This window comes from Lathyrus oleraceus, chromosome 6 (assembly GCF_024323335.1).
Source record: "Lathyrus oleraceus cultivar Zhongwan6 chromosome 6, CAAS_Psat_ZW6_1.0, whole genome shotgun sequence".
Classification (NCBI taxonomy): Eukaryota; Viridiplantae; Streptophyta; class Magnoliopsida; order Fabales; family Fabaceae; genus Lathyrus; species Lathyrus oleraceus.
In genome coordinates, this window is record NC_066584.1 from 502848898 (window position 1) to 502920986 (window position 72089).

A 72089-nucleotide genomic window follows, 5' to 3' on the forward strand; every position below is an offset into this window, starting at 1 on the left:
TTAGATTTTTATTTAGGCACTATTGTATGCCATGTGCCATATGTTGTATTTTATTTTATGGACATGTATATAAAGATGTCGTTAGGCACTTATGTTGTGACAGTACCGAAAATTAACACTTGTATGATATTATTCTAGATATATATTATACGGGTTGTTACAGTTGGTATCAGAGCAGGTCGACCCTCGACCTAGCCTTCAAACATCATAAGTAAATATATTCCTGCCTCATATGTGTGTTTAGCCAACGTGATTCTTAATATCAATGTATGTAGTATTGGGCCTAATCAACCTAATTATATATGCATGGTAGGTAGGACCATAGTTGAGCGACCACGAGGACTCTGAAGGTGAGTAGAGCTAGTACTTAGAGGGAAGGTTCAAGCCAAGAGTGGGAGGTGAGAAGAACCAGATAGCTCAGTTGAAGTCTTAGTGGGAGTTGTGATTTTAGTAATGTGGAATTGAAGGGTGATGTATGGTTTAAGAAATCCTGTAATACTAAAGGAGTCGGGAAGTAGAGGATTTTTATCGGATGAATTTGTCGGGGTTTTTAAAAATAGGTGAATCTCCTAAACTTTTCATATTTTTGTTGAACTTCCACATTTGTCTTAGACTTTTATTTGATTCTTTGACGTTTCTTTGATATTTTTCCTTTTATTTTATTTATTTAATCAATATTAAATCATTTTAGTTCATTTTATTTTAATTTTTGTTGACCACTTGTTGTTTTGAGTTGACTTGATTACTTGGTTGATGATTTCTTCCTCATATCAAATCATTGATAGATGGACTCGAGGTTGATCATCCTTCTTTGATCCAAAACTGTTGATAGATGATTGTAAATCATCTTCAATACTTTGCATCAATGATAGGTTAACCCTCGATGCGCCATATTTTGAGTCCTTTGATTTGAGGATAGAAGGATCTCATGTGATTGGATTGATTCTCTCTTTCACTTATTTCCATATTATTCTCTTTATTTTTCTTGTGTGACATTGTTGTTTGAGATTAACTTTGTGTTAATTATCTAATTTGTCTAACACATACATTTTTATTGACCTGATATCATTAACTAACCGCTAACTCTTAACATTAATCTTACTCCTAACATTACTCTTGCCATTTACATTATTGTCATTTAATTCAAGTCATTTAAATTTATGTCATTTACTTAATACACTTTAATTTCATGTCCCATTATCATCATATCACTTCACCTTACCATATTCATTTGTTGCTCTTCTCTTTTTTGGTTATTTTCTTGTTAATCTTAATGAATCAAAACATGATAAAGTAACTTGGACCTAATCTTAAGGTTATGCTTGATCTGGAGTATTGAAAACCTTTTGGACTTTGGACTTGGACTTAGGATGTAGGCCCTTTTCTTGACATGGAGTGACCTTGGCCCTGATACCCTGTGGAAACTTTATTCTTGTTGAACCCTTGTTTTTTTTTGTTGATTCATCTGATTTATGGTTCTTGCCTTTTGCATTCATCTGTTTAGATTTAGTACAATCATACACACATGGCTTTATCTTGGGATACCTAACAATGAGTCATAGGATAAGACACTTTACACCCACATGGCTTTCTCTTTGGCTACCTAACAATGAGACCCTAAGTTAACTTGGTATGTTCATGTATCCTTGTTTGTTAATCAATCCTATTTCCCTAATTTGGATTGATCAAATTCACATTTGATCTACTAAATCCCCTTCACCTGTTACATTTCCCTTTGTCTTTGTCAAGTGACCATAAGTCTCTTAGTCATTTGATAGGACTTACCTATGCCGCTTTGAAGCATCAGCCTCTCAACAAGTTCAAGACCCTCAGTGGGCTACAACTTTCATCAGTAGTCATTCATCTGACTCATCTCCACCATCATCTTTGGGACCCTGCTCCAATAACTTGTCAGTCATTGACTAGGTTTGCATGCCATGAGCCTTAAGCAATAGAGAATGATGAGAAGGGATCTTTCCTACACTTTTCTAAAATATCTTTGGGTACAGGACGAATGACCCAGTTGCTCATGGTATTTGCCTCTATTCATAGACTTTAGTGCAATTCTAGCTAATTCACTATCAAGTCTGCCTCTAGCCCCCGTGGCTTCTCTCTTCAGATCCTTTTGGTTTAAACACCAATGAAATCTCTTTTCCTTTTTTAGGGTTGACATCTTCATGGTTATTCTCTCCTGTTGATTTAAACACCGTTGCAATTTCCTTTTTAGGGTTGACTGACACCTTCATGGTTGTTCCATGGGATGACACCTTTATGGTTACTCCCTCCCCATTTCCATATCAATCCTTGTGCCTTGGTAAGACCCTTGTCATATGAGTCTCCGGCTTTGGTAAGTTTCCTATTGGTTTAAACACCATTTGCAATCACTTCTTTTGGGGTTGACACCTTTATGGTTATTCCCTGGGTTGACACCTTTATGGTTACTCCCTTTCTTGGTTTAAACACATGTTCCTTATATCAATTCTAGTGCTTTGGCAAGATCCTTGTCATGTGAGTCTCCGACTTTAACAAGTTCCTATTTTTTTCCCTTACCATATCAACCCATGTGCCTTGGTAAAACCCTTTTCATGTGAGTCTCAGACTTTGACAAGTTTCCTTTCTGTTGGTTTAAACACCATTGCAATTCCTTTTCTTTTGGGACACACCTTTATGGTTAACCCCCTTCCTTTCCTTTTGGTTTACCCCCCCCCCCCCCCCCCCCCCCCCAATCTTATCTCTTTTTCGGTCTTTGTCTTTCGAACTAAGGAGCTCTGACTTTCTCATTACACTATGAGAATACGTAGGCACGAGGATGTGAATCCTTGGCGAGCATTTTTCTTTCTTTTCCCCCCTTTCTCTCTCTAGCTCTCCAAACTACGGAGCTCTGACTTTCTTATTGCACTATGAGAATACGTAGGCATGAAGGCACCAATCCTTCTCGAGCACTCTTTTTCTAACTTGTTTTTTATTTTGTAGGTATATGAAGATAACAACACCCATCCAAGCAAGAGAATTCAAGAAGGTTCCCATGGAGTACCATGCATACAAGGGATGTTAATACCTTTCCCTTGCGTAACCGATTCCTTTACCTATTTCTCTGTGTTTCCTTTTCCCCTTGGGTTTTCTCGATGCTTTCCCTTCCCTCTTTTGGGATAAATAAATTTAGGTGGCGACTCTGTTGTACCTTCGAGCGTGCGATACGTTCGGTGGGCATATTTCATCTAGCTTCAATTGGGGACTGTGTAGGGGAATACTCTTGCAACCTAGTTTCTAGAAGGAGTTGAGCCTAGTTTTTTTTGTTCTTGGTTTGCTTGGGTGTTTATTTTCATGTTTGCCTGCTTTTAGATTTATGCATGTTTATTGCTTTAGATTTTGCATTGTTACTAACCTTATTCTAGATATTTGTATTTTGTTGTTGTTAGGTTGGGTTGATGTTACTTGAGGGAAGCTCTACACCCTAGTTTGAGTATACACACATGATAGACTCATGGATAGTCATGTTGATCTGCGTTTCACGCGTTGGGTTGGCACGACTCCCACACTCAGACTAAATTCACTTGGGGATACTTTTGTCCTGCGAGAATTCACTAAGGCAAAGAATTTTCACTTTATTCCATGACTCTGGGAAGCCTTTTAGGATCACCTGTTGAAGGTTAATTCATACCTGTGAGTGGGATATTTGGTTTTTGCAGGAAATCGAACTCCTACATACCTTTTGTTCTCCTACAATAATGTTAGATTGTTGATCCAACTTCTAGCAAAATGTTTAGATTATCCAGGATGTGGCCATGTTGTTGCATATCATAAAACATCATATTACATCATATAACTCTTTCGATATGCATTTCCAGGGAATTCGAGAGCCTAGTTTGTTGCAGAGTACTCTGAGACAGCATGAGTCCTAGAAGAAGAAGTGTGTTCAGTTACAAGTTTGTGGAACCTCAATTGAAAGCTTTGAAGGGTTTGGGAACTCGCTTGGATCTGGATTGCAAAGAAGATTTCAAGAAGGCCTATGGGAATCTCCTAGGTATTCTCAAAACTGTTGTGAACATTACGGTAATCCATACTTTGGTGCAGTTCTATGATCCTCCTTTGAGGGGTGTCATTTTTCGGGATTATCAGTTGGCTCCGACGTTGGAAGAATACTCACATATCTTGGGAGTTGGAACTCATGGTTACTATGAATTTTTTAGTTGATAAATCCATTGCCTTTTTTGATGATGGGAGTTGGATAGATTTCAACGCTATTTTTGCTTTGCACGTCTATGGGATAATGTTGTTTCCTAGTATGGAAGACTTTGTGGACCTAACAACTGTTCATATATTCCTGTCCAAGAATTCAGTTCCTACGCTTCTTGCTAACACTTATTACTCTATTCATACGAGGTCTCGGAAGAAAAATAGTATTATTGTGTGTTGTGTTCCTCTGTTGCATTGGTAGTTTATTTCACACCTACCTAACAAAGGTCCTTTCGTCGAGAATAAGGACAATATCAACTAGTCTAAGAGGATCATGTCTTTGACTGCTGGTGATATTATGTGGTACTCTAGAGCCTACGACGATGTCAAGGTTATTATGAATTATGGAACTTTCCCCAATGAGCCCCTCATAAGTACAAAGGGTGGAATCAACTACAATCTAAGATTAGCTTTACGTCAGTTGGGTTATCTGTTGTTGTGCAAGCCAAATTCCGAGCATGTGGAGGAGTTTGTTTTGTATGAAGGGGTTGACAATCTGAAGTTTCTAAGGAAGATCTTAAGAGCTTTAAGAGAAGTCCGTCCTCAAGGAAGATTTAAGTTAAGGAAGAAGAATTACATTTCCAAGGAAGCTTATACACAATGGGTTAAGGAGAGGGTTGAAGAAATTATGTTACTATTTCCGTTTGAGCCATCTATGAATGTCCTACAGTCTGTGCTTACAGTTGTTCCTAACTTTGAGGTTGGGAAGCTCAAGGAGAGTATCAGGATCCTAGAGAAAGAGAATGATGATCTTCGATATAATCTTGGTAGGCTTACAAGGGAGAAGGAAGACCTGAAGCTTAACCTCAACCAAAATAGATCCATGACATACCAAACGGTGGAGGAAGCCCAAGAGGAGCAGTTTAAGAGGAGGAAAGTATGTGACGCTTTGAAAGGGACTATTGACAGTTTGTTCATCAAGAAGAAATAAATCATCGACGCCCAATATCAAACATGCAAGATGGAAATCAGTTGCCAAAATCAGCTCAAGAAGCTTCAAGAACAGTTAGAGAGTTGCAAGAAGGAGTTAAAGGAAGAAAAAGTTCGTACTAAGCAGTTGGATGTTTCTTTATCTCAGCACCAGATAGAACTCGACAAGCAGTTTGAAGATATTTGAGGGTTGAAGGATCAAGCGCATAAGAGTAGAGAGAATACTGATAAACTTCAGCAAAAAGCTACGCATTGGGAAAGAAACATTCATCATCTACAAGTTCTTTTGGATCAGAAGGAAGAGGTGCTACAAGACCTTTTGAGTAGTCCAACTCAGTCTATACCTTCAAAGATACGCAGTAGTGGTTGACCCAATCGTAGTAGTGCCAAGATTCAAATCAGACCAATCATAGCATGCCAACGTGTTTTTTCAAACTTCTTGACTGTTGGTGCCTTATTTCATTTATTTCCTTTTTCTTTCAGTTCATTTCTTTTCCAATTAATTTCTCACTCATTTTTAATTCAAGTTGATCCAAATTTTTTACACAAGGTCTTTAAAAATATTTTCCATCGCATACATTTTTTAATCTTTTTTACATTTTTGGTTATTTTTATTTCTTTTTTCTTTTTTATTTCCTTTTGATATTTATTTTAAAATCATTTTCAAACATATTTGCATCCAACTTTTAAGATCTTATCACTTGTAATATTCTTGACTTCTCATAATTGTTTCAACCATTTCTTTTACATTTTGATATTTGATTTGCATTTTCTCTTTATTTTCCATTTTAAACCATTTTAATTTCCATTTTAAAAAAAAACCTTTTTATTTCATTTTTAATTCAAATTTTGTCATCTTTTTTACTTTGCTTGAGTGATTGCTTGGTTGATGAGATATTCAAAATTCCAAATCATTGATAAATGGTCTCTTGGTTGATTCAATCTTCTCTAATTCAATATGTTGATAGATGATCATTTGATCATATTTTTGACACTTTGAGTTAGTGATAGTTTATCCCTTGGTGTAACATATGTTTGAGTCCTTTGACTTGTTAATAGATGATCCTAATATGGTGACTTGAATTCTCCTTCTAACTTCTTACACCTAACATCTAACTTCTAAACCTATAACACTTTACATTATTAGAATTTATCTTCTTACAATTTACTTTTATGTCTCATTATTCATCATCTCACTTCATACATTATTCATCTTGTCTTACTTATCTTATGCTTCTTATCTTGTGTTTAGTTTGCTTGACAATCTCAATTAATCAAAACATGATAAAATAAATAGACTTTATCCTTAAGACTCATGCTTGACTTGGAGTGATGTTGAAGACTTTGGACTTATGACTTAAACCTATGTTTGATTTGGAGTGACCATTGGACTCATTGACCTCTTGATCACTTACACCTTGTTCCCCTGTTGAACTTTTGAACTTGTTATCTTGTCATCTTGTTTATTGTTCATTGTCTTATGCCTCTGGTTATCACATTTATTTGTTTAGGTTAGCACACTTTAGTACACACATGTCTTACTCTTAGGCTACCTAACAATGAGACATAGGTTTATTACACTTTTACACCCATATGGCTTACTCTTGGGCTACCTAACAATGAGACCTGGGCTTAGTACACTTTTTCACCCACATGGCTTACTCTTGGGCTACCTAACAATGAGACCCTATGCTAGTCTTTATATGATCATGCATTGTGTGTTTTTATCCTTCTCCTTCCTGTCGCATCCGCGAAAAACAACCGGCGGGAAAACAAAACAAACAGAGCCGCCACCGTGCGTTATTTATCCCAAAAGAGGGAAAGGAAACGCTCGAAGTAAACCTTGAAAGGAAATGGTCTTACGACCGAAGATTGCAAGGATCGAGAGTCGGTTACGCAAGGGGAAGGTATTAGCACCCCTCACATCCGTCGTACTCGACGGGATCCACGCTCAGAAAGAATAGAATAAGGTTGCTAAACACTGCTCAAAAGAATGCACACACACTGGAATAAGACACAGATGGAAGAAGAGGGGGGAACGGGCTCGCTAGGATATCGCATCCTATGCCTACGTATTTCATCTGGAATGAGAATCAGAGCTACCGTAGTTCGGCTAACGCACGCCGAAACAAAACACACGCACAGATGCTGAGACGTCAAAAGAAACACACAAATGGAAACAGACTGCCAATGGCTGGTCTTACGTCCGACTCCAAACAACAAACACAAACAAGGAAACCGAATGCCAATCACTGGACTTACATCAGACTCCACACAAACAAACACAGGAAACCGACTGCCAATCGCTGGACTTACGTCAGACTCCAGGAAAACAAAAGGTTAAACGGACGCTGAGTCGTCAAAAGCAACAAAAAGTTGAACAAACAAGCTAACGGGGAGTCTGGAACTCGAGCCTGCTAGCTGTCAAGCAAACACACACAAAAAAGGAAAAGGGTGCCCGGAGAGATCTCGCACGATCTCCTGCCTACGTACCTCATCTGGTATGAGGATCAGGGCGACGTAGTACCCCTGAACAGGGGAGAAACTTCTATCCTAACCAGAGACTGGGAAATGACAAACTAGAAGGGAGACTGACTCGAGCCCAATAGTTATCATGTAATCCACAACAGTCCTAGGTTGAGGTTTCTAACAAGAGCTTGACTCACACAGGCAGTGAGTCAACTCAAGTCTATCTCTACGTACGTCAACTTCCTCAAAAGTTGATCATACGACTCCTACAAAAAGGAGATGAGAAGCTAAGCAGATAAACATCAAAAGCAAATAGCACACACTATACACAACCAAGGAGGCTCAAGCAAGGTTAGGTTTTAGTCAAGGGGTCATATCGACCTTGACAAACAAACCAACTGGAAATGGGTGTTTTGAGCTCTTAACCCTAACATTGAGAGTTAGGGTGAAGCAGATGAAATGGGAAGTGAGGATAAGACCTCACAGCTCTTATCCCTGGCTTGGGAGAGCTTGAATCAGAGAATGTGTGGGAGTCCAGAATGTGGGACTCTATTCCACATGTGACTGACTCTATGGACAAGATTTTGGGCTTTTGTTCAAAGTGCATCAACACAGGGTGTGAGCAAAATGAATGACACCACTAAGTAGCAGGGGGTGGATTGCACGCCCCTTTTATCTGCCAATTGCCTCTTAAGAGGACTTAACCTGCTTGGCACAAAATTAAACAACCACAAACATTGCCTCTTAAGGAGAGCTTTAGACAGGTGCCTGCCAGTAACAGCAGGTCTTCCAGACTACATGAAGATTAGGAATTATACCTACGTGGTACGCCAACCACAGCAAAGCACAGCAAAGTTCAAATGAACTTAAAGCAACTTAGGTACCTGTGGAAACATCTAAACCAATCAGTACAAAATCCAGACAAGCAGTCAACAGTTAATATCAAACAGACAACCCAATATGCAACACATAAGCCATGAGGCAAACTCAAATGAGTTATCATCACCCTACAAAACAGCAAGTGTTAGCAATCAAAAGCAAATATCAACATCCAAATGATGAAGCATCATCAACCATGGAACTTGGATGCTTAAACCTGAAATTCAAAGCTCACATGTAAGCAACAAACCACTAGGTCAAAGCCTAGGGTCAAAGGTGAAGAAAAAATTTAAAACAGGAGCTGAAATTCAACACAATGCAACTTCAAACACATATTAACATATCCTAAAAAGGATCACATCAGAATCATCAAGCAAGGCCATGTATCAAGCAAGAGAAGCCAAAGACAATTTCAAAGCTCATATATGATCATCATGAATGAAAATTTCAAATCAAAACAGAAATGATTCAAATAATTCTGGAAAAATTCATGAACATTCAACACATCTAACATGATCATCACACAAAAAATCAGAAGCATCAAAGATCAATTGGCATGGAAATTAAATGGTACAAGTTGATCATCCAAAGGTGTGACACAAATTATCACACCATGCAAACACATGCATAAAACAGAAATGATAAATGGGAAAAATACCAAACCAAGCCCAAAACATTCATAAATGTGTCTAGAATCAGCATATAAAATTTCAAGTCCATTGGATTAAAATCAAGCATTTCACAATAGAAAGACCAAGGCAAGGTCACATATGCATACATGATCAATCAACCTAGAGCAAATAAAATTCCAGCCATGCACAACTTCAGAAAAAATCATCATAAAAAACTAGACATCTCAAGGAACAATTAGCAAAAAACCAGGTATTTTTTGGATCATTTTTCAATTTGATATACATTTTACAAGTTGGAAAAAATAATGAAAATCAAGATGAACATATATTGGAAATTTGGAGGGAAAGGCAATAAAATATGAATGGATTTGAATATTTGTCTTCGCTGGGAATCGAACCAGGTTGAGATTCAAATGAGGAGCGCGCCTAGCAATGAAACTACGTCGTTTTGGCTGAAAAGCCCTAGGGAAATAGCGGCGGTTACAACCGTCACAAAAACCGACACAAATGATGAATCTTCATCTTCTTCATGAAGAACACGAAGAACACTCATGAACTTCAATGGAGTTTTTCCAGATTTTTCCAGATTTCCAGAAATGCTCAGATTTTCAAAAACTTTATACCAAAACGAAGCTCATGCAAAGGAGATAATAGATCAAGCATCAATTAATCCTAATTCAACATGATTCATGCAAATCGAAACAAATAAAGTTTGACATGTGAAACTTCAATCAAGCATATCTCTCTCAATTTTTATCCGAATCGCACGAAATTTATATCAAAACAATCAGCAAAGCAAGATCTACAAGAATATCTACATGAATTGTGAAATTATGAAGCTCGAAAAACTCACCTCTTGAAGAGCAGTTCCTTGTTTTGCACGATTCAAAGCTCCAGATGATCCAAATCAGTTCCAGAATGCTTGTGATGATGTTTGATGAAGAAAAGGAAGCTTGAGAACGTGTAGATCTAGATTAATAATCAACTTCCATCTTTGAGTTTTGAGCTTCAAATGCTTGGTTCTTGCACGAATTCAACAAACCAATACTTGATTCACACTCTAATCAACTCACTGATTATGAATCTTCAACAAAAACAAGGTGTTATGTTGAAGGATTTTGAAATTTGGTTTGAAGAAAATTTTGGAGGGAGAGAGAAACTAGATCTAGAAATGTGAAATTGTGATTAACCTCTTCAATTCTGTTATGATTAGAGTATATATATCCTTTCCTAATCACCTTGTTAATCCATGTTTAGTTTGGTTAATGAAAATAGGGTGTTTTGCAAAAAATCAAAATTGCATGGTGCATGTACTAATTACACGTGAACAGTACCATTCCTTTGATCATTTTCACTTAAAATCCTTTTTTTAAACTCAATGGCAATGGTAGAAAGTCCATACAATGCACCATTTTTGAATTGGCCATTTTCCCTCCAAAATTGACTTGAAAAATCACATGATTATATGATGGAAATTCATGCAATGTGATGAATGTTTTGGAAACTTCATGTCATGACAAGAAAAATGCAAAAAGAACCACTCAATTTGAAGCTTCGGATCAAAAGTTATGCTTATTTCAAGTTCCATGTATACTTGGCAATGATTTGACCATATCTCTTCAACCATTCATCATAAATTCATGATCTTGGACTTTTTGGAAATGGGAGAAAGAGATATTAAACTTTCATGTTGGACAAAATTTCATTTGAAGCTTCTTTGATGATGCAAGATCCAGTTGAATTTGAATCAAAAACTTTCCATTTTTGGAAACTTTCAATTATAGGTCACTTTCCATTTTTGAAAACTTTTGACTTGACCTCAAATTCTTCAAGATATGCATTTGACATGATTAGTAAACCTCTCTTGAGCATGAATGAGATGTTGAAACTCATTTCTCCACCTCCTAGCCCTCAGTTGACTTTCTGTTGACTTTTCTGGTTGATAGATGATTTGAACATGCACAGATAATTTTGAGCCTCAACCACTTGATGAAATGGCTCCAAAATGAAACCCTAGCTTGTAAAATCTCAATAAAATGATCATGTGATCCACACCATCACCAAATACCTCATCTCCTTAAAGATCCCTGACTGGTAGAATAACACTGATTAGGGTTGACCAGAGGTCAAAACCCTAATCCCAAAGAACATGATCAGGCACAATGAACCTCTTGAAGATGATAAAACCATGATGATGATGATGCAACCTTGCAATCAAGATAATGCTCAACCTCCTTGAAGAACCAATAAAACCCTAATTGAAGCACAAAACCCTCAAATGGCTAGTGATCAACCCATGAGACCCTCAAACTTGAATCTTTTAACCTCTCTATCTTCTGATCAAGACTAAGGAGGATGACTTGTTTATTTCCACATGATATGCAAAGATGCAATGCCTAATGCCCTAAAAATGAAATGCAATATGTTAAACTAGTCCCAAGAGAGGAGGGCAAATTTTGAGGTGTTACACTTCCCTTTAATTTAGTTTGATCAAATTCCATTTGATCAACTAAATCCTTTGACTTTGCACACATTCCCTTTCTCTTTGTCAAGTGACCATAAGTCTCTTGGTCACTTGAGCTCAAGCTTCCCAACAAGTACAATACCTTTATCTCGGGTCAAGGCATCAACCATCAAGTTCATCCCTACAGAGCATCTCTGAGAACCTATTCAACAACTTGTCAGACACTAACAAGGATTGCATGTCATGAGCCTTAAGCAATAGAGAAGGGGTGCGAGGGAGCATTTCTATCCTCATTCTGAATATTTTAGGTACAAGATGAATGACCTAGTTGCTAAAAGTATTCATTTTTATTCATGGACTTTAGTGCAATTCAAGTCAATTAACTATCAAGTCTGCAACTAGCCCTGTGACTCACCATCTCAAGTTCCTTTTGGTTTAAACACCACCATTTGCTTTCCTCAATTTGGGTTAATCACCTTCATGGTTGACACCCCATTTCTTGGTTTTGACACCATCTTTTATCTTTCTATTCTTGGTTATGACACCACAATTTGGGTTAATCACCTTCATGGTTAACACCTATTTTCTTGGTTTTGACACCACTTTATCTTTCTGTTCTTGGTTATAACGCCGCAATTTGAGTTAACCACCTTCATGGTTAACACCCTTTCTCTTGGTTTTGACACCACTTTTATCTTTTTGTTCTTGGTTATGACACCATAATTTGGGTTAATCACCTTCATGGTTAACACCCATTCTCTTGGTTTTGACACCACTTTTATCTTTCTATTCTTGGTTATGACACCACAATTTGGGTTAATCACCTTCATGATTAACACCATTTCTCTTGGTTTTGACACCACTTTTATCTTTCTATTCTTAGTTATGACACCACAATTTGGGTTAATCATCCTCATGGTTAACACCCCTTTCTTAGTTTTGACACCACCTTTTATCTTTCTGTTCTTGGTTTTGACACCAAAATTTGGGTTAATCACTTTCATGGTTAATACCCCTTTCTTGGTTTTGATACCATTTATCTATTTCTTTTTTGCCTTGGTTTAAACACCTCTTCAGTCAGTTTTTAATCTTTTCCGATTTAAACACCTCCGCCAATCTTTCTTTCAGTCTTAGTCCTCTGAACTACGGAGCTCTGACTTCTTTATTTCACTATGAGGATAGGTAGGCACGAGGATGTGAATCCTTGGTGAGACACTTTTCTTTCTTTTCCCTCATTCTTTATTTGGTTCCACGAACTACGAGGCTCTTACTTTCTCATTGCACTATGAGAGTACGTATGCATGAGGGCCTCAATCCTCCTCGAGCACTCTCTTTCTAACCCATTCTCCATTTTGCAGGTACATGAAGATAACAACACTCATCTAAGCAAATAACAATCAAAATGGTTCCCATGGAGTACCATGGATGTGAGGGGTGTTAATACCTTCCCCTTACATAACCGACTTCCTTATCCATTTATGTTTTTCCTTAGATTTTATCGATATTTTCCCTTCCCTCTTTTGGAATAAATAAAGTTCGATGGCGACTATGTTGTATGTTCGATCGTGCAACGCGTTCAGGATCGTGTTAACGTATACAGTAGTGTTATGTGGAGATAGGATGTATCATGTGGGCTCTATCTTTAGAAAAATATAGGAAAGATGATTTCTCAACATGAACAATCCAAAACAAACTCGCCTGCCTTTTTTTCTCTCTCCCAATTTTCTTCTTTTTCTAATTTATTGAGAGGATTGAATGGGTAAGGGCGCCATTTTGATTTCTTTTGGATTGGCTCTATCCTTTTTCTCTTTCAATCAACAACTTAATATATTATACATGTGCTATTAGATTTTCTATTTTTTTCTAAAATCTAAAAATGTTTATTCGTGTTTTTTTTAAAGTGAATTAAATTTAAATTACTTAGAACAAATAAAATCTAAATAATTTCAAATAATCAAAATAAAATCAGAGGGATTCCCTATTAATTCTATTTATTTAATTTGAACGTTTTGACACAAAAATAAAAATAAAAGGTCTCAAAATAAATAAAAATCGGATGCAAAAATTCTCAAAAAATTAAAATGAATGCACTAAAATGATCAGTGTGAAATAAACCTATGAAAAACAGACAGTTTTCGATATCAGCGTGAAATAAACCTATGAAAAACATACAGTTTTTGATCAAATTTTGAAGTAATAAATGTCAGGTTGATAAAGCACAATATATATATATATATATATATATATATATATATATATATATATATATATATATATATATATATATATATATATATATATATATATATATATATATATATATATATATATATTAATTTTGGAGAGATTAAATTTTTTAATTTCCATGCTTTTACATCCATTTAAATGTATTTTTTAATTACTATTACATAAACTAATTTTATTCCTCTAACTTTTAATTTTTTAAAATTACTTTTAATATTCATTGAATTTTATGTTTTTAATTATCGAGTCTTTATATTCATTGAATTTAATTTTTTTATTTATTTAGTCAAACTAATTATTCTCCTAATAAAATTTAATTTAATTTATTTTAATTATTTATTATTATCATTGAATTTTATATTTTTAATTTGGCCGTTTCGAAATTCTAAGTGATAGGTTTAGCCACTTTGCTGATATATAAATAGCGGCATTAGGGTTTCATGAGTTTATTATATATTGAAGCACTAATCTCCATACTCTTTTCCTTTCATCCTTTCTTTTCTTCATATTCATTCATTCATATTTTAATTTTATTTTTATTAGGTTGAAACTATGATATGATTTGAGCAGATGATGAAGAAAAGTGATTAATTGCTTATTGGTTATTCCATGAAGCTTTCATAATCGAGCTTTTTAAAACTGATGCTCAAATCACATATAGCCTTTTTCTTCTTCAAAATGTTTTTTTTATTCATCCTACAACATGTTTTCGCATAAATATTTATTTATTTTCAGATCTAATAATTCTGAATAGATTATACTGTTTATTTGATTAATTTAATATTGGTGGTTTGTGACTATGAGTATTTGAGCAGATGATGAAATAAAATGATTAATTGCTTATTGGTTATTCCATGAAGTTATCATAATCGAGCTTTTTAAAACTGATGCTTAAATTATATTCAATCACAAGCTAATTTTTTTTTTCTTCCTAAATATTTTTTTATATCCTCCAACTTTTGAGAGACTATTTTAGTTTGTTTTTCTTTGTTATTTTCATGATTCAATATTTGAGATCTGTGAATACACCTAGATTGAGTTAAATTTTTGGAGTTAACTGTGCAAAATATTTTATAAGACTTTTGGAAAAAAAATTGGGTCATATATGTCTGGTTTAAAAAAATTTGGATAATCTGTATCTGATTTTATTTAAAATACGGTCATGTAAAGTAGAACTCTACGATAATATGTCTTATAGACTTTCAAAGACGGCCTTCTCAGAGAACGGTTGGGTATTATTAAATCAAATTAAAAAATCTATTTTTTATTACTAAATCAAATTAAAAAACCTATTTTTTTGTTTGGTTTAAAAATCAAATCAAATTGATGAAAATTAGAAGGGTTTTATTCTAATCTCGATTTTACTTTTTAAGAATCATGAATCAACCAAATGGTTATATTTATCCACTTGGAGAAGTTTTAAATGAATGAAACTCAAGATAATTGATTTATCATAACAAATAACAAATGGATGAAATGCAACAACTTAAATAAGATATGAAAATATAAAATATTTTTGTTGTTTTCTTTATTAATGAAATTATCAAATCAATCTTTTATGGTTTGTGTGTACATTTTAATTTTTAAAAATTCTTATACATCTAACTAGAAGTGTGGTTAACATAGATGGAGTGACAACATGTGAGTTTGAATGAACTTAATTTGATGATAAACTTAATTTGTTTTTATTAATCGTTTTCAAGTGTCACTACTTTCTATAGAGTAAGTACAATTTATAAGTTTGAAAATTAAGACATAAAATAGATAAAATAGATTATATATGAAAAATATGATAGCGGAAAATACACAGAAAAAAATTTAATGTTCAAAAAAAATGTTGTAAACCAATCAACTGAAATAAATCGATTAGTTTGGTTCGATTTCATTTTTAAAAAACACAAAAAAAACTATGCTAAAACAAACTAATACAGATATTGTTGATTGAGATATATTTTTGAATAAAAATCGATCTAAACGGAATCGATTACATCCCGAGATTAGGTGAACAGTGTTTAACTCATTGAAACAATGCCTAATCCATCTAGCAACTGAAATGTAACTAACCACACCTACTTAGTTGAGTAGCAAGTCATTGGCTTAAGTCACTATCAGTAGTTAGTGTTGTTAACTTACGTTGATAAGAGTTGGTTATAAGTGGTTTACAAGCTCCAATAGCTATATATAATATGATGTAACTAACTTCTCATCTTAATGCAAAATCTACTCTTTCTCATTATTACTCAATCTTCTTCTTCTTCATTATGGTTTCCATCATCTTTGTTTGCAACTCTTCAGACTCAATTATTTCACTCTCCGTATTCTGTTCATAACTAAAAGTTAAAACTATGTTATTTATTTAATCATGGATTAGTAAAGTTCTTATGTTTTGTAAAGAAATTATATTTACCTCAACTTTGAAAACATTTGAAACAATACCTTGTGGTTGGTTACTCCGTGATCAAAACTTTCATCACCTGTTGGTGCACAAGATGAAGAAGGTGAAGATGGAAGAAGAGAGAGAAAGAGAATAACAAACTTATATTACTCTGCTAAAATGGTTACAAGCAAAGTGGTTGCACACACATTGTACTACAATACTCAATGGATACAACTATTGACAACTACAATACTATATATACACAAATAATAATGTCACGTAAGTGAAATACTAAAAGACTAAATTACCAAAATTAGTAACACTAATTGCATCCCTCAAGTGGAGAAATTGATCAGTCTTGATCGCTTTCGTCAAAACATCTGTCAGTTGCTTATGAGTGCTACAGTGCATAACTTCTAACACTTCATTCAATTATTGGTGCACAAGATGAAGGTGAAGATGGAAGAAGAGAGAGAAAGAGAATAACAAACTTTCACTACTCTGCTAAAATGGTTACAACAAAGTGGTTGCACATACACTGTACTACAATACTCAGTAAATACAACTATTGACAACTACAATACTATATATACACAAATAATAATGTCACGTAAGTGAAATACTAAAATACTGAATTGCCCTTCAACATCATCCCTTAATTCAGGATTTAACTAGTCAAAACTAATAACACTAACTCTATCCATCAAGTGGAGAAACTGATCAGTCTTGATCCCTTTCGTCATAACATCTTCCAGTTGCTTAGGGGTGTTACAGTGCATAACTTCTAACACTTCATTCTGAACCCAACTTCTTAGAGAATGATACTTAGTCTCAATATGCTTACTTCTCCTATGCGGCACCGGGTTCTTAGCAAGATTGATTGCATACTTATTATTATCAATCATCAGTTTCAGAGACTTGTTTACCTTGATCTTCAGATCCTGCAGTAAATTCAAAAGCCAAACAACTTGACATGCAACCCCATAACCTGTAATATATTATACTTCACGTGTTGACAAAAAAACAATTGGTTTCTTCTTGGAACACCTAGAAATATCCAAAAGTACTTCTTTCATCAACTCTCTCTCCACACCAATCAGAGTCTGAGTAATACATCAGTTATGAATTAGTCTTCTCACCAGAAAGGAAAAAAACTCCATACTTCAGAGTCCCCTTTATATACTTCAAAATCCTGACAACATCTTGGTAATGAGACCACTTCGGTTTACTCATGAACCTACTAACCATTCCAACTTCATAGCAAATGACAGGTCTGATATTACACAAATACCTCAGAATGTCAACCAACTGCTTGAAAGTTGTGGCATCTACATCATCATCTTCAGAATCATAATCCAATTTGTGATTTGTTTTTGCGTGTGTGACAACAACCTTACAATTCAGCAACTCAAATCTTTTCATAAGCTTAAGTTCATATTTCAGCTAATGCAAAATGACACCCTTCTCATAGTACATAAACTCCACCCCTAGGAAGTATATCATCTTTCCTAGATTAGTTATCTCAAACTCATTCATCAACATCTTCTTGAACTTAGCCATCTCATGTTCACAACTCTCTATTATCATTATATCATCAACATAGAGACACACCAGAATCATATTTCCTTCAGAAGTTTGCTGAACATAAATGCCATACTCCATCTCACACTTTCTGAAACCTTGGGGCTTGAAAATGCATCAATCTTCGGATTCCAAGCTCGAGGAGCTTGTTTCAATCCATACAAGGCGTTATGCAACTTGTACACCATCCCTTCCTGATTCTTTTTCTCAAATCAAGGAGGTTGTGACACGTATACCTCTTCTTACAATGGACCGTTCAGAATTGCATATTTCACATCCATATGCATCAGAGGCCAATTCTTGTTAGTAGCTATCACAATACCAGTCTGATTGTCTCATGTCTCGCTACAAGAGCAAACACTTTAAAGTAATCTAACTCAGGTTTCTGTAGAAATTCTCTTGCTACTAACCTTGCTTTGTGGTTGCCAATTGATCTATCTGGCTTCAGTTTCTCCTTGAAAACCCATATAACATTGATGGCTTTCTTGTCCTTTAGAAGCTTAGTCAACTCCCAAGCGTTGTTTCTTTCTATAGCCTCAAGTTCTTCTTTCGTGGCTTTCAATCACACTTTCTTCTTGATCGCTTCTTTAACACTGACTAGTTTAGAGCCTACTAACATGGCACACTGAATGACTTCTTCTTCAAAGTCTACTTCATTATCTTTTAGCATGTCAAAGTCTACAAACCTTCTTGGTATGATTCTAATTCTTTGTGGCCTCTAAACATGTTCAGAATCTCCTTCGGAAGTTGGAACAGTATCAGATGTTAGAACTCCAAAAATACCACCTTCAGAGGCATGACCACCTTTAGAGTCTGGAATATTCCTAGAGTCCGGATTCTAGATCATCATTAAAATCAGGATCAGAATCAGATTCACCTTCAGAATCAAACTCGTCTTCAGAGTCTTCTTCATCTTCAGAATCAGACTCGACTTCAGATTCATAGTCATCTTCTGACTCATATTCAGAGTCTCCTTCAGAATTAGAAATCGTCAATCGTACAGGTTCATCATCATCAGATTCATAAGCCATCAATAACACAGGTTCATCATCATAATCTCCTCTAGCTATGTTTGCTACTTCTGACTTCCTTTCCTTGTTTGACCAATATTCCTTAGCAAAGTGGCCAAAACTTTTACAACAGTAGCATTGAACCATTCTCTTGTCAAGCTTCTCCCTTCCCTTCTGATGCTTCTTCTCATAAGAATTAGAGGCTTCTGACTCATGAGACATACCATGTCTTTTCTTGGCCTTTAATCAAGACTTCTTCTGGTCCTTCTTGACAAAAGAAGCTTTCATAGCCTACTCTTCCTCTCTCTCAGAGGTTCTTTCAATCAGACGCAACTCTTATACCTCTAGACTGATTTGCAGCTCTTCATTTCTCATGGTGCTCAGATCCTTAGAATGTTCAATTGTTACAACGATGTAATCAAACTAAGGAGTAAGAGATCTAAGTACCTTCTCAATGATGCTTTCTTCAAAGAGAGTTTCGCCACACGACTTCATCTCATTTGTGATCAGAATCACTTTGGAGATGTAGTCAGGTACCTTCTCATTGTTCTTCATGCTGAGTTCTCATACTACTTACATAGACACTGAAGCTTTACCTTCTTCATTGATGCATCACCTCCGTAGTACCGTACCAGTGTGTCCTACGCAGCCTTCATTGTCGTCTAATCAGTAATTTTCTTAAACATGTTCACATCCATACACTGATGGATGTAGAACAGCGCCTTCTGATAACACCTTCAACATCAACCTCACTAATCCACCAAGTCTATGTTCACATAATACCTTTAGAAAATACTCATTTCCATCTATTAGTGCCACTTCCACTTGTGGCTGCGATATTCATTTCTTGCACTATAAGTCATCTCATATATATAAAAATATAGAAATAAAAAACAAAACAAGTCAATAAAACACATACACTAACACGTCGACACCGATAATAATTTGAAAAAAATAAGTAAATTAAACACAAACAAAAGTGTCAGAGTTGTGTCAGTGTCGACTATGACACAAATATGGACAAGCCTGTTTTCAGAGATGCCAGTGTTAAAGAAAAACAATACTAGTACTCATATCAAAACTAAAACAATTTTTATGAATGAAACAACTCAGGTTCAATACATTTCATATACAATCATCGGTTTGGTTTTACTTACCTGTTCATCGAACTCGTAGTAATTGATATATGAATTTTATTATAAGATAGGTTGTTAGGTATACTTATATTTGTTGTGTCTGTTTGTCAGTACCAGTACCAACATCTTCCTACTTTTATTTTGAAACATGGTCATTCCCAACATGAAAACCATGTTCTTCTTTTGGAACACTACCAATGTATTGATTATTATTTCCATTAACAATGCAGTTAGTTACTTTCAATTTATATATCTGAATTTTCCTCAAGTTCATCTTAAAGCTCTTTCACTTGTTTCTATAAATCATTCACAACCAATATTTGAAGTTCTATCGAGTTTTAAGATTCTAAGAACCAACCAACGAAGGTTATACAACCTATCAATCATTTTCTTCCTTCTTTTTATTTCAGCAACACGATTCTTTGACTGATTTCCTTTTCTGTTTCTTCTTCTGAACTTTCTGTCATCCTTTTCTTCATTCCGATCACTGCAATCTGTCATCTGGCTTTTGTTATCATATTTCTCTTATGTGTTGGATTTTAGAATGATGTTGTTGTTGTTGTTTTCGTGGTCACGAAGGAATGAACCTTGGTATTTTTCGGAGAGCATTTCAGCGTTTTTGATTCAGTTTTGTTATTGATTGTAATTGTCATTATAATTGAATTGTTGCATGAAGTTCTTTACAGACATGTCATATGGAAGATTCTATGGCTCTGATGGATGAAAATGAGTGTTTGTTTTATCTCCATCGATTTCGTCGACTATAACTTGATTTGGTTGCATGTTGCACATTACATTGAAGCCAATTGAGTTGTTCATCATCCCTTCTTGATCCACCATGATAATGCACTTAGATGTGATGAAATCTATGTCCTGTTGATTTTCACCAACCTGTTATATTATACACACAAAGATAATTATCAATATAGAACTTTGGACTAAATTCTATGATGCACTAGCATAAACATGGGCCCTGAAAACCACTTTTGCATAATTAATAATTTGAATAAATAAATAAATAAAACATAATCATGTCTTTCAGTGTTGTGCCAATGTCATGTGTCAGGGTCGTGTCAATGTCAGACATTGACACATTTTTGTTTAGAGGTGTCAATACTACAAAGAATGAACTTCATCATCATGTAATCACAAAATCTTGTTAGGAAAAACAAAGCATAGAGAAAAAAAGGAACACTATGACAACACAAGATATTAATGTGGAAATTCCAAAACCGGAAGAAAAAAAAATTAAATGACAACTAGAGAATAACACTATGTGAAAACTCTTACAACACATAGACTACTCTCAACCACTCCAAGGCCTCAATACACCTGCACTCTCCAAATAAAATACTTAACTACCCCTCACAACACTTTAAAACAAGATTATAAGAAAAAATATAAAAAGTCAAATACAAGCTTAAAATGCTTTTGACTGCTCCATCTTAGAATAAAGAAACTGAATCCTATACATAGCTTTGGACTTCCCCTTCCTTCACAAAACTAAGTATTATGGGACTTCAAAGAACTTGTATCCTATATATAGCCTTGGACTATCTCTTCATTCACAAAACTAAACAATGTGGAACTTCTTCAATACGTATATTTTCAACAAACTCCAACAATGTATACATAATAATCGACGTTACCTCAAGCCACTGCACTAGCTAAGATTGAGGAAGATAAATTGAAGATCGATGCAAACTACCCCGATCCACTACAAAACCCCAATTTCGCTGAATGTCGCATGAAGAAATGACATTACCTCTAGCCACATAAAGGCAAAGGATACATGATTAACATTATCCATGAATAGGTCTAGGAACCGACTTCAACAACCCACAAGCTCAACACTCTTTTGGGTTTATCTTTTCTTGATAATTTCAGAGTCTGTTGAGCATCAAAGACAAAGAGGGATCAAAGACAAGTAAAACAGGGAAAACAACAAAGAGACATTTTTTCCCATACAAAAAACAAGGGCTGCTACAGCCACCCATAGCAGCAGAAGCCCTAGATGCCCCCATTTGAATCCCCTTGGTACAAAATCCAGAGGCCTGTTACGGTAATCTGTAGCAGCTGCTACGAGCCATAACAGGGAGGCGAGAGAAAGTTTGCAAATTTGTTTTGTTTCCTTAATTAGGATGTTTCTCTCTTAATTGTGGCTCTTAGACAATATTTGATTTGTCTCAAATATGAATAATTCACACCGAACCAAATATATTATACACTTTTACTTTTTTGGTTTAAAACTCATAGCCTGTTATGAGTTTAAGGTTCTCAACTTTTGTCACAATTATCATTCCTAGTTTTCAACGTATTATGTTCTACTTTTCTCTGTAACTCAAGTCTCTAAGGGAGCAATTTGTGGAACAAGGTTTATTCATAATTCTGGTTTTATAATTCATTATGTTTCTATAACTTTATCCATTGTGATTAATTGATGTAAGTTTGATGATGAATATCATTGTGATTGTGTTTGCCCTCACGATGAGTGAGTAGTTCTCTAGGGACTATGAGTTATGAGGATTATTTCATAACCTATCGGATGATGTATTACTATCGACTGTGAGAATTTTAATTAAACTTATTTTATAATCTGAGTTCATGCATTCTAACTTCATTACGAAAGTAAGTGGTTCTCAGGCATCGGCTGTAGTCCGAAAGGATATATGTCGATACTAGAGCACATATTTTTAAACAACCTAATCCAGAGCAGTGAAAGTGCTTGGAAGAATTTGAGAAAACATATAGATAGGCAAAAGTAATGATTCGTCAAAGAATAATTCGTACGAGACGAAAGTTGGCGAGTTATTCCTCGTCGATGGGGAAATGCGCCAACGAACGCCGATAGCGCCCAATTTTATCTATTTCCTATCATTTATACAAAGTTCTCGTAATAGATATAACAATGATGGTGTGATTATGTTATAAATATGAATTGTAACCTCGAGTCATGTTTGCCCCAATTTGAGATTTAAGTGATTTTCCGTTAAGCTATTTTCATTTAATTACTTTTTCTGTTAAGCTATTTACTAAAATTCCTATTCCGATTTCTCTAGATATACACGGATAGGTCAAAAATTCGATTCTTAAACCAATTTTCTTTGAGGTTCGATATCTATTTTATTACTTCAGCTCGACCCATCAATAATCGAGGTATATGTCCTGGTAGCGCTAACATTTATTATTTTTTAAATAAATATATACAACATATACCATTGGTTACTACCAAAACCGAGTGAATATAACTACGAGGGAGCTCGCTTCGAATCCCAGTTACTGTATTTTTTATATATATTTTTTAATAGGTTTAGGGTCACATGACGTCTTTCCCTTTTCCCCTTTTCCCTTTCCCTTTTTAATTTGTATTACTCTCGGTTATATTTATCAATTGAGGGGTAATATCTTTTGCATCAACATTTTAAAATTCCGTTTTTATTTTTATTTTTTATTATTTTTAATTATTAATTAATCTATTACCTCGGTTTTGTCTAAAAACCGATGTGATGGTTATTTTAAACGAATTTCCAGAATATGGCACTATGATTTTTTTTTAATTAATATATTCCCTCGGTTTAGCCTAAAATCGACATGTTTGTTCTATTGTACATATACTTTATAAAACTAGACTATAACTTTTCATTCATCTATCAACAAACACTATAACTTCGTCGTCATTCTCTTCACAAAAACCCTAGGCGATTTTCATCAATACTCTATCAACATCATCTCTTTTCAATATCAACTCTTCCAACATCAACTCGAACACCACATCTTTTCAAAACTCATTGAAGCTTCAAAGTCACGTTTGAGATACCTAACTCGCCACTGAAATGTTCATAAAAATGTCTTTAGTTTTAGAAATATTCATAGAAATGTTGTTACGCACTATGGTGTTAGTTCTAGAAATGTTCATAGAAATGGTAATTCTTTCATATATGTTGTTTTTCTTGAAATTTTTCATCATAATTTATTACTTAAGTATATATTTCTAATTAGTATTATTCTATGGTCTCTCTCTTCCATATATCTAGAGTATGTTTCTATGTTCTGAATCATTTAGGATGAAGTGTTGTGTGATGTGGATTTAAAGTTCATGTTGGTGTCTCTGTTTTTTTTCTTAATTTACACAGATATGCGTGATTTGACAAGTATCTCTCGTACAACATCTGATGCAACCTTTGTTAATACAAAAAGTAAAAGAAAAACTAGAGGTGTCACGACGTGTACCAAGGTTTAAAAGGCCCACGAAAATGGTGTTCACTCCCTGATTAGTTTTGATCTTAGAACCGATAAGACTTATGGTGAAAATGATGATGATTTTAAGGGTTATGTGGCATTACAAGGTAAAATAAAAGTGAGTATTTTGATAAATAATTGGCATGAGGTTGACGGTGATTTGAAAGATAGCATATTGACCAATATTATAATATTTATTTCTAATATTTTGATTTATTTTAGAAGTATATATGACCATTATTTTTTTTGGTTTAATATTAATATCAACTCTATTGTGTAAATGTAGTAATTGTTTATTGTTCCAAAGGTAACTAGAGTCAGGATATCCTTCTAGAAGCCTTGATCGCAGTCCATCTCCATCACCGTGCCATGACACTACGCCAAAAACTGGAATAGACAGCGCACCTTAGAGGGCGCTTTATTACAAAAGCGCTCTCTAAAGTGAAGCGAAAAAATAAGGAGCAATAGACAGCGCACTTTAGAGGGCGCTTTTGTAATAAAGCGTCCTCTAAGGTGAAGCGAAAAAATAAGGAGGAGATAGAGGGACAACAATACATGGCGTTTTTTAGAAAGCGCCCTCTAAGGTTACCCTTAGAGGGCGCTTTTAATAAAGCGCTGTTATAAGTCCATGTGCATTTCCAGCTTATAAAGCGCTTCTGGAAAGCCTTAGAGAGCGCTTCCATAAGCGCCCCCTTTAGAGGGCGCTTTTTTTCCACAAGCGCCCTCTAAGGTCCCCTTTAGTAAACATTAAAATTATAACATACTGTGCGTTTTGTTATTTCACTCTCTGTTATTTTCGTTCTTTTTCACGTTAGGGTTCTAAGGCGTTCTCCTTCCACCTCTGTTAGATCTACGACGTTTCCTCCTTCTACCAATCAAAGGTACACGATGCATACATTATTACTTGCACTATTGCTTTGTTTTAGCTTTGCCCCATTTCAGTTTTATGTTATTGTTGTCTATGCTACGTTTGTTTCGACCTGTAAAGTTTCAATATTCATAGTCATTTAAATAGTTTGGGTTTATTAGGCAATTGACGGTTGGTTTTTAGTGACCATGATAGCGCATGCAATGGGACTACATTACCCAGTAGTTAGGGTTATACGACCTATGAACATCTGATTTTGTGTCAACACCAGTATCATTAGAAACCTAGGTCCGAATGTGTTTGAATTCTTCATTAACAGCCAACCAGTACATAGCGTAGCTAGTAACTTAAGAAGTTTAGGTATGGATGTTATTTGATAGAGTAAATGGAGACATGAATGCCCTGCACAGAGTATCTTCTGAAATTGATTTCTCTTCTGAAATTGTTTTTTGTTTATTCTAATTAGTAATCGATAATACATGGATGTCTTCCAATCGATTGTCGAGAGAGTACGAGAATGGGGTATCAGAATTCGTTAAGTTTGTCGTTGCGCACGCCGAAGACCCCAGTAGAATGATATGTCCTTGCTTGGGTTGTTGTAATGGGAAACGGGTTGACGCAGTTCAGTTGACATCGCATCTAATGAGGCATGGAATTGATCGAAGTTATACATGTTTGAATTTGCATGGTGAGAAAAGTAACGAGAATGTTGAACTGGGGGATAGTACGACCTATGCCTCAAACTATAGTGGCGCAGATACATACGATTGTGATCGAGTTGAAGAGATTGCAGAAGCACTTGAAGGAGATCTTAAGGATTGTCCCGAAATGTTTGAGAGGTTGGTAAGTGATGCAGAGAAACCTTTGTATGATGGTTGCACTAAATTCACAAGATTGTCTGTGGTATTAAAGTTGTACAACTTAAAGGCGGGCAATGGATGGTCGGATAAAAGTTTCACAGAGTTATTAGCCCTTTTGAAAGATATGCTTCCTGAGGATAATGTTCTTCCCAATCGAACATATGAGACCAAAAAGATGTTGTGCTCTATTGGCATGAGCTATGATAAGATACATGCATGTCCAAACGATTGCGTTTTGTTTCGAAATGAGTATGCATCGTTAAATGAGTGTCCTAAATGCGGTGTCTCGCGATATAAGAACAAGTTGTCTCCAGCAAAAGTCTTGTGGTATTTTCCTGTTATTCCGAGATTTAGACGCATGTTTCGTAGTGAAACCGATTCAAGACACTTGACCTGGCATGCAGATGAAAGAATTATAGATGGAAAGTATCGACATCCGACATATTCACCACAGTGGTTGAAAATTGATAATGATTATCCTGAATTTGGAGAAGAATCAAGAAACCTTCGCTTGGCATTATCTACTGATGGAATGAACCCACACGGTATCCAGAGTATCTCACACAGTACATGGCCTGTGATTATTATGATTTATAACCTACCTCCATGGCTATGTATGAAGCGTAAGTACATGATGTTGTCTATGTTGATTTCTGGACCTAAACAACCAGGGAATGACATAGACGTGTACTTGAAGCCCTTAATCGAAGATTTAAAGATTTTGTGGGAGACCGGTGTGGAGGTTTATGATGGATATAGGAAAGAAAGTTTCAACTTGAGGGCGATGTTGTTTGGCATACTTGAAGCCCTTAATCGAAGATTTAAAGATTTTGTGGGAGACCGGTGTGGAGGTTTATGATGGATATAGGAAAGAAAGTTTCAACTTGAGGGCGATGTTGTTTGGCACAATTAATGATTTTCCAGCATACGGAAATCTATCAGGGTATAGCATAAAAGGTCAATGGTGTCCTATTTGTGAAGATAAAACAGATTGGAAGCGCTTGGAGTTTGGTTAGAAGAATGTCTTTCTCGGTCATCGGAGATTCTTAAATTCAAATCATCACTACCGTGGATGGAGAAAGGCGTTCAATGGAGAGACAGAACAAGGCAGAGCTCCACCTATATTGACGGGTGATCAAATTTTTGAAAAGGTGAAAGATTTGGATACTCAGTTTGGCAAGCCTTTTGCCCACACACTTGTCAAAAGTGGGTGGAAGAAGAGGTCAGTTTTTTTTGAATTGCCGTATTGGAAGTCCTTGTATGTGAGGCATTTTCTTGATGTTATGCATATTGAAAAAAATGTATTTGAAAGTGTTATTGGCACGTTACTCAATATACAAGGAAAGTCTAAGGATGGCCTTAAGGCAAGAAAGGACTTGATAGCGATGGGAATAAGAACTGAATTAGGACCCTTGAAGAAAGGAAAACGAACATATCTACCGCCTGCTGCTTATACTCTATCTAGAAAGGAGAAAAAAACATTGTGTAAGTTTCTAAGTGAAGTTAAAGTTCCAGAAGGGTACTCTTCAGATATTAGAAGACTTGTGTCTATGAAAGACCTCAAGTTAAAGAGTTTAAAGACCCATGATTGCCATGTTATAATGGAACATTTTCTCCCAATAGGTATACGTTCTATTCTTCCAAAAAAAAGTAAGAAGCTCTATAACTAAGTTGTGTTCTTTCTTCAAGTCAATTTGCAGTAAGGTGATCAATCCTGCGATCTTACCAATGTTGCAAAAAGAAATCGTTATTACTTTGTGTGAGCTTGAAATGTTTTTTCCTCCATCATTTTTTGACATAATGGTACATCTAGTTGTTCATCTTGTGAAAGAGACACAATTGTGTGGACCAGCTTATATGAGATGGATGTACCCTGTTGAACGTTATATGAAAATATTAAAAGGGTACGTGAAGAACCGAAGTCGACCAGAAGGTTGTATGGTTGAAAGATACATTGTTGAAGAAGCGATTGAGTTTTGTACTGAATATTTGTCTAATGTTCAGTCAATCGGACTCCCCAAGTCTCAGCTTGTCGAAAAGAAAGAAGGAAAAAATCTAATTGGAAATAAAATCGTGGCAGTATCAAGGGTCGAACGGGATCAAGTGCATTTGTATGTTCTGCACAATGAGAATGAGGTTGAGCCGTATGTTGAAATTCACAAGGATGTTCTCCGAGGTTTAAATCCCAATAGAAATGAAAATTGGATAGTACGAGAGCACAATTGATGTTTTATACCTTGGTTTAAGGATCATATTTATTCAAAGTATTATTCAGATCCCGCTTCAATAACAGAAAGGTTGAGATGCTTAGCATATGGTCCAAGTTTCCATGTTTTTTCTTATAGCACATACGCGATTAATGGATACACATTTTATACCAAAGAACAAGATGATAAAAGTACTATGCAGAATAGTGGTGTCACCGTGGTAGCTGAAGCAATGCACATATCAAGTGTGAAGGACTTAAACCCCAAATTTGCAAATCTGTCGTATTTTGGTGTTATCGAGCACATTTGGGCGTTTGATTATGAGAAGTTTCAGATTCCTATATTTGGTTGCAAGTGGGTTGAAAATAATAACGGCATTTGAATGGATAAGTCAGGATTTTTGCAAGTGGATCTTAATAGGGTGGGATACAAAGATGAGTCTTTTATTCTAGCCTCTCAAGCTAGACAAGTGTTCTATGTCAATGATCCGAAAAGTACGAAATGGTCTATAGTTCTTTTTTCCAACAAAGTAATTGATGAAAACACTGGATATCAAGGTGATATTGATGTTGAGATTGAATCGTTTACCAGAAATGATCAAGATGAGAATATTATATCAAATGATTCATATATTAGAAATGATCATAATGAGGGTATTTGGATCAATCCAACCGTCCGTGTTGTTAAGAGACATGTAGAACATATTCCAACCAAGAAAAGAAAGAGAACTTAGTTAAAAAGGTACAGGTCAAATGATTTTAATTGTTTTCTTTATTACAGGTAAAATGACTTTTATGATTTTAATTGTTTTTACATTTGTCATCTGATTTTAATTGTTTTCTTTATTACAGGTAAAATGGCTATTATGAAGTCAATCATTCGTGCAAGGGGCAAGGGATACTTGAAAGTATCAATTGATATTTGTTTAGATGGAGATGTTCCATTGTCGTCAAGCCTCATTCGCGTAGATGATGATGCTGGATATTTGAAAGTATCCCTCTACGACAATGGAACATGTCCATCTAAACAAATATCAATTCTATCTTCAAAAGATAAGGGACCAAAAATATAAGGGGATTACGCAGCAAATCGAGTCAGTTGCATAAAAAAAAAGGTATAAACACAATTATATGATATTTATGCATAGAAAATGTTAATTCTTGATCTTATACATCACCTAACTAATTTTATGATATTTTAGGTTCATGCTATTGATATTGAACAAAAAGAGGTTGTTGCTAAGAAGACTGTTGCTAGCAAAAAAAACATACATCTCAGAGATGCTTTTGCTACTTAGTTTTATTTATTTTTAAGTTATGAATTGGTTGTATATTTAGAATATTTAGAAGTTAAACGATTATGTATCAGTGGATTGTTGTATATGTATGGATTGTTGTATATAAGGCTTGTTGAATGCAATGTGTGAAAAAGGGCTTCAAATTATACAGTTTTGGGTGTACTGCTTCAATATACAGGTTGTCTAAAATAAATAAAAAAATATAGCGCTTTTTTAAAAAAAAAATTTAAATAACCACCCACTTTAGAGGGCGCTTCCCAAAATAAGCGCCCTCTAAACCCTTTAAATTTCCACTTTAGAGGGCGCTTTCCAATAAAAGCGCCCTCTAAACCCTTAAAAGTTTCCACTTTAGAGGGCGCTTTCCAGTAAAAGCGCCCTCTAAACCCTTAAATGTTTCCACTTTAGAGGGCACTTTCTTTAAAAAGCGCCCTCTAAAGTGGCCCTTAAAGGGCTTAAAGAGCCACTTTAGACAGCGCTTTCACCAGGAAAAAAAGCGTTGTCTTTACCTATGCCAGCGCCAGATTAGAGGGCGCTTTAAAGCGCTGTTATAGGCCAAAAAAAGCGCCCTCTTTTCCCTTATTTGGCGTAGTGTGAGAAATGGAAGAGGACACGTCAAACATCATATGACTCGTTCACATTAGAGGCTACATGCGAAGTTGCTGAAAATATTGTAAGGAGATACTTTTTTTAATATTACTTATTTTAGTTAATTCAATTTAGTGAAGATGAAATTTTATATGTGTTGTAGGATGTACTGGTTGAACAAGTCAAAGTTGGTATCTTCGTTCCACAAGATCGTCATGACATGTTGGTACAAGCTATTGGAACTAAGGAACATGTTGGACGTGTTTGTCGTCTTGGAAGAGGTGCCGACTTGAAGTTACATTTTGGACCATCGTGACCAATTAATAAAGTAAAGCATATAAGAGAAATTAAAGAGATATTTGCTGAAAATATAGGGGGGGGGGGGTATTAGGATAGGAGTGGGAGAAGTGGACTCAGAAATAACAAGAGAGGATGTTGTAGGAGGTGCGGGAGGAGTGAGAGAGGATGTTGTAAAGGAAGCGGGAGATGATGTTGTAGGAGGTGCGGGAGGAGCGAGAGAGGTTGGTTGAGGTTGAACGAGAGAAGTGTATCCGTAATGTGATTGAGGTATAAGTATAATTTAAAATATTTGTGTTATAATTTGTTGTTATTGTTTCTGTATTTTAATTGTTGTATTGTATTTCAGTTGTTTTTATGATGCAGAAATTAAAATCAATAAGTGTATTCAACCACTCAATTTTAGATCAGTTAGACATACATAAGAAAGTACTTGAGAAAATTGTTATGGGTGGTGCAAGCATACAAGATAGTTGTTCTGCCCTGCATCACAATATTGAAACCACACCACCTCAACTAGGTAACACTAAGAGACTATCAAGGATGATATAAGACATTCCAGAAGTCTCTGTGTTTAAATTAAAACATGAACCACAACAATCTTTTCTACTTCATAAGATTTTCTTGAGGAATTTCGGAAGGCGGATGATTGACTGGACATACCCGTACTACAATTGTGGTGCTTGTAAGTTTAACTTTTATGGTGTTTTCAATTATATTCATTGTTCTCATACTTTAACATAAAGTTTTGACATTTGAATTAAATTTTGAAAAAGTATTGGTTCTTAGATTCATTGAACATTAAATTTCAAGGTAATGCAACAAACACTATCAAGATGCACTTACAAAATAAGTTGGTTAGTGAGAATAAAGAATGTTACATGGCACCATTTATCCATAAGTAAGTATATGCTTTAATTTTTGTTTTCATTTATAAATCAATTTTATACACATGATTAAGTATTCTAAGTGTTTATGTAAGAATCATTTCCAACTAATTATTTTATGTCTGAAGCAAAATGTTGTAGTTATGTTAAGCTCGTTACACTATAAACTTGATGGAGATATGCAAAATGTTTTGAGAAGGTAAGTGATATTATTTGTAATAATCAAATTTTACCTTTAGTTTTGAATAGTTTTTATTCATGTTTAATTTTTACTAACATGTTGAGCTATGGAGGGATACAATTCTGTGAAACGCAATTTAGTTGGTAAAAAACCAAAGTTCATAGAATCACATGTAAGTATTACTTGTGATTTTTGAATTTTTGAATTTTTTGCTAATATATTACTTGTGCTTTGTGTGTATTAATTAGTAACTATATGAAAAAAAATTGTAGTCGCGAAAATAACCCAACAACTTTGAATGTGGATAATATGTTATGAGACATATGTTTAATGTTGTCTCTAGAGGAATTACCAATTCATGGTCTAAGGTATAAGCTATCCATATACATGTAATTTATGTATATTTGTTAAGTTAATATTGTTTTTGTAGCTTATCATAATTTAAATTTTGTTCAAATTATAGGGGTTTAGCGACGAAACAACATTCCCACAAGAAGATGTAGATGACATCCGATCACGTTGGATCGGTGCTTTCCTATCTTATCATGAATCTCATAAACACTAGTTTTTATTGATTTACATCTATACACTAGCATTGTATAAATGTTTTAAAGGTGCAAATATGTATAGTTTCTCTTGGTAAAAAATTTGTGTATCCCAAATGTCATTATAAGTATTGTACATTTGCCTTTGTAAACAATGTAAATTTGGTATTTTATTTTATGTTCTATGTAAAATATAAATGATCTGATTATGTCACATAATTTGTTTATTCTGTGTAAAAAAATAATACAGGTCAGTCAAAATGAGATTTAAAACAAAAAAATAGATTATACCCTTCGGTTATTAACAAATACCAAGGTAAATACTAGCCTTTTCCCCTCGATTATTAACAGAAACTGAGAGGTATATGGCACACGCTGCATAGTTTTGAAAATAAAAAAAATTGTTCCTAAGGATCAAACCAATGACCTTTTCAACTATCCCCTCGATTGTTCAGAAACCGAGGGGCAAGGTGTGGGTTTTCATGTCGTCCTTTGTTACCTCGCTTCTCTAGCCGAGGTAAAATCTCCTTCGCGTTCGAGGTAAAATGGATATATTTGTAGTAGTCATTGAAAGAGTTTATATAGAGTGATACCCCTCATCTTATAAGTCGGTTTTGTAAGGATGAGTTAGGCATAACTCTAATATTCATACATCATATCTTACACCATTGTGCCATAACTATCATTATTCAATTAAACTCGTGAGTAGTGTGTGTTCATGGTTATTGTTAGGTGTACGTGATACCCCATGTTTGACCTTGATTCCTCCTATTTCATGACACTTCTAAGTGATTAGTCCATGTAAGGTTGTCTTTTTTTATTGTGCATCCTAATTCTTAGTAGTTGATGGCTTTTTGCAAGTGAACCAAAATGTGTAAAATAGTATAATTAATAAAGGTGTTGTATCCATAGAAATTGTTATAATTTCAACAAGAAATAACAACTTTAATTGTTTTAACGAAAAAGTAGTAATAGTAACAAAACAAAAAAGGATATGCATATCATATGATGCAAAGTTGATAACAATGTGTAAACGGGAAAGGTAAAGATAAATTGGTTTTGCAAAATCTAACGAGAAAGGTGATTAGGCCCTCATTTGAATCATTTGACTACATCATATATAATTATTTTCTTGCAAACACTTGAGGGAGTGTTTGAGTGAAAGTGAGAGGATCTTAGATTCAGGGGGAGTTTGAGCTAAAATTCATGGGTAGTATTAGTAAAAAAAGAACTGAACTGAGAGAGTTCATATGAGAATGTGTACTATTGTATACTTCAATTAGTGAATATCCTTTTATCGGGTTGTAGCCATCTAGATATAGGTGACATTGCACCGAACTGGTTTACCAGTTATCAGTGTTATATAATTTATTTATTTGTTCTTCGCTTTTTTTAATTCACATTGTCTCACACATTGCCTCAACATTGTGTGCGATATCTTGTCATTGGTTGAAAATAATTTTAATTGGAATTCAAGCAGGCACCTTGTTCTTGTTGGGTTAGCTCTAGGGTTTTAATCTACTATGTTCAAGATGGACAATGCCAGAGAAGTAGGATATGTTAATCATCCACCAATTCTTGACGACACTAATTATGACTATTAGAAGACTCATATGGTTGCTTTTCTTAAGTCCATGGACAACAAGACTTGGAAAGCAGACATAAAATGATGGACTCCATCAAAGATCCCAACTAGAGGCAACCTTAAATCTATAAATCTTGAAAAATATTAGACAACTACTGAAGATGAAGCTACGATTAGAAACGCTTGTGGCCTTAATGTCACCTATAATGGAGTCGAAAAAAATATCTTGTAGATCATTAATACATGCACTAGTGCTAAGGAGGCTTGAGAGACTTTTGATGTTGCTCATGAAGGTACATTCAATGTTTTTAAGTCAAGACTTCAACTCATTATCACAAAATTTAAAAATCTAAAGATACGTGAAAAGAAACTGTCTATGAATTCAATGTCCAGCTCTATGAGATTTGTAAAAATTCCTTTTATCTTAGTGAAAAGATGTCTAAAGAAAAGGTTGTAAGAAAAATCTTAGATCTCTTCCCGAGAGGTTTGTCATGAGGATTATAGTCATTGAATAAGCTTAATATGTTTCCACTATGAAAGTTAATGAATTAATTGGATCCTTACTCAAGTTTGAGATGACCATTGATGAAAAATCTGAGGAAAAGAGTAAAGGTGTGGCGTTTAAAGTGGATATTGAAGATTGTGATGACCAAGTAGATCTTGATGCTAATGAAAATGTGAATGAGTCCATTTTCATGCTTGCTAAGAGTTTTAGCAAGGTCATGAGAAGACTTGATAAAAAGGTATGGGAATAACGTCTATACTAATGTCAAAGAAAATCAACATCATAATTCAAGAGGTGGAAACTTTCAGCGTAAAGGAAAATATGAAGAAAAATAGAAAAAGGACAATGGAATTCAATGGCGTTAATGTGAAGCTTTTTGACATATTCAGGCCAAATGTCCAAATTTTCTTAGGAATTAAAAAAGGGATACAATGTCAATTTCTCTAATGACGAGTCATATGAAAAAAATGAATCTGATCAAGCAAACAATGTTGTGGAATTCACTAATCTCATAAAACAGAGATCAAATTTAGAATTTTATGATGATAATGGTGATTTTAGGGATGATGACTTATCTGACAAGGCCCTCATTGAATCTTAAAATACATTGAAGCCTTTCTTCAAGATGAAACCTGTCTCATGCTAACTTTTTCAAAGTTGAAGAAAGAAATTTACCATCTCAATTCTAAGCATTATGGTATAACTACATTTGTTTGCATGTTGAATTATGGAACTAATAGCCTTGATGAAACTCTAGGTGTTGGAAAATCTTCAAAAGACATGAAGGGAATTGGATATACTGGTAAGTCATCCAATTCACAGAGTATGTTCATTACACTTGTTTAGAAAATAGGATTCATAATGTGTGGATATGAGTTACAGCAACATGCCAAACATCTTGATCAATACTCTAAGTTTTACACTAGATCCTCTTGGGTATTTCACTATTGTTGCCGACATGGTCACATACAACCTTACTGCTATAAACTATATAGAAAACCATCATACCACAATTAGTGACATCCTTAGTGAAAGGTTAATTCTGATGTGCACCCTCAACAATGGTGGTGTGCCAAGCATAACATTTTGGGCCATATTTCCTATACCTCTCTAACTTGATGGTCCCACTGCTAATCTTATTAGCATCCCTCAACTATGTAATCAAGATTTATGTGTCAACTTAAATAAGGTTGAATGCATAATTACAAACAAAAACCATGCTCAATTAATGAAGGGATCCATAACTACAAACAACTATTACATGCACTTTTCGAAGATAATTCAACATACACAGTAATGTGCCTTTTTAAAATTAATCTTTAACAACATACACTTTTTCTTGTCTATTTTTACAAAATCCATCAATTTATTAATGGTCAATGTTAAGAAAAAAACTCCATGAATGAAGCTTTAGGAACTCATGCAATACGTGAAGAACTTCATGCAACACGTGAAAAACTCCATGAAAGGAGCTTGAGGAAGAAGGAGATAGAAGTGAAGCAAGAATAGTTTATTATTGTTCTTAATGGTACAAAAGTGCATTCCAAACTTATATAGTCAGAAGAACAAGCTCCCCTAACTGAATTATACAATCCAACAACTTCTAACAACAAACTAACTAAAACTTTTCTAAAATAGAAAGCTAGCTTAAATAACTTATGAAAACTTCCATAAAAGGAAAGTGTAGAAAAAGCTTGAAATTAAAAGAGAAAAGATGCAATATTTCAACAACCTCCCTCAAGCTCAAGCATGGTAGGTAAGCTTGGATACAAACTTTTGGAACTTGCTTGTGGCCAAGGGGTTTGTGAGTAAATCGACCAATTGTTCTTGTGAAGATATGGGTAGAAACTTGAGAACCCATTGCTTGAGCTTCTCTCTTACAAGATGAAAATCAATCTCTAAATGTTTTTCTCTTTCATGAAAAATAGGATTTGAAGCTATGTGGATAACACTTTTATTATCATAATACAATGTTGAAAGTTTGCAACATGTAATATCAAGATCCTTTAAGATATAGAGTAACCAAGTCAACTCACATGTGGATGATCCATGAGCTGTATATTCAGCCTCAGATGATGATCTAGCTATGGTCTGCTGCTTCTTAGCTTTCCAAGATACAAGGGGGTGATCCTAAGAAAAAGCATGAGCTGTATATTCTGCCTCAGATGTAGATCTCTTCGAATCAACACACCCTGCCCAATCTACATCAGTATATCCTAGAATTTGAAAGCTTGAATTCCTAGAGAACATCAAACCTCTACCAGGATTCCCTCTCAAATATCGAACCATTCTGCATGTAACACGGTAATGCATATGGTTGGGATTCTTTAAGAATTGACTTAGTTGTTGTGTTGCCAATGTGATGTCAGACCTTGTATTGTTCAAGTACAATAATCTCCCAATGAGTCTTAAATATGTTGTGACATCTTCAAAAGGCTTACTTTGATCTTGGTACAATTTGATGGATGGATTAAAAGGAAGGTCAGCAGGCTTAACTGCAAGCAATCCTGTGTCTTCCAATAGATCTAGGTAATACTTTCTCTATTATATGATTATTCCTTTTTTTGAATGGGATGGATTAAGAGGAGTGTCAGTAGGCTTGGCTGCAAGTAATCCTGTGTTTTCCAATAGATCTAGGAAATACTTTCTCTGTGATATGACTATTACTTCTTTTGAATATGCCATTTCAAGACCAAGAAAATATTTCAATTTTCCAAGGTCCTTGATTTTGAAAGCATTTTGTATGATTTGTTTGATACGATCAAACTCTGGTAAAGATGCTCCTGCAAGGATAACATCATCAACATATACCAATAAAATTGTGATATGATCATCCCTTTTCAATGTGAACATGGAATAATCTGAGTTTGACTGAGTGTACCCAAGTTTGAGCAAGAAGTTTGTAAGTTTTTCATACCACTTTCTACTAGCCTGCTTTAACCATAGAGACTTTTGATCAACTTGCAATCTTGATTGGGTTTGGTGCATGTAATTCCTTGTGGAACACTCATGTAAACATCTTCCTCTAGATCACCATGCAAGAAAGCATTGTTGATATCTAACTAATGCAAATGACAGTTCTTGATGGAGGATACTACAAGCAACACCCTAACTGTGGACATATTTTCTATAGGTGAAAAAGTATCAAAAAATCCAGACCTTCTATTTGACAGTATCCTTTTGAAACAAGTCGTGCATTGTAACTCTTAACTATACCATCAATTTTATGCTTGATTTTGTAGACCCGTCTGCTCCCAACAGGTCTGACATTATGTGATATATCTATTAGTTTTTAAGTATCATTGATAGCTAGTGCTTTTAATTCATAATCCATAGATTTTAACCAATTATCATCCTTACATGATTCCTCATAAGTTTTTGGCTCATGATCAAGGCTAATGGAGAAGCTAAAAGATTCATGATTAGGAGACAAAGACTTAAAAGAATGAAAATATGAGTTGTGATATTGAATACATGAAGATGATGGTGTTGGTTGATTTCTTAAAGAACTGCATACACAATCCTTGAGATGAGCTGGAGGGTTTTTCATGTCTGGTAGGTCCGTGTGAATTTTCAAGGTCATCGGTAGTGTTAGGCTCATTATGAATTGGGGAAGTGTCAGGATTATGATTGTTAGGTTTAGGATAGCTAGTGTCAGGTTCATAATCATTTGGCATGTGTGAATTATAATTGTTAAGATTGATGGAAGTTTGTTCTTCACAAGGAATGGCATCATGTTGTGAAGGATTATGGAAAATATGTGAGATTTCTTCGGGTGGTTTTTCAGAGGTAGGACCTGTATGGTATATTCAATTGGGGGCATAAGGGAAAATGTGTTTGTAATGGATGACATTTCTAGAAATAAATATGTCTTGGTTATTCATGTCTAAGAGAATAACCCCTTTGACACCTTGCTTGAAGCCTAAGAAAATACACTTTCTTCCTCTATGGTCAAACTTGGTTATGTTTGATTGTATGGTGGAATCATATGCTTAGGTTCCAAAGAATTTTAAGGTGTGAAGGTCAGGGTCTCCCTTGTACAACATATAATAGGGTGACTTGTTTTTTAGGACTGAGTTAGGCACTCTATTCATAATGTATACAACAAGCTTAACTGCATATGACCAAAAAAACTTTAGAATGTTGGATTGAAATATTAAGGCTCTAGCAATGTTAAGAATGTCTTGATGTTTTCTTTTCACTCTTCCATTTTTTTGGGGTGACTCAACACAACTAGTTTGATGAGAAATCCCCTTGGAAAAATAAAATTGTGGCATAAGAAATTCAAGACCATTGTCACTTCTAATGGTATTAACATGTGAATTGTGTTGATTCTCAACCATTTTGATAAAATTAATTGCATTTTGTCTGGTTTCTGACTTCTGTTTCATGAGAATTAGCCATGTATATCGACTAAAGTCATCCACGACAGTTAGGAAATAAGAATGATTAAGATTAGATTTTATGGCTATGAGACCCCAAACATCAAAATGAACAGTATCAAATGGTTACTTGGATTGATTGAAGCTTGAGTAATAAGGAATTCTCTTATGTTTAGCATAATGGAAAACATCATGTGCTGCATTTTTATCAACAACAATGAAAGGTAAATTAATATTAAGAATTTGCATTCTAGTAGGGGATAAGTGACCTAATCGAAAATTCCATAATGCATGGTCATGTATGTTGTAAGTGTAGGTGGCATTGGCTTCAGAATATATGTCCTTAAGGATTAAGTGATACAGTCCTTCAAAGCTCTCACCCAAACTAATCATCTTCATTGTGATGGGAGCCTGAATAAAACAATGATCATGAGTGAAACTGACATTGAACTGAGATTGTTGACATAATTTGGAAACTGAAACTAAATTGGCAGAAAAATCAGGTATGTAAGAACATTGGCAATGATAAAATCAGGTGAAAATTTAACTGTGCCAACATGTCTAGCTAGAGCATATTGGCCATTTGGAAGCCTAACAATTATAGGCTGAACCTCATCATGTGAAATGAACCAAGAGCTTGATGAACATATATGATCACTTATTTCTGAATCTATGATCCAGGACTCAGATGGACACCCTTTGAAAGCAAAAGAATGAGATTTACCTTTGTTATTCACATGTGAATGACCTGTGAATGAAGAGGAGCAAACTTGGTTAGAAACTGCAGGGTTGATACTTTGATTAATGCTTGAATTCTGAAGTAAAAACACTAGTTTCTTATATTGATCTTGTGTAATGGCATAAGAACCTTTGTTAGCAGGAGACGTGTGATTAGCCACCTCATTATCATCATCATTTGTGGCAGTGTCATTGATCATAGGGCCCTTACCAAAATGTGGTGGAAATCCATGTTTGCAATAATAAACTTCAATTGTGTGGCTTGTTCTACCACAATGAGTGCATACTTTGGACTTGGAAGAATATTAGTGCTGTTGAATTAGCATTTTTGCAATTGAATTTCTTGAATCTAATTGCATTTATAAGAGCTTAAGAGTCTTCAACCGGTGCAAAATTGTTTTGCCTCTCATATTGAATCATCAAAGAAAAAGTCTTGCTCATATCAGGTAAAGGATCCTTTAGTAAGATTTGATATTTTACCATAGCAAAATTATCATTCAAGCCAGTGAGAAACCGAATGGCATTGGGCATTTTGTGGTTCTTTCGAGCTTTTCTCGTGGCCTCACATGAACATCTGATTCTGCATGTGCAAGTAGGAATCAACGTATAGATTTCTAACTCTTCCCATAGGATTTTCAGGGTGGAATAGAATTCAGCCACCGACTTTGAATCTTGATTAAGAGCATAAACTTCTTGTTATAATTCTGCTATCCGAACAACACCTCCTTGAGAGAACCTCTCCTTGAGATCATTCCAAACATCTATAGCATTTTCCATGAATGCAATCGATTGAACAATTGGCTCAGAAACTGAATTAAGAAACCAAGAATGAGCAAGCATGTTGCATATGTTCCACACGCGGAAGGATGGATCAAAGTCATATGTGGGAACTTGGATGGAACCATCAACAAAATCGAGCTTCAATTTACCACCAAGCGCACGACGCGTTCATCTTGCCTGTTGTAAATATTAGATTGTAAATAGTAATTATTTCTATTAGTAATGAGGCCCATTAGTCAAAGCCCATTAGGTTTTCTATTCTCTCTTATTTAAAGCATGTAGATGTAACATGTAAGAATTACTTTTAATATATCAGTAAAATATTTTACAACATGGTATCAAGAGCTCCCGATTTTGGGGGATTCGCTTCCGCCGAAACCCTAGCCGCCTTGTAGCGGAGTTTTTTTTTTACTGCAGTTTGTTGTTGTGTTTGGGTGTTTGGGTCATTGTTGTTTTGTGTTGTAGCACATCGTGCTTCTTGTTTTTGTTCACTCATCTTTGAAACCCTAACCCATCCTGTTTCTTGGTTTGTTTTCTCTCGATTGTCCTTTCAATGGCTGAGATTATTAACGATCAACCACCTCCACCTCCACCTCCCACAAATCCACCATCATCATCCAAGAATGTTCGTGACAAATTCTATTGTGAGCATTGCAACCGATCAAGGCATACAAAGGATAGGTGTTTCAAACTTCATGGGAGGGAGCAAGTTCTTAGCCGAGGTGGCGGTTCTCGCAACATGCACCAGTATCAGGCACATGTTGCTACACATGTCCAGGATACTGAAAGCTTTGAAAAGAGGGGAACTGATCTTTCCTCCTTCAGTCAGAATGATGTGGAACGGTTGAAGTCTATGCTTGACTCCATGAGTAAGCCTTCTGGTTCTGGGTCTCTAGCAGTTACTGGTAAGAGTTTGTGTTCTCGATCTCTTACTGTTTGTGGTAATATTCCTAAGAATGCATGGATTCTTGACTCTGGTGCTACTAATCATATGACATTTGATTCCACATTATTATGCTCTTATACCACACCTTCGAGTATTCCTTATATCACTGTTGCTGATGGCTCTCATGCTTGTGTTGTTGGCACTGGAAATATTGACTTGCAACCTCCATTCCAGTTGCAATCTGTGCTTCATGTTCCCACACTTTCCCACAATTTAATTTCCATCCATAAGCTTACCCGTGATCTGAATTGTAAAGTAATTTTTTCTATGTCCCATTGTGTTTTTCAGGACCTTACCATGGGGAAGACGATTGGAATTGCTAAGGAAAAGGAAGGGTTATACTACTTCTCTGATGACCATCCAAAGGTGTTGTCCTCCTGTTTCCAGTCTCAGTATTCCTCTTCAGCCTCACAAATTTGGCTTCAGCACAAGCGTCTCGATCATCCTCCATTTTATATAATTAAGTCTATGTTTCCGTCGTTGTTCTTACACCATTCTGTTGAGTCTTTTAAGTGTGATGTTTGTCAGTTGGCAAAACACAATCGTGTATCTTTTCCTTCCAGTTTTAATAAAAGTGATGAACCTTTTGATTTGATTCATTCTGATGTTTGGGGACCTGCGCCTACCTCTAATATTTTTGGTGCAAAATGGTTTGTCTCATTTATTGATGATTGTACCCGGGTAACTTGGATTTTCTTGATGAATACTAAATCCGAAGTACCACAAATATTTATCCAATTTTATAATATGGTACAAACGCAATTTGGGAAAGGCATAAAAAGAGTTCGTTCTGATAATGGTAAAGAATATGTCAATCATACCTTTTCCAACTTCACTAGTAAACATGGCATTCTCCATGAATTCACATGTGTTGACACCCCACAACAAAACGGTGTCACAGAAAGAAAAAATCGTCATTTACTTGAAGTTGCTAGATCTCTCCTTTTTCAAATATCTGTTCCTACCTCTTATTGGGGTGAGGCAATTCTTACTGCTGCCTATCTGATTAACCGGGTCCCATCTCGAGTGTTAGGTAATAAAAGTCCTGCCCAATTTATGCTTTCACGTTTTCCATCTGTTCCTATCTTACACACTCTTGAGTCTCGCATTTTTGGTTGTGTTGCTTTTGTTCATGTTCACAAACAATATCACAACAAATTGGACCCCCGTGCTGTCAGATGTATCTTTCTGGGTTATGCACCTAACAAAAGAGGGTACAAATGTTATCATCCTCCGAGTCGAAAATTCTTTGTCTCCAAAGATGTCACCTTTCATGAAAATGTGTCATATTTCACTCGTTCTCAGTCTCAGGGGGAGAACATAAGTGACTTAGAGTCAGAGTCTGAGTCTGAGTCCGAGTTTCTGATCCTTGGTCCTAGCCTCCCTAGAACACCTATCAGTGTTCCCTCTCTCGAACCCGAGTTGTCACCTAGTTTGAGATTGAGTCCTAGTTCAACACCTGTATCTGAGCCAGTAAGTGTTCCTGGTCCTTCAAGGCCTTCTGTTTTACAGGAATCAACACCTCCAGCACCAACTCTAGTGTATCAGAGAAGAAGTAAACCTGACCTTCTTCATAAACAAATTCAATCGCCTGAACCGGAGGTAAGTACTAAAAATGATTCCTCTAGTGATGATTGTGCCATTTCTGATACTTGTGACACTAATCCAGTTGATTTACCCATTGCTTTGAGGAAGGATAAAAGATCTTGTCCCTCCCTATATCGACACCCTATCTCTCAATATGTCTCCACTAAACATCTTTCCACACAATATCAAAGTTTTATTGCAGCTGTTGATTATGTGAAAATCCCATCATATGTTGAAGAAGCATTGCAAAATAAAAATTGGGTCCAAGCTATGGATGAGGAAATGAGAGCACTTGAAAAGAATGGTACTTGGGAGATTATTGAAAGGAAAAGAGACAAAAGTCCAGTTGGATGCAGATGGATCTATACTGTAAAGTACAAATCTGATGGTACACTTGATCGGTACAAAGCAAGACTAGTGGCAAAAGGTTATACTCAGACGTATGGTATTGATTATGAGGAGACATTTGCCCCAGTGGCAAAGATGAATACTGTTCAAATTTTACTATCTCTTTTGTTGCTTCATGTGGATGGAAATTGCAACAGTTTGATGTTAAAAATGCGTTCTTGCATGGAGACTTAGAGGAAGAAGTGTATATGGAGATTCCATCAGGTGTTGGCATAACAAATGGAGCTAACAAGGTGTGTAAATTGAAGAAAGCCTTATATGAACTAAAGCAGTCCCCTCGGGCATGGTTTGGAAGATTCACAAAGGCAATGACGTGTTTGGGCTATAAGCAAAGTCAAGGAGACCACACTTTATTTTTTAAACATTCACAAGGAGGAAAATTGATTGTACTTCTTGTTTATGTTGATGATATTATTGTTACAGGAGATGATTTGATTGAGAGACATTTCCTCAAAGAGAAATTATCAGCAGAGTTTGAGATGAAAGACCTTGGGCAACTCAAGTATTTCTTGGGAACTGAGGTAGCCTACTCAAAGCAAGGCATCTTTATTTCTCAAAGGAAGTATGTGCTTGATCTTTTGTAGGAAACTGGAAAACTTGGATGCAAACCTGCAAGTGTTCCCATTGAACAAAATCACAGGATAAGCTTTGAGGAGGAAAGTGACAAAGTTGACAAGGGTCAATATCAGAGATTAGTGGGAAAATTGATTTACTTGGCACACACTAGACCAGATTTGGCATATGTAGTCAGTGTGGTGAGCCAATTCATGCATGATCCGAGGGTGAGACATTTGCAGGCTGTAGACCGCGTTCTACAATATCTTAAAGCAACTCCAGGGAGAGGACTTTTGTTTAAAAGAGGTGGAAATCTAACTATGGAGACTTACACTGATGCGGATTATGCCGGATCGGTGAGTGACAGAAGATCTACGTCAGGCTATTGTACTTTTCTGTGTGGTAACCTTGTAGCTTGGAAGAGTAAGAAGCAAAGTGTAGTTGTTCGATCAAGCGCCGAGGCAGAATTTAGAGCTATGGCACTAGGAATTTGTGAGCTATTGTGGATGAAACAAATTCTAGAAGACTTGAAGATACAATGTGAAGGTCCTATGAAATTGTTTTGTGACAATAAATCGGCTATTAGTATTACTCATAATCCTGTTCAGCATGACAGGACTAAACACATTGAGATTGACCGACATTTTATCAAAGAGAAGTTGGATAGTGGACTGATAACTACATCTTACGTTCCTTCCGGGCATCAGCTGGCAGATGTGTTAACAAAAGGCTTACCAACAGAAAGATTCAGGCAACTTACTTGCAAGCTGGGAATGATAGACATCCATTCACCAGCTTGAGGGGGAGTGTTGTAAATATTAGATTGTAAATAGTAATTATTTCTATTAGTAATGAGGCCCATTAGTCAAAGCCCATTAGATTTTCTATTCTCTCTTATTTAAAGCATGTAGATGTAACATGTAAGAATTACTTTTAATATATCAGTAAAATATTTTACAACATTGCCCAAGAATGGTAGTTATAACCTTTAAGAATTGGTGTAACTTTGACTGAGGAAGGTCCATCACTAAGATGAACATAAAATGGACTGGTTGGATCAGAAGTTGGTTCCGGTGGAGGAGTTCGTGGCGGAGCCATGACAGAGAAAAAATGGATCAAATGAGGAATGAGAAAGGTAGATCGATAATGGCATGTGGTATACCATGTTAAGAAAACAAAAACTCCAAGAATGAAGCTTTAGGAACTCATGCAACACGTGAAAAACTCCATAAAAGAAGTTTGAGGAAGAAAGAGATAGAAGTGAAGCAAGAAAAGTTTGTTATTATGATTAATGGTACAAGAGTACATTACACTAAACATGTGGACCTGTATTCTTCAATCTTCAATCTTGCTGCCAAGACATTAGCTATGATTTTATACAAGCTTTCCACTAAACATGTGGACCTGTATTCTCCAATTTTATGAGGGTTGTTAGGTTTTTACTACATCATCTCTTAGAATCCCCCTAACACTTCTTGAAGAAGCCTAAGTATGGAGTTTGTGTTTTTGATGATATACTTAGTATTTTGAGTTAGGTGAACACAAATCACATGAATTGAAATCCATCATAGAGAAATTAAACAAAAAACAAAATTGTGCACAAAATGCATAGGTTGGCAACAACCTCTTCAATTATTTCCATTGTGCTTAACAAAGTAAGGATTCAACAATTTAAAAAAATAAAAGCTTAATAAATGAAAAAAATTAAGAGTAATTATGGAAACTTTAACTATGAAATTGGTGTGTATGATATGCAGCATTAATCTGGTGATCATGTTGGTCCTTACTGATAACACCATTCTCAGATGATGTTGCTGTCATCTCATCACTCCAACATGCAGATCTGTTCCTTGTCAGCTCTATCAATGAATCTCTTACATCTTCAGCCTCAATTATTTCACTCTCCTTTTTCTGCTCATAACCATAAATTCAATACTATGCTATTTATTTAATCATGGATTAGTAAAGTTCTTATGTTTTGAAGAGAAATTATGTTTACCTCCACTTTGAAAACATTTGACACAAGACCCTTATGGCTGGTTACTGTGGCATGTACTACATCCATTCCTAAAGTGTTGAATGCTTCCATCAATCTTACAAATCCACCAGGCCTATGCTCACAGAATACCTTCAGAAAATACTCATTCCCGTCTATCCGCGCCACTTCCACTTGCGGCTGCAATATTCATTTCTTGCACTATAAGTCATCTCTAATATAAAGATATAGGAACGACAAACAAAACAAATCTATGAAGCTAGGACACACAGACACATAATCACAAGTGTCAGTTTTGTGTTGGTGTCAGCTCTGACACATGACACAGATACATATACAGACAAATCTGTTTTCAGAGGTGTCGGTGTTACAGAAAAAACAATACCAGAATTCATTGTAGTTGTTATGGAATTGTTTTTATAAGATAGGTTGTTAGGTATATACCTCCATTTGTTGTGTCTGTTTGTCAGTAACAGTTCCTACATCTTCATGCTTTTGTTTTGAAACATAGCCATTTCCAACATGAAAGCCATGTTCTTCTTTTGGAACATTACTGTTATTATTATTGTTATTATCTAGTTGAGCTTGAACACCACCAATGTATTGATTATTATTTCCATTAACAATGCAGTTACTTTCAGTTCCTGTGTCTGAATTTTCCTCAAGTTCATCTTGAAGCTCTTTCACTTGCTTCTGCAAATCCTTCACAAACTCAATAGCATCACCGAGAATTGAAGCTCTATCGAGCTTTGAGATTCTCGGAACCAACGAGCGAAGGTTATATAACCTATCATTCAGTTTCTTCCTTCTTTTTCTCTCCGCGACAAGGTTCTTTGATTGGTTTCCTTTTCCGTTTCTTCTTCTGAATTTCCCGTCTTCCTCTTCTTCATTCTGATCACTGCAATCCGACATGGAATCCGATCTACCAACAACTTGTTCGTGTTTTCTTTTCGAGTCTAATGGATCAACAAACATATACTGATTATTATCTGTCATCAAGCTTTTGTTATCATGTTCCTCTTCTGTGTTGGATTTGAGAATGCTGCTGTTATTGTTGTTGTTGTTGTTTTCTTGATCATGAAGGAACGAGCCGTGGTATTCTTCGGAAAACGTTGTTTCGTCGTTTTTGATTCGGTTTTGTTGCTGATTGTAATTGTAATTGTAATTGAACTGTTGCATGAAGTTCATCACAGACATGTCGTGCTGAAGATTCAATGGCTCTGATGGATGAAAATGATTGTTTGTTTTATCTCCATCGATTTCGTCCACTATAACTTGATTCGATTGCATGTTGCTCATTGAATTGAACCCAATTGAGTTGTTCATCATCCCTTCTTGATCAACCATGACAATGCATTGAGATGTGATGAAATCTATCACCTGCTGATCTTCACCAACCTGTTATTTACACACACACACAAAAAAAAAGTCATTTAATCAATGTGTCAGTGTCATGTTAACGTCAGAAAGTGACACGTCTCAAACACCGAACACGTCTTTGTTCAAAGATGTAAATGACCAAAAGGGACATTACTTGTTTAGTTACAAAGAGCTCAACTAGTCCACCAGGCACTGGAATCAAAACATGTGTCCCATTAATTGTTTCCTACACGATTAGTACTCAATATCAAATATCATTGAAGATAAAAAATGAGATTCAAAATTCACTAATAAACTTACTTGTAAAGTGTTTGGATCCAAGGTGTTAGGATAGTTCAACCAGCTAGGTTGATTTGTTAATAGAGTTTGTGCATGAATCCTAATCAAGAAGAGATTAAACAACATTGTAGTATTGAATAAAGATCGAAATTAATTCAAGGTATAAAAGAACGATAAACCCTAAACCGTAAACCCTAAAAACAAACATATACCCTGAATCGGTAGTAATGGAAGTGTTAAGTTGTGAAAGAAGATCACAAGAGTTTGTTCTTGGATGCGAAAACATTGTATCCCTACAAGAAGAGATAGCGAAAATATGTTCTTCTCCGCCGCAGTTTTGATTGCTTTCACTTCCACCACAACAACATCCCAACCATTCAAGAAACCTATATATATAAAAACCAACAAATTCACATCACAATTAACTCTAATTACAAGATATATACAAGAAAAAAATGGAATGATTAGTCATGTAATGTATGTAATTAACCTTTGATCTTCACTTAATTTCCAGTAAACACAATAGTCCCAACCATTCAAACCAACAAGAGGTCTTAATCTCTCACTAAAGTTTTGCATGATGAAATTGTTCATGTCACACTTCAATAGTACCATTCTAAAATTTGTTAGATATCAAAATCATACATCATGTGATAATATTGTGTGTACTATTAGAATATGCATTTTATAATACTCACATGCAACCATGCAAAATAAAGCAGAAGAATATCTTCTTTGATTCCTTAGATGAGTTTCTTTCTTCTTGAATTTCTTTGACAACAAAGCAAGAAAAGTAAAAGAAAAATTGAAGAAAAAAAAAACAAAAACTTAGTAGTTGATAGCAACAGTTAACTGCATCACCATATCATCACAGAATTTGGATCATATGTATACATAATGATAAACTTATGAGAAAAAACCTATGTCAGAAAATGAACTAGAAACAAAGTAGCTTATATCAATGTCTTATAAGCATGATGCAACTAATAATCACAAGAATATCTTTTTTATATGCATATATATTGGAGTGTAGGAGGCTGTTATTATGGTAGGTGAAGTGTAGAGGGTGAATGAGAGAGAGAGAATAAATAATAAATTTGGTTTATAAATTAAGAATGTGTAAGTTTGTTAGGGAAGAGAAACGAGAAATGAGGTAGAGAGATTAAGATATATTAAGATGAGTTGGTGATGATGGGAGGAGCATATATTGCATGATCCAAGATGGCGTATAAAACCATAACTACTTTCCTAAAGTTATTCATTCGTTTTGGATAATAATATCTCGAAAACTTCAACTACTCTTACGATTTACTATATATTTAACCATAAACTGAAACTGCATAATATGTATATTACATTTACATAATGCTTAAGAGTTGTGATTAACCTAAGGGACCGCGAGCTCATGCTCACACTCCATACCATGACCTTAAACTTACACTTAGACCCAAGACACACACTTATACTAGGAGTAGTTAATCAGTCACTCACTCATACCTCACACTCCATATTTAGAGTAGTTTTACTGCTATATCCTTAAATAAATATTGATATTTTCAAAATGTGTCACTTTGTTCTAAAATTTGAAGTATTTATCAGAAATTTTTGAAAATAACTTTTCTTATACCAAATCATAGGTGAAAGTATCGACAATTTGAAATTTCTAGTATATTGTGTCCGGTAAAGATATATGTTCTCTAATCAGAAATCATGAAATTTTTTATATTTATCACAAAAAAATCAAAAATTGTGAAATTTTCAGTATTAACCACAAATTTTCGAAAATATGAAATTTCTGTATATGCAGTGAAGTAAACTTTTTATATTTTTTTTCTGTATTAATTTTTCTAGAATAACTTACTCGATAAAAGAACTACCCGATAAAATATACATATAATAAAAATTGTGCTACATATCAGAATATAAAACAAATTAGGATGACTTCCTAATTTCGCCTTTCCAATGTCTAATGTGTATCGCATATGCTGATTCTCATGCTTTTACATCTTCAGTACAGTTCTGTCTCCAACAATCAGTGACGGAAGGCAGTGGATAATCAAATTTCAACTTTACATGAATCCAATGATTGTTGTTGACAAAATCAAAACCAACAACAATAATTTTATGTCTGCTCGTATACATAGGTGGAGCTAAGGCAACAGGGAAAAATGTGATGTTAAGTCTCTTGAACAAGGAGACAAATCTGACATTGTATCTACAAGCAATAGGGTAACTCATATCAGGAATCCAGTGACGGAGCAAGATAAAAAAATTTGAGATGGCCGCTAACGTAAAATAAAGATTATAAATAAAATGTAAATAGTATTTTAAATAAAACATTAAAGTTAAAATAAATACAAAGTTAATTACTAAAAATTTAAATTACATGACTTAAAACTACCTTAAAGTAATGCATTACGCGTTCCGAGTGACTTGAAATCGTCAATAATTGACTCTGAACTAATGCTTGCACTAATCTCCCTTTCAATATATATTGTCATGCTATCTCCAAGAAACTCATCATGCATCTTGTCTCTCAACTTAGTCTTAATAATTTTCATTGCTGAAAAATACCTCTCAGTTGTGGCCGTAGAAACAGGAAGAGTCATGATAAAACGAAGTAGTCTATCAATCAAGAAGTAAGTTTCAGCTTGTCCAGATGCAACCAAACATGAACATAGTTCTTGAATAGTTGATAAATTATTCAAGTTTGATGCTTGACGAGCAACAAATAGAAAATGTTGGAGTTGAGATTGCAAACTATTCTTCTCTTGATCACTAAAATCCATAGGATAATATTTTTCAACTAAAGAACAAATAGTATCAATGCTAAAAGCTTTATATCCATCCTTAGGAGATAAAGAACAAGAAATAGTTAACAAATCCATTGCCTGCTCACTGAATCTGCTATTCAACTCTTATAACTGTTTGTCAATGGTAGTGAAAAAGATTTCAACTTTAAAGTAATGTTGAATTGTGACTTAATTCTCTTCAAGACGGGAGCGTCCAAATCTTGTTGTTGAATGAACATCATTAAGATCAGGAATCTCAATACCATGCTTTTCACAAAAAGATACCACTTTAGTAAACAATATATCCCAACCATTTTCTCTCAAACCTTGAATAAGATGTTTTGTTGAACGAACCAAGTTCATAGCATTAACTACATCTTGATTTTTTTTTTGTAAGGCTTGACAAAGCATATCTGTTATTCCCATGATTTCTTTCATCAAGTGCAAAATAAATATAAAATCAAATGCCTTCAAGTAATTGTAACAACTATATGCATCCCCACGTGTAGCATAACTCCCTCTATCTTTTGCAATTTTTTAAAAACTAAACAAGTTGCTTCATACATGTTTATCAAGCTAGAAATTGAATCGTAATATGATCCCCAACGAGTATCTCTAGCTCGTTTCAATGTACCAACTTGATTTGCACCTTTACCAGTTACAATCTCATCAATCTCTAACAAATAAGTAATTTCTTCTAATTGGGCATCTTGTAACTCATCATGACGCTTTGTAGAAGAACAAACAACATACACAACAAAGATCAGCTTCTCAAAAAATTTATGAACAGGTTTGACTTCTCTTGATGATGTAACTAATGCAAGTTGCAATCGATGAGCAAAACAATTAACATAGTATGCATAAGCTTGTAGTGTTAACCAACGAATAGTGTCAATTGAAGTCTTGAGTCGTAACCGATTATTCATTCTTTGACTTGAACTTTGCACTTGAATAACATTTCTAATATGACCATCTTGATTCAATAAGTCTTGACAAACTTTCATTGCATTGTTGTGTGGTGAGCAAGGATCCTTTCCTATGTGTTTAAGAAATGAACAATATTTTTCATTCCTAACTTTCTTCCAATTTCTAAAACCCGTAGAAATAAAGACAAGTGATCTGGGACGTCCACTTAGTTTTTTGCTAAAAAGGTAACATGGTAAGCAATATGCGGCATCTTCAGATGGTGAATATTCTAACCATGATGGAAATATGCTAAACCAAGTATGTTAAAACCTTCTCGAATGATCCTCGTTACCGGACAAAGGATAGTTTTCTAAATGAATTTGATATGGACCCCATTTTAGATAAGCTCTTCGTATTGCATCAACTTGATTTGGTGGATATTGCCAAATCGGAGAACGCTTTCCAGGATCGCGTTCTAAAGAATTTTCAAAACCATGATGCTCTTCAATTGTTGGATTCTCAAGAACTGTTTCAGATTCGGATGTCGGGATTATAATTTCTTCATCTCTCTCTTCTCTTTCAATTTCACATGCTTTCCTTTTGAAAAAAGAATCAATTTTCCTATTATTCATCTTTAATCTTCCTATAATATCATATCAGATCCAAAAATCAATTTAGAGAACATAAAAATTAAAAGAGAAAAAAATTAATAAACTTAATTAATCAACTTTAATCCGTTTTCAAATACCGGTAACTTCACTATTAGAAATTAGCAGCAACAATAATTAAATAAACCTTATTACAGTGTATAACTATATTTGTAAATTACAGTGTTATGAATTGGCTTAATAAACCTCATATAGATTATTTTAACACATCAAGAAAGAAGAACCCTAAAAATCTCAAAAACACAAATCAAGCAATCACTTTAATTTGTTACTTTTTATAAAAGAAGAATGAATAAAGTTTTTTACCTGTTAGATGTCGATCACTTTAATCTGTTCCGATTCCGGTGTCGGTAGCAAACCCATATGAGAAAGAAAGGAAAGATAAGAGCTTTTTACCTTATATGTATTTTAACCTAACTTTGAATGAAAAAGAAAAAAGAAAAATTAATTTTAATTTAAAATAAGGATGTTTTAGTAATTTAATATATATGAATTTTAAAAAAATAAAAAGTTGAGGGGCAGCCGTGGCCTTCCCACGTCCCCCCTCAGTTTCGCCACTGCAGGAATCGCCTTCCATTTATCAATACCTTGCCCAGCCAAGTGTTCTACTCGTAACACATTCCTAAGTGTAGAGATTGTGTCATAGAACAAAACTACAACAAATAACATTTTTTATGACGAAACTTTCACCACGAACAATATAAAATCGAGAGTGTATGTAACATACGGTTTTTTTTTATAAATCAATATGTTACCTTGGTTTTTTTAAAAACCAACATAAATATATGTTCAGGGTTTGAGATTCGATTCTTAGCTCCTGCAGTTTTATGTTTTATATGGAACCAAAAATGCGCCTTTATTTTTATAGATTCTACGTCGGTATGTTACCTCGGTTTTCATGAAAACCGAGATAAATGCTCTCTAATTTTTTATTCTTTTGGGAATCAAAAAGGCGCCTTTATTTTTTAAATATTTTACGTCGGATATGTTACCTTGGTTTTCAGTATAACCGTGATAAATATTCTTTATATTTTTTATTCTCTCAGTGTCTATCTCATTCATTTCTCGAGCCCTAGCGAAAGAACATTTCTTCTCCAGCAAACAAAAGAACACTTATTCTCCAAGGAGCCCTAGCGAATGTAAAAAGTATCACTATTATTCTCCGGTATGTTACTATTGTTGTTGTTGCTTTGTTCCATTATTGTTGTTCTTCCTATTCTCCATTATTGTTGTTCTTGTTCTTGTTGTTGTTGAGAGCTTTATTTTTGTTGATTATGTATTATTTTTATTTTTTCAAAAGCTTTATGTGGTTATGGATCGTAGTTGGATGAAAGTCAATAGATTAAGTATAGAGTATGAGAATGGATTGAAACAATTTCTTGATCTTGTTGAAAAAAACCTTCCTGACAATAATGGGATTTTCTTGTGTCCTTGTAAAAACTGCTTTAACACGAAAAACTATCATAGGAATGTTATATTCAACCATTGTGGTTGTGATGGAATTATTCAAAATTACATGAAATGGGTATGGCATGGTGAAGCGACAAAAAAGAGACCATTGTCACATGCAGCTGAAGATGATGAAGTTATGAATGATACTCTATAAGACATCATTCATGATATTGGAGTTGATGCTTTCAAGAATACTAATGTTAGATATTGTACGAAGAGACATGGAAGATTCGTTGTATCCGGGATGTAAAATTTTTAAAAGATTGCCAGTTGTGTTAAGACTATTTAATCTTAAGGCAAGAGGTGGATGGACGGATAAAAGTTTCACTAAATTGCTTGAATTATTGAAAGAAATACTTCCTGAAGGTAACACACTATCGAATCGTACTTATGAGGCCAGAAAGATATTGTGTCTAATGGGTTTGGATTATATCAAAATACATGCATGTCATAATCATTGTATATTATATATGAAATATTTTGAAAACATGAAGGAGTTCCCGAGATGCGGGGAGTCATGCTATAAGAAGAAGGACAATGGTGTTGATCACATTATAAATATTCATTCTATACAAAATCAAAGGATGATCGTAGCACGATGAAAAATAGTGGGGTTATGGTTAAGGCTGAATCCATATACTTTTCTAGTTCCATAGATGACAATCATGTACTAGCATCTAGGGTGTATTTTGGGGTCATTAAGGAGATTTTGGAGATTGACTATGTTTCTTTTAAATTACCTTTATTTAAGTGAAAGTGGATTGATAGTAACATTGGTGTAGAAACCGATGAATTGGGATTCACACGAGTTGATATTCGTAAGGCAACTTATAAGAACGAACCTTTCATCATGATAATCTAAGTAAAACAAATTTTTTATGTCACTGATCCTTCTAACACTAGATGGTCAATTATTCTTCAAGGTAAACATCTTCCCGATAGTACTGAAGAAAATCAAGATTTTAACTATGAGACACCTTGTTTAGCAACACATGTACGTCAAGCATTTTAAGAAAATGATTTAGATGATGTGCATGTTATTCATCGTGATCATGAAGAGGGGATATGGGAAAACTAGTAAGTAAATATTTTATATCCCTTTAAAATTTATAATTAATCATTTTACTCATTTTTAATCTTTGTACTATATATTTAAAGTTGTTGTTGATTGACCTAATCAGTTTCGAATGTTGTTCAAATTATAGATGCTTAAGGACTAGTGACAAATTCTATTGGACAACCTACAAAACTTTCCATTTTGGTTATTGCTTTTGTTTCATAGTCCTTTGGTTTAGTTTTGAAAATGGTTATGTAATACAAGTTCCAAAAAATATGGTTCTATATTCCTATAATTGGTTCTAAAAATATGGTTATATATTAAGGAATATGGTTATATAATACAGGTGCAAACGACAGTAAAAAAAAACTGTACCCATCGGTACTTACATAAAAACGAGGTAATAACATTGGGCGCGTCATCCAGTTATGTAAATAATAAAAAGGCTGATGTTGGGGATCGAACTCACGACCTTTTAATTTATAACCTCAGTTTTAGAATCACTAAGGTGACAAGTGATTGCTCCAATGAGCATGTTTTTTAGTCTCCAATGAGCATACTCCACCCTAAAAACCATAAATATAAATATATGATAAATTATATTTAGTAGTGTAATAACATCAAAATGATGTCTGTGTACCTGTTCGTTGTTGTGTTACCTAAAAGAGTGACTTTGTTAGTTAAAGCATAAACAAACCTACCTTTCTTTATAAGATGTCAACCATTTTTTACTTACGTATAAGCACAAACAGTCTCAAAGTGCTTCAAGTGTTTGACAAACACAGTTTCTCTATTAGCACATGTGATGTTGTTCCATAGATCCATGACATGTTCTTATTTTTCTGATTTAACACACTCTTTACATTTCATACTAACGTTTTATGAAATATGGAATGAACACAACAAATGAGTTGGATTTGGGAACACAACTTCCATGACATTCATCATCAATGCAAGTTCTTAGTTTGTCACCACAACCTTCGGTAGCATATTTTAGAACAACTCTTTGAGCTTTTCTAGTGCCTATTTGAAGTTCTTCTCCCTTTCATGTTCTAAATAGGCAAATCCAACCGAAAACGTCAACTTTGTTGGCGTAACACCAATAATTTCAAGCAGTGGCAGCTGGTACCTGTATGATCGCGATGCACATAATCAAAAATCTGCTAAATCAAAATCTTCATTTTTAATGAGTGGAGGCCATTACCTATTTGTCTTATATGTATAATAAAAAATCAACAGAAAATGAAATATTTTCAACAACTTCACTAATTCAGGATGTGACTAAACTATATCAGCAACAACATTTGATTCTTCCCTATTTCTAGTCCAACATATGTATTTATCTCTATGAATAAGACTTAACAACATTTGCATTTTTCGCCAATGAACCTCTCTTGCGTGCATTGTATGTAGCTCTAGCTTTATACACCTGGGTAACATTGGTGAGGTTTTCTGGATCTTTGTCTTTCAAAGCAGCAACTATGTACCTTGGAGCCATATTATACTTCATCATGTCATTCACAAGTTATCTTTAATGATCTTTTAGATGTCCCAATATGTCATAGCCTTATAAATCCTTATATAGTTTATGATTGTTCAACCCATACCTAACCATCCCCTTCCAACCGTTACCACTTGGCACATATCTCATCCTAAAAGGACATCTAACTTTCATATTATAAATGCCTTCTGAGGAATTATTACTTTCAGATGCATTCTTCCTTTTTTAGTTTCCTCCTCTCTCACAACCCATAATCAATTTATGTTTCCTCCCTCGCTTCCCATTTGCAGCATCAAAATACACAGTGACAACAATAATACCATGATGTTTACCAATAGTCTAGCCCATGCAAATACTTCAGATCGGGCTGAAATATCTGTCATTTACAACATATAAAGAGTAAACTATCAATATCATATAGACAAAAACACCTTTAAATTAAACTTGTTACATAGTGAATTACTACGTAAAATTTGTATAGGAATCTGTAGAAGACCCTGTCGATTCTGGACCACACAAGTAATACATTTTTCTGCACTACCAAAAATTATGAGTATGGGAAAAAAAATTCGATATATCAGAAATTATGAGTATGGGCAAATTTTCTAGTATATCGAAAATTTGAAATTTTTGGAAGTTTTAGTTTCTATCTGGAAATTTTGAAAATTGTCGGTATGTTTTTGGTTTTTTATAGATAAATACCAGAATTTTCAAAATTACTGGTATTTCTTCACCAAAAATTTACAAAAAAAACAGTAAAATTGATTGTTTTTCAAAAAATGTAAAAAGAATCATATTAGAAATTTACTTTCAACTATCGAAAACTTTGTCTTTTAAAGATTAGTATAAGTGATTTTTTCAGAAATGTAAATTTTGATTGATAAATAATAGTAGATACAGTTTCTTCAATATGAAAATATGGGGGGGGGGAGGTATAAAAGAGGGGATGGCAGGTTAAATGCTCTTATACAAGTTATGCCAAAACATTAAAATAGAAAAAGGTCAGTATACAAGATTAACATTACTCCCTGATGGGATTGGGATCCGGCTTCAACAACCCACTAGTCCATCTCAGAAAGGCAATAAGAGGGAGAATGGTCACTGTTAGATGCCCAAAAGTGCTTATTTGAGCTATCAAATGTGGGTATCTTTCACTCCTTTTTGTTGCTAAAGTGTTCGAAACCGCCTTTGCTTTAGATGAATTGCAATACAATGATAAACGATCTTGGTACCTTTAATTTGTGTGTTATTATGCAGGAATTAGGCATGAAATAATAGAAAATGAAGGCACAAGAAAGTTGGCAAAGGGACCAAGAAAAGGAAGCATTCATCAGCATGCTCGCTAGGCGAGTGCTGGGGCGAAGTGCTCGCTAGGCGAGTGTTAGATACCCAAAAGTGCTTATTTGAGCTATCAAATATGGGTATCTTTCACTCCATTTCCTTGCTAAATTGTCAAAACCACCTTTGTTTTAGATGAAATGCAATACATTGATAAACGACCTTGGTACCTTTGATTTGTGTGTTATTGTGCAGGAAGAAGGCATGAAATAATTGAAAATGAAGACACAAGAAAGTTGGCAAAGGAACCAAAGAGAAGATGCATTCATCAGCTTGCTCGCTAGGCGAGAGCTGTAGCGAAGGACTCGCTAGGCGAGCTTCCAGCGAACGTTGCAGCGAACGCTTCCAGACTTGGTGAAAAGCGCAGCTAGCACTCACTCGCTAGGCGAGGCTCTAGCGAGTTCCCAGCGAGCATTCCAGTAGCCAAACCTCTCAACCTCGCTGGAGCGAGGGTTGAAGCGTGTTCTTCACTAGGCGAAGGTTTTGTTCGCTAGGTGAACATGATAGTCTGAGATAGGCTGTTTCTCTGGGCGCAGGTGCCTCATGTGCCTCAATTAGACCCTCGCTAGGCGAGCCATTCTGCTCGCCTAGCGAGCATGACAGCCCAGTACAACTCTATAAGTAGCAAGTGCCACTTTTGAGAGCCATACCTAGTTTTCCATACTTTTGCACTTTTTCTAGATATTTTTACAGCATTGTTCTTAGAAGCTTTTGTGCCCTAAATTTCATTTCTCTTCATCTCTTAACCATCTTTTACAAAAAGAAGGTGGATTCCCATCCAATCTTGATTATTCGACTTGGATGTTGATCAACCTTCTTCCGAAACTTGCCGACCAAGCTACCATGAAAATGAGTAGCTAAGTCCTCCATTTGTCAAGGTTAGATGTAGATGATCATTAGCTTTGTGTGTAAATGTAAGGATCTTCATGTGTAAACTCTTTAATGGTGAATATATGATGAAAACTTTGTTCTTATTCAAAACTCTTTGTGTTGGTTTATGATCGAGAGATGTTTACCAACTCTTAACCTAGGTTTTCATCCAATCTTGTTTGTTAGCTAGAGATAGTAATGAATGATTTTGTTCACCATAAGGTTGAACCAAAAAGTTGTCATTTTGATAGATTGTGTTAGAGATAAACAATGGATCAAAATGGGAAAACTCACAATGCGTGTTCGAGAGAAACACATTGGGAGGACTTTGTGAAATAATTTATCATCTAAAGGAGTTTATAAGATTGTTGACCGAACAAATACATGCAAAGTGATCGTTGAACCCTAACTTTGGCAATATTTCTCAAATATTCAAATCGAACTTTTACCGCATTGTATTACCTTTTTATGCAAGATAACGTGATTAAAACCAAAACCTCCTGTGTTACTTAAGTTAAGATTAATTCAACCATCGAACGGCGGTGATATCTTACAATCCCTGTGGATACGATAACAAAAACCTGACACTTAAAATTACAACTAACAAAATGGCACCGTTGCCGGGGATTGTAAATTGATATTGCGAGCATCGCAATGGTTGCTTAAATTTTAGCTTTCGAATTTTTGACTTGTGCTTGTAATCTGTTTGGTTTAGTGTGCAGCTTACGTTTTATGCGAGGGCAAATCCCTGTGGACGAACTTCTTTTTGATCCCGAGATCGAAAGAACCGCAAGGAGGAACAATAGCAAAACGAGACGTAGGAGGCAACAGGCTAGACAACGTCAAGAGCAAGGAGAAAGTTCTTCTACCACAAATCCACCACCATTCATACCTAACATGGAGCCACCACCACCACCTATTTCTACTCCATGCATAAACAGTCCAAGAAACACCGCTCAGTTTGCCAACCACACGGGAAGGCAAGCTGAGATGAAAACGGGAACTCTCAATTTATTATATGGAAGTCCATTCACCGGAATGGACCATGAAGATCCCTTTGCTTTTCTCACAAAATTTTATGAGATAGCATTGGCGGCCGTAGTGGATCAGGCTCAGGAGCTCCCGTTGTTCCGAAGATTATTTCCCCACGCTTTGCTCGGCAAAGCAAAAGATTGGTACTTAGACCAAACACCAGCCGTAATGACAGACTGGAACATGTTAGAAGAAAAGTTTATCGAAAGATTCTTCTCCCATAACCGGTTCATGGAATCAAAGACGGCCATCTCGGTGTTTGCACAAGGAATTAATGAATCCTTAAATGAAGCGTGGGAAAGATTCAAGTCCATGCTTAGGAAATGTAAAGGGCATGGATTTGATGAATTGACTCAAATCCATATCTTCAAAAATGGACTTCAACCAAATTGCAAGACGTTGTTGGATGCTACCTCGGGTGGCTCTTTATTGTTAAAAAGTGCTGAAGAAGCTACAAACATTATAAATCGAATGACTCTAAATGATCTTCAGAGTCAAAGTCGAGGCAACTCTTTGAAGAAGCCGGGAGTGCTTGAGCTAGGGACGAACGATGCCATCCTTGCCCAAAACAAGCTCATCTCACAACAAGTGGAACTCTTAACGCAACAAATTAAAGAGTTGAGAGAACTGTCTAAAGCTAAACAAATAGCTTGTTGTGAGCTTTGTAAAGGTGAGCATGACACCGGATTCTGTCCACCTCCGGGATTCGAAGATGTAAACTACATGGCAAACCAAAGGGACTACCAACCGAGACAACAACAACAACAACAACAACCTTATCAACCGCACCCTCAAAATCAACAACAACATTACCAAGGGAACCAAGGGTTCCAACCTAGGAGTAACTATTACCATAACCAAGGTTATGGAGGTGGTTCTTCTAGCCGTCAAAACCCTCCCCAAAATCCTTATATACCTCAACAACCGCCGGTCGTAACTTCTAAGTTGGAAGACACATTGACGCAATTCATGCAAATGTCAATGGCAAATCAAAAAAGCAACGACGCGGCCATAAAAAATCTCGAGACTCAAGTTGGGCAACTTGCTAAGCAACTCGCGGAACAACAAACCGGTCCTTCCTTTTCGGCAAATACGCAAACAAATCCTAAGGAGCATTGTAAGGCGGTCACAACGAGAAGTGGGAAGGAGTTGATGAGTGAGAATAACAAAAGAGTTGAGAGTGAACAAAGAGAGAAAAAGAAAGAAAATGAGGAGGAAATATTGGAGGAAAATGTTGATGGTGAAGTGGGGGAGTGGAGTAAGGAGGAAGAAGTTGAAAATAACGAAAAGAATGGTGAAGTTGAAAAGAAAAAAAGTGTGGAGATTGAGAAAAATACGATTGATGAAGTAAAGGGGGAGGAAGTGAAAAAGCCTAGATGGAGGAGTGCTAGAGTTGCAAAGGGAAAGGAGGTAGTGAGCACTACTCCAATCCAAAACCTACCTTATCCTCATGCCCCGTCCAAAAGAGAGAATGAACGGCATTACGCCCGGTTCATGGGTATTTTTAAACAATTACAAATAAACATTCCGTTTGCCGAAGCCTTGGAGCAAATGCCCAAGTATGCCAAGTTCATGAAGGACATACTTACAAAAAAGCGGAGGTATACGGAACCAGAGACCATCGTCCTTGATGCGAGCTGTAGTGCCATTATTCAAAGGACGCTTCCAAAAAAAGAGGTTGATCCGGGAAGAGTTACTTTGCCAGTTAAAATTGGAGATATCTATGTCGGGAATGGACTAATTGACTTGGGGTCGAGCATTAATCTTATACCTTTGTCTATTATAAAGAGGCTTGGCAACATCGAAATTAAGTCCATCTGAATGACGTTGCAATTGGCGGATAAGTCGACAACCCATCCTCATGGGGTAGCCCAAGATGTTTTGGTTAAAGTCGACAAATTCTTTTTCCCGGTCGATTTTATTGTTATTGATATGGAGGAAGATGATGATGCTCCGCTCATCTTGGGCCGACCATTCATGAAGACCGCGCGAATGATGATAGATGTTGATGACGGTTTAATGAAGGTCAGAGTCCAAAATGAGGAAGTAACATTCGATCTATTCGAAGCAATGAAGCACTCAAAAGATAGAAATGATAGCTTTCGCATCGATGTGACCGAAGACGCTATTTTGGAAGTTTCAAAGCATATTCATGAGATATCTCCTATGGAGTTAGCTCTTGACGACTCATTGGAGGTTTTCACCGTTGAAGAAGAGCTAGCTCTTGAGGAATGCTTAAAGGAACTTAATAGTTTAGACGACCTACAACCGTGGGAAGTAGAGGAAGAAGACTTGAAGAAGGAGGTTATTGACGAAAAAGCGCCTATTGAATTGAAAACACTACCCTCTACTTTGAAATATGTATTCCTAGATGAGACCGAGGCAAAGCCGGTCATCATAAGCAACCTTTTGACAAATGAAGAAGAAGCCCGTCTGATCACCGTGCTAAAAACAAATCAAGAAGCCATGGGTTGGACTCTTTCCGATCTAAAAGGAATTAGTCCCTCCTATTGTATGCACAAGATTTTGATGGAAGAGGATTTCAAGCCGGTAGCTCAACCACAACGCCGCTTAAATCCTACCATGAAGGAGGTTGTTCGAAAGGAAGTTGTAAAGCTGTTGGATGCGGGGATGATTTACCCGATCTCGGATAGTCCGTGGGTTAGTCCTGTGCACGTGGCTCCGAAGAAGGGTGGAATTACCATAATCCGAAATGACAAGGATGAATTGATCCCTACTAAAGTTGCAACGGGGTGGAGAATGTGTATTGATTATAGGCGGTTGAATACCGCGACTCGAAAGGACCATTTTCCACTCCCATTCATGGATCAAATGCTCGAAAGACTCTCGGGCCAACAATACTATTGTTTTTTGGACGGCTACTCCGGGTACAACCAAATTGCGGTTGACCCGGCCGATCATGAGAAGACGGCTTTCACGTGTCCGTTTGGAGTGTTCGCATACCGAAAAATGCCCTTTGGGCTGTGCAATGCACCGGCGACTTTCCAACGATGTGTGCAAGCCATTTTTGCCGATCTGATAGAGAAAACAATGGAAGTCTTCATGGATGACTTCTCGGTATTTGGTGGGTCTTTTAGTCTATGCTTGGCAAACTTGAAAACGGTGTTGGAAAGATGTGTGAAGACCAATTTGGTGCTTAATTGGGAGAAGTGTCACTTCATGGTGACCGAGGGGATCGTGCTAGGCCACAAAGTCTCTAGAAGGGGGCTTGAAGTGGATAGAGCTAAGGTTGAAGTGATAGAAAAATTACCTCCTCCGGTGAATGTGAAGGGCATCCGTAGCTTTTTGGGGCACGCCGGGTTCTATCGGCGCTTTATCAAGGACTTCTCAAAGATGGATAAGCCTTTGAGCAATTTGCTCGCTAAGGACCAGGTATTTCTCTTAACCGATGATTGTTTGCAAGCTTTCGAAACTTTAAAAGAAAAATTGGTTACCGCTCCAATAATAGTCGCTCCCAATTGGAATGAAAATTTTGAACTAATGTGTGATGCAAGCGACTACGCAGTTGGAGCGGTACTTGGCCAAAGAAAAGATAAAAATTTTCATGCGATACATTATGCAAGTAAGGTTCTTAACGAGGCTCAAATAAACTATGCCACTACGGAAAAAGAACTACTTGCAATAGTGTATGCGCTAGAAAAGTTTAGGTCTTATCTTATAGGGTCTAAAGTCGTAGTGTATACCGACCACGCGGCGATTAAATATCTGCTAACCAAACCGGATTCGAAGCAAAGGCTCATCCGTTGGATCCTCTTGTTACAAGAATTTGATGTGGAAATCAAAGACAAGAAGGGGTCGGAAAATTTGGTGGCGGATCATTTATCCCGCTTAGTGAATGTGGAGGTTACAGCGTCTGAGAAGGAAATCCGGGAAGAATTTCCTGATGAAAAACTGTTTAAAGTTCAAGTTAGGCCGTGGTTTGCAGACTTTGCGAACCACAAGGCTAGTGGTTTTGTGCCTCCCGACCTAACTTCGAACCAAAAAAGGAAGTTTCTTTCGGATGCCAAGTATTATGTTTGGGATGACCCGTACTTGTTTAAGTTGGATAGTGATAACCTATTAAGGAGATGCGTCACTGGCGATGAAGCGCAGAGCATCCTTTGGCATTGTCACAACTCGCCTTACGGCGGACACTATAATGGGGTGAGAACGGCCACTAAAATCCTCCAATCGGGATTTTATTGGCCCACCATTTTCAAAGACGCACACACCCATGTGCAAAGTTGTGATAGTTGCCAGAGAAGCGGTGGGATAGGTAAGAGAGATGAGATGCCTCTCCAGAATATACAAGAAGTCGAAGTATTTGATTGTTGGGGCATCGATTTTGTAGGACCATTCCCGCCCTCTTATGGGAACGAGTATATGCTTGTCGCAGTCGACTACGTTTCTAAGTGGGTTGAGGCGATTGCCTCACCTCGGGCGGACGCGAAAACGGTGATAAATTTTTTGAAGAAAAACATATTTTCCCGTTTCGGAACCCCCCGAGTGTTGATAAGTGACGGAGGGTCACACTTTTGTAATGCACCGTTGGAAAGCATTTTAAAACATTACGGTGTATCACATAGGGTGACAACTCCGTATCACCCACAAGCGAATGGGCAAGCCGAGGTCTCTAATCGAGAGATTAAGAGAATTCTCGAAAAAACTGTGTCTAATTCAAAAAAGGAGTGGTCCCAAAAATTGGATGAGGCGTTATGGGCATACCGTACCGCCTTTAAAGCTCCAATTGGCCTAACTCCCTTTCAATTGGTGTTTGGTAAAACTTGCCATTTGCCGGTTGAATTGGAGCACAAAGCCTTGTGGGCCCTGAAATATTTAAATTTTGAAAATGAGTTGGCCGATGACAAAAGGAAGGTGCAACTACTTGAGTTGGAAGAGATGCGCAATGCCGCATATCACTCAAGTTGGTTGTACAAAGAAAAGGCAAAAAAGTACCACGACAAGAAGCTCCGAAGCAAAGAATTTGTGCCCGGACAGTTGGTCCTCTTGTTCAACTCCAGGTTGAAATTGTTTCCCGGGAAGTTGAAATCAAAATGGTCCGGGCCATTTCGGGTGAAAGAGGTGAAGGAGTACGGGGCTATTGTCATTGAAGACATGGACAAGAAAGATAGTTGGACCGTGAATGGCCAACGATTGAAAGTTTATCTCGGCGGTCATGTGGATCGCGAGAGCTGTGCAATTCCGTTGGATGCTCCTCTGTGAGCATCACACCGTCGAGCTTAGCCGACGTTAAACAAGCGCTTGTTGGGAGGCACCCCAACATTGTAAGTATTTACTGCTTTTTCTGTGTGTTGTGATGGGATTCGAAGTGCTTGCACCTTGCTGAATGAACCTGAACTGCTGCCTTTGAAAAGGCAATTGCTATCATGCTCGCTTGCGGCTCGCTAGGCGAGTCAGTAGCGAGCTGATTCGCTAGCTGCTCGCTAGGCGAAGCAGCAGCGAGCGCTGCATGACAGCACTTATTAAAAACCTCAGCAGGGCACTCATTTTGGCCCAAACACAACTTTTCTGTTTTTCAACTCTGCTGAGGAAAATTCTAACCGAGCACTCTCCACACTCTCTCATTTTCATCTCTCTCACTAACACTCTATCCCTATTTGGAAGATTGCAAACCCTACTCCACTTCACATTTCAATTAATCCGTGTAACTAAGGTTTGCCCTACTACATTTTCTGTATGTTTGAACTCTGTTATTTCCGATTTGGATGTCAATTAGGATGAGTTGTGATATGGGAAACTTTAGGTTTGCATGTGGGATTTTAGGGTTTGCAATGGGGGATTTTAGGTTTTGCAATTGGGGATTTTAGGTTTTGCATGTAAATGTGTAATCCCCAATAGCATAGAACGTTCGTTTAATTGATAAATCATTAGGTTCTGAAATTGAAACCATTAGAATGCGGGGTTTTGGGAAGATTTCTCTGAAAATGCTGCAGAACCCAAAAACCCGTAAGGTTCGCTAGCACTCGCTAGGCGAACCAGGGGCGAGCGTTCGCTGCCACTTCGCTAGGCGAAGCAGCAGCGAGCATGACAGTTCTTTTAATTTTGGTTTTGCTGTCTAATCTGTTTGGTGTGTGTTGTTTCCTTTTATATTTTGCAGATGGAATCAAGGTCTGGAAATTCAAAGAAGAGGAAGGGAACGAGCACTTCCCGTCCAGTAACGATCCAATTTGATAACGACAAATTTGTCGGCCCGAAGCAGGCCGCCAGGTACATTGCTTTGAAGAAACGGAAAATTCTTCCGGAGAAGCGATTCCTCATCAACCCCCAGGGCACAAACAGAGCATTTGCCGGGTTGATGGACACTATGAAGTGGGATCGGTTAATTTCCCCACTTGAGCATTATGACATAGCAACGATGCGTGAGTTTTATGCAAACGCACTACCTGATGACGACGAGCCCTTTACTTGGATATCTAGAGTGGCCGGCCGTCCAGTTGCATTTGATAGGGATGCCATTAACCGAGTCCTTGGTGAGCCGCTCCAGCTGGGAGCTGAGGAAAGAGACACATACCACACTGATTTACGGCTTCACCGAGATGTTGAAGCCATTTCTGCCGCCCTGCTATTAAGAGGGAAATCTGTTGAGCTGAACCCATCTGGGGTTCCAATGAGGTATCATAGGGAGGACATGACTCCCATGGCTCAACTGATACTGCTTTTGGTTCTGACAAACATCCAGCCAAAGTCCCACACCTCTACAGTGCCGATCCCAGTGGCATATTTGGTTCACAGTATCCTCTCCAACGTCCAGATCGATGTGGCGAGGATCATCGCTAATGAGCTTAAGTCCGTGATTGAGAGCGGGCTAAAGTCGGGGGCTCGTGTGAATTATCCCCTAGCTTTCCCGTGCTTGATCATGAGTTTGTGCATTCAGACAAAGGTGAAACTACCGTCTCGGGGTCAGGTAAGGATCTCGTCGCCTATCGATGACCGGTACGTGGCCAAATATTGCAGGGCCAAGAATGCCAGAGGCAGTGCAGCTGCAGAGAGTACCCGGGCTTCTGATGGTCCTGGTACTTCTACTCCTGGACTAGATCCCTACCTGCAAGCTGTGTGCGATTATAGTTTTGAATGGATGGCGGCAACCCAGCGTGCCATGATAGATATGCACGACTCTATGCAGCGGTTACAGCTGCAGGGAAGTGGTGCTCATGCCTTGATGACGCGTGAGCAGTTTCTGCTTAACGCCAACTGGCCTGTGGACAGGCCTGTGTATGGTGAGGGGGCGGGCGTTGGTGCGTCTTCTGGTGGTGCAGCTGATGATGATGATGAGGAGGCTACCGGTTCTGAGGCCGGTAGCGAGGAGGATTCTGAGCCCTTGGAGGGTTAAGTTATTGTATTTTTCAGTTTTTATGTGTATTTCTATTGTATTTTCGGATTCTGTATTTTGACTTTGGTTTTGTACTTTTGGGGTGTTTTGTCCCCCACGAACAAATTTAAATTTTGAAGTTTATATTATTATTTCTGTTTTAAAATTTGTTGTTTTAATAAATTTTTGGTTGATTGAGTGGAAAACCCTCTAGATTGGTTGCTCCTCAAAGAAGCACCCAAGGAAGGTGCATCCGAGCTTGGATGGCAATGATAAGAATAAACAAGTGAATAAGGCTAAGGTACATGGTTACCTCCGGCTAGAATTTTAGAATGCATTAAGAACTTTACTCTTTTTGGTAAATTGAATATTGTCTTTTTGCAACATAATTGAATGAATGTTTCATCTAGAACTTAAAACCACAAATTGTGAGGAAACCTCCATTGTACACTTAAATGCTGGATTCTAATAAGTTTTGTTGATTCATTTGATTCATGCTTTGTCTTTTATTATTGTGAATATGTGGAAGCAATTAGAAATGATCAAGGCACTTGTTTTCTATCGAGCACAACTACATCCAAAAACAACTTACCTGTGAGCAGAGAGAGTATTCGTTAACCCCTTTGAGCTTAAACAGTTGAATCTCAGCTTGAAATAAAGCGAGATTTCAAAAATCTTTTTTTTTACAACCCAGAAAATCTTGATTATTGTTCTTTTGCCGTAAAAAGTTAAGAGAATTCACTTAGGGTGAGTAAGAAATAAGTTGGGGAGAATTGGTAAGTACCACAACTAAAAAAAAATGAAAAACCGAGCAAGCATTGAAAATAAAAATATAGAAAAGAAACATCTGTTTTGTAAATATGATGTGAAAGAAAAGAACAAAAATAGAAAGAATGAAAATGAATGCTTGCTTGGAAGAAAAATAGTGAAAAATAAAAATTGAGTTGTGAAATAAGAGTTGTGAAGGTTTCAAATAAGAAACAAATGGAACGAAGTCGAGATGTGTGAATATGTGTACAGTGAATGTCTCTTTTGCATCGGCAATTTCGTTTTCAATGGCCTTAGAAATGACCCTTGTTTGTTAACCTGACCAAGCTTCAACCGAAAAGCCCTTAGTAATCTTCGTGCTTCCACACTACCATTTATAATTGTTAGACATTGTATGAATCGAATTGATTTCTTCATTATTTGTTAGAGAGTGAGATTATTCCCGCGGTTGCAAACGCGTAAATTCTTCATTCCTTATTCGAAGAGGAGAGATAGGGTGATTCATTCAGAATAATATTGTTGTAGATAGATAAATATTTCGCATAGCTATTAAGTTTTAGTTCTTGTGTATTATTTTATTCGAACCGTTGGAAACTTGTATATGCTGATTCGCTTGTGTTTGAGCCGTTTTATCCAACTTCGGAGAAACCATTTTCTTAAAGCAAATCCTCTTGTCCTTCAAGAGGCATACTTTGCTTGAGGACAAGCAAGAATCTAGTTGGGGAGAGTTGTTAGATACCCAAAAGTGCTTATTTGAGCTATCAAATATGGGTATCTTTCACTCCATTTCCTTGCTAAATTGTCAAAACCACCTTTGTTTTAGATGAAATGCAATACATTGATAAACGATCTTGGTACCTTTGATTTGTGTGTTATTGTGCAGGAAGAAGGCATGAAATAATTGAAAATGAAGACACAAGAAAGTTGGCAAAGGAACCAAAGAGAAGATGCATTCATCAGCTTGCTCGCTAGGCGAGAGCTGTAGCGAAGGACTCGCTAGGCGAGCTTCCAGCGAACGTTGCAGCGAACGCTTCCAGACTTGGTGAAAAGCGCAGCAAGCACTCACTCGCTAGGCGAGGCTCTAGCGAGTTCCCAGCGAGCATTCCAGTAGCCAAACCTCTCAACCTCGCTGGAGCGAGGGTTGAAGCGTGTCCTTCGCTAGGCGAAGGTTTTGTTCGCTAGGCGAACATGACAGTCTGAGATAGGCTGTTTCTCTGGGCGCAGGTGCCTCATGTGCCTCAATTAGACCCTCACTAGGCGAGCCATTCTTCTCGCCTAGCGAGCATGACAGCCCAGTACAGCTCTATAAGTAGCAAGTGCCACTTTTGAGAGCCATACCTAGTTTTCCATACTTTTGCATTTTTTCTAGATATTTTTACAGCATTGTTCTTAGAAGCTTTTGTGCCCTAAATTTCATTTCTCTTCATCTCTTAACCATCTTTTACAAAAAGAAGGTGGATTCCCATCCAATCTTGATTATTCGACTTGGATGTTGATCAACCTTCTTCCGAAACTTGCCGACCAAGCTACCATGAAAATGAGTAGCTAAGTCCTCCATTTGTCAAGGTTAGATGTAGATGATCATTAGCTTTGTGTGTAAATGTAAGGATCTTCATGTGTAAACTCTTTAATGGTGAATATATGATGAAAACTTTGTTCTTATTCAAAACTCTTTGTGTTGGTTTATGATCGAGAGATGTTTACCAACTCTTAACCTAGGTTTTTATCCAATCTTGTTTGTTAGCTAGAGATAGTAATGAATGATTTTGTTCATCATAAGGTTGAACCAAAAAGTTGTCATTTTGATAGATTGTGTTAGAGATAAACAATGGATCAAAATGGGAAAACTCACAATGCGTGTTCGAGAGAAACACATTGGGAGGACTTTGTGAAATAATTTATCATCTAAAGGAGTTTATAAGATTGTTGACCGAACAAATACATGCAAAGTGATCGTTGAACCCTAACTTTGGCAATATTTCTCAAATATTCAAATCGAACTTTTACCGCATTGTATTACCTTTTTATGCAAGATAACGTGATTAAAACCAAAACCTCCTGTGTTACTTAAGTTAAGATTAATTCAACCATCGAACGGCGGTGATATCTTACAATCCCTGTGGATACGATAACAAAAACCTGACACTTAAAATTACAACTAACAGCGAGCACCCAGCGAGCTGCTAGCGAGCAACCCCGGAATTTTACAGTAGCAGAGTCAGCAAACTCGCTAGGCGAGCGCCTAACGAAGGTGGTAGCGAACACGCCCAGACTTGATCAAAAGCACAACCATCACTTGCTCGCTAGGCGAGCCTCTAGCGAGCTCCCAGCGAACAATTCCAGTAGCAAAACCTTCAGAGCTCGCTGGAGCGAAGGAGGTAGCGTGGGCTTTGTAACACCCCAAAATTTGCCCTCCTTATTCACGCATTCATTTTTAGGTCATTTAACATTAGATACATTGCATTTCATCATGTCAATCGGGATTAGCTCCAAGAAGCTTGAACATCATCCAGGACATTTTGTGGGTTCTATTTAGATGATCAGTCAACACAAGGGAAAGACTTGAGTTACTTCCAACAGAGGTCTATTCGTCAGTCAAAACGTTAATCTTGAAGGAGCAAAGGTTTGTTCATGAGCTGTCATGCTCGCTAGGCGAAGCCCACGTGATATGCAAAAAACAAAAACGGAAAAAGAAAAAAAAACGGAAAAAAAATTAAATAAATAAATAAAGTATAATAGAAAAATCTTGAACTTGGACCTCTCTCATTTGAGCCCACAAAGCCATGAAAATCAGGTTATAAAAGAGAGAGAACAGACAGAAAAAGGAAGAGAAGCAAAACACTCTGAGGTTTCCTTGGAACAAAACCCTGGACAAAACCTGGAGAGAAACCTAGACAGAGAGAGTGAGAATTAATCTGCAGCAACCTCCAGGCAACTCTGAAAGGTTCATTCTGACTCACACACTTTCAGCTCAAGCAAACCCTAACATTGGTTTGCGAATCCAACCGTGCCATTTGATTTCAACCGATCTCTCCAATCAGGTTTGCCCTATATCTATCATCTTTAAGCCTTTAATTTGAATGTTCTAAATGTATGAGGTATTATGGGTGAATTTGATACCCTTTTGATGCATGTGTTTGACAAGAGGTTTAGGCCTCCTACCCTTGGTTGCTTTTTGTGAATTTTAATGGCATGATTCATGTGGTTACATTTTGATTTGGGGGCAACTCTTGGTTACCCTATTTTGTTTCTCTAACCTGTTTGTTGAGTTTTGTTTTGTGAGGGCTCATATGACTCTTGTAGAGATGGTTTGCCTGGTGTTCCACTTTATTTGTGGGATACCGCCTGGAGGTTTCATTCCGATTACCTGTACTGACTCACTTTCTTTGATGGTGCCAGCTTGAGAGATCTCAGGGTTTCCTTGTTCCGTGAATTACTGTTACTTCGGATCTTTATCTGTGTGGTACTTTTACATTTTCCCGTATTTTTACCGCTTTCTTAGCTAGAAGACCTCGATAGGAGGCAATGTTTTGTGTGTTTACTTTATGCAGGTTCCTTCGTCTAGGATTTCCCTTTTGCATGAGCATCCCTAACCCTACCAACTCATTGATTTTTCTTCTCCTAAGAACACGTTAACTCCTTCTACTACAGGCGAGTAAGTCTCCAAAGGTCGAGCATCCGGTAGATTGCGTAGTAACGTCGTTCGTCCAAAACCCAATCCATAACCCCGTAGTTAGCCGAACTATGGCTTGCTCTGATTCTCATTCCAGATGAGATACGTAGGCATAAGACGCGATGTCTTAGCGAGCACAATTACCCTTAACCCCTAGGTAGCCGAGCTACGAAGACTCTGATTCTCATATTCAGATGAGATACGTATGCAGTGGATGCTACATCCGTGCGAGTCATTTTCTTTTGACCCCTTTTTTAGTAAATAACACATTAGATAAACCCACACCCTTTAGACAAGAACTACAAAAGTGGATCCCGTAGAGTACTACGGATGCGTAGGGGTGCTAATATCTTCCCTTCGCATAATCGACTCCCGAACCCGAGATTTGATTGCGAGACCCTGTCTTGTCCTTTCCTTTTTCCAGGTTTACTTCGAGCGTTTCCTTTCCCTCCTTTGGGATAAATAACGCACGGTGGCGACTCTCCTGTCTTTCTTCGCCGGTTGTTTTTTTTCGCATTCCATTTTTCAGGTTGCGGCAGGCTTCGCCTAGCGAACATGTGAATTCTGGACTTAGATATTTTCTGGGCGCAGGTGCCTCAGGTGCCTCATTTTGGGGCTCGCTAGGCGAACCATTCTGCTCGCCTAGCGAGCATGACAACTCAGACAGCAGTAGTATAAGTAGTTGGGGCTACTTTTTGGAAGGGACCACTTTTAGAACTTAGATATTTTCTGCATTTGTCTTGGGATCACTTTTGTAACCTAGAAACACTTTTTCTTCATTTTTCTTCATCTCTTAACAAGATTCCACAAAAAGAAGGTGGATTCCCATCCAATCTCGATTCTTCGACTTGGATGTTGATCAACCTTCAACCGAGACTTGTTGTGCAAGCCACCATGAAAATGAGTGGCTAAGTTCTTCATTTTGTCAAGGTTAGATGTAGATGATCACCGGAAAAGTCCTTAGTGATCTTCGCGCTTCCGCATTTTCATTTATAATTGTTAGACATTGTATGAATTGAATTGATTTCTTCATTGTTTGTTGGAGAGTGAGATTATTCCCGCGGTTGCAAACGCGTAATTTCTTCAATCCTTATTCGAAGAGGAGAGATAGGGTGATTCATTCAAGATAATATTGTTGTGGATAGATACATATTTCGCATTGCTATAAAGTTTTAGTTCTTGTGTATTATGTTATTCTAACCATTGGGAATTTGTATCTGGTTGATTTTCTTGTGTTTGAGCCGTTTTATCCGACTTCGGAGAAACCTTTTTCTTTAAGCAAATCCTCTTGTCCTTCAAGAGGCATACTTTGCTTGAGGACAAGCAAGAATCTAGTTGGGGAGAGTTGTTAGATGCTCAAAAGTGCTTATTTGAGCTATCAAATGTGGGCATCTTTCACTCCTTTTTGTTGCTAAAGTGTTCGAAACCGCCTTTGCTTTAGATGAATTGCAATACAATGACAAACGATCTTGGTACCTTTAATTTGTGCGTTATTGTGCAGGAATTAGGCATGAAATAATAGAAAATGAAGGCACAAGAAAGTTGGCAAAGGGACCAAGAAAAGGAAGCATTCATCAGCATGCTCGCTAGGCGAGTGCTGGGGCGAACTGCTCGCTAGGCGAGCACCCAGCGGGCTG

The 72089-nt window shown here is 36.4% G+C and overlaps 1 protein-coding gene, 2 non-coding genes and 1 pseudogene across 4 annotated transcripts; 2 read left to right on the plus strand and 2 right to left on the minus strand.

The window, feature by feature from the left end:
• Window positions 1-14418: 14418 nt before the first annotated feature.
• LOC127098769 (small nucleolar RNA SNORD36) lies at window positions 14419-14503 on the plus strand. Its single transcript, XR_007793468.1, has one exon. It is a non-coding gene; the product is annotated as a small nucleolar RNA SNORD36 (small nucleolar RNA).
• A 160-nt stretch (window positions 14504-14663) lies between these two features.
• LOC127098746 (small nucleolar RNA SNORD36) lies at window positions 14664-14748 on the plus strand. The gene has a single exon (XR_007793446.1). It is a non-coding gene; the product is annotated as a small nucleolar RNA SNORD36 (small nucleolar RNA).
• Window positions 14749-16090: 1342 nt separating this feature from the next.
• On the minus strand, window positions 16091-31034 carry LOC127096445 (transcription factor ABORTED MICROSPORES-like; annotated as a pseudogene).
• Window positions 31035-45049: 14015 nt separating this feature from the next.
• On the minus strand, window positions 45050-48047 carry LOC127097943 (transcription factor ABORTED MICROSPORES). Of its 2 annotated transcripts, XM_051036440.1 has the most exons (8): window positions 47764-48047; window positions 47556-47665; window positions 47278-47451; window positions 47087-47165; window positions 46941-47012; window positions 45851-46804; window positions 45410-45586; window positions 45051-45321 (listed from the first exon to the last, which is right to left on the minus strand). In XM_051036440.1, the coding sequence occupies exons 2-8, from the start codon at window positions 47657-47659 to the stop codon at window positions 45136-45138; spliced, it is 1746 nt and encodes a 581-aa protein (XP_050892397.1). In that variant the 5' UTR covers window positions 47660-47665; window positions 47764-48047; the 3' UTR covers window positions 45051-45135. The 2 variants fall into 2 exon arrangements, with proteins under 2 accessions (XP_050892396.1, XP_050892397.1); XM_051036439.1 differs by lacking the exon at window positions 47764-48047 and having other exon boundaries at window positions 45050-45321; window positions 47556-47748.
• Between the last annotated feature and the right edge of the window lie 24042 nt (window positions 48048-72089).

Excerpts from the sequence above, each read along its gene's own strand:
- LOC127097943 (XM_051036439.1), bottom strand. The coding sequence starts at position 47,680 with ATGGTACTATTGAAGTGTGACATGAACAATTTCATCATGCAAAACTTT. Across the intron at positions 47,166-47,277 it reads TCCATTACTACCGATTCAGG|GATTCATGCACAAACTCTAT; the intron begins GTATATGTTTGT and ends CTTCTTGATTAG. Across the intron at positions 46,805-46,940 it reads AGCTCTTTGTAACTAAACAA|GTTGGTGAAGATCAGCAGGT; the intron begins GTAATGTCCCTT and ends TGTAAATAACAG.